The sequence below is a fragment of the Sciurus carolinensis genome, chromosome 7 (assembly GCF_902686445.1).
Source record: "Sciurus carolinensis chromosome 7, mSciCar1.2, whole genome shotgun sequence".
Taxonomy (NCBI): domain Eukaryota; kingdom Metazoa; phylum Chordata; class Mammalia; order Rodentia; family Sciuridae; genus Sciurus; species Sciurus carolinensis.
This window is the reverse complement of record NC_062219.1, coordinates 109,142,450-109,214,538: the sequence shown is the minus strand read 5'-3', so window position 1 is coordinate 109,214,538 and position 72,089 is coordinate 109,142,450. Positions and strand designations below refer to the sequence as shown.

The 72,089-nt window shown below is 38.4% G+C and overlaps 1 protein-coding gene across 1 annotated transcript; it reads right to left on the bottom strand.

Annotated features, from left to right (window-relative positions):
• Positions 1–24,940: 24,940 nt before the first annotated feature.
• Positions 24,941–70,234, bottom strand: Adgrf1 (adhesion G protein-coupled receptor F1). The gene is made up of 15 exons (XM_047558988.1): positions 70,204–70,234; positions 58,479–58,634; positions 57,135–57,183; positions 54,766–54,915; positions 53,143–53,316; positions 51,481–51,581; positions 50,581–50,639; positions 40,381–40,532; positions 38,524–38,687; positions 36,625–36,813; positions 33,687–35,060; positions 32,033–32,074; positions 30,895–30,954; positions 27,591–27,654; positions 24,941–26,194 (listed from the first exon to the last, which is right to left on the bottom strand). Exons 2-15 carry the CDS (start codon positions 58,581–58,583, stop codon positions 26,106–26,108), a joined length of 2,772 nt encoding a protein of 923 aa, XP_047414944.1. The 5' UTR covers positions 58,584–58,634; positions 70,204–70,234; the 3' UTR covers positions 24,941–26,105.
• Between the last annotated feature and the right edge of the window lie 1,855 nt (positions 70,235–72,089).

The following is a 72,089-nucleotide window of genomic DNA, read 5'->3' as shown; positions in this document are numbered from 1 at the left end:
TCTAAGGCTAACAGTGCAAAAAAGAAGGTGTATCTATTCCAAATAAAATGCATTTTCTCCTGGTAGGCTTTGCTCAAAACACTGCTTTTGCTTCAAACAAGCAGTTCTCACACTTGTTTGTCTCAGGACCCCTTTATACTATTAAAAATTAGAGTTTTGTCAATGTTTTTGGTTTTTTAAAGTTATTTTTATCAATATTAACTGTCTATTAAAGACATTAAAGAGGTTTGCAAAAATGTGAAACAACATTCTGTCACTCATTGTTTTTTGTTTTAGAAAGCATGACTACTCTTCATAAAAGTGTTATTTTAACATGTAATAGGTTTATTATTGCCAAAAGAAATTGAAGTGAAATAAATAAGCCAGGTGTGATGGTGTGCTCCTGTAATCCCAGAGACTCAGGAATCTGAGGCAGGAGGATAATGAACTCAAGACCAGTCTAGGCAACTTAGTGAGACCCTGTCTCAAAGTAAAAACAAGAAAAGGACTGGGGGTGTAGCTCAGTGCTGAAGTGTCTGTGGGTTCAATCCTCAGTACCATAAGTAAATAAATAAATTTGCAAATAAATGAAATGAAATAAATACATTTTAAAATTTGTCATTTAATTACTCATATAGTTAATATTGATAAGGGGTAATGTTTTCCAGATGAGTGACTTAGTATACATTTTCCTACTTGATGGGCCAGAGAATGAAAAATGCAATCATTAGGCTCCACTCTTCCTGGAAACTGCAACCCTTTCTTTTAAGAGCTGTATTCTCGTGTGTATTCATATACTTGTATGTCATCTCTTGGTATCCACAGGAAATTGGTTCCAGATCCCTGTGAATATCAAAATTGATGGTTGTTCAATCCCTTGTATAAAATGGTGTAGTAGGGGCTGGAGTTGTGGCTCAGTGGTACAATGCTTGTCCGGCATGTGTGAGGCCCTGGGTTCGATCTTCAGCACCACATATAAATAAATAAAATAAAAGATCCACTGACAACTAAAAATATGTATATATTTTAAAAAATAGTGTAGTATTTGCATATAGCCTGTCCACCCTCCCATAACTTTAAATTATCTCAATATTACTTATAATACCTAATACAATGTAAATGCTATTAAATCATCATTCAAGGAATAATGATAAAAATGGAAGTCTGTGCATATTCAGTACAGAAGCGATTTTTTTCCTCAAATATTTTTGACTAGGAGTTAGTTGAACCCACAGATGCAAACCTATGGATATGGTAGCCAACTACATATTTCATCTGTGCTGATTTCACATGACCTATAGCCATTGGAAAGTTTTACGGTATGCACACCCAAAAGGGTCACTTTCACCTGAAAGTGAAAAAGGCAAATTAAATATTATTATTATTATTATTATTATGAAAACCTAGTAAACTGTGGTCCATGATTGAGAACCTCTGGCTTAAACTTTGCCAGCCTTTGTGCATTCATCTCCTGGGTCCTTCTCTGAATAGGTCAAGCCTATCCTGTAATAGGATTTTTAAGAGGGCCCCTGTGGTCACTCTCTGGTGTTACTCCTGTGATTAGATCTTCTACATGTACTAATATAATTGAGTTCACTAATCAGTAGACCTGAAGATAGACCTAATCTAATCACATGAATCTCTTAAAAGCAGTTTCCCTCAGTTGGGAACAGAAGAGGAAGTTAGAGAGATTTGAATGTGAGCGAAAGTTCCTAACTTTGCTTAGAATTTTTTTATTTGCTTATTTGTTTTGTTTTCTCTTTGAACAGGTCCCAAATTCAAAGGGAAAAAGTATCACGTTATATGATAAAAAATGATAATTGAAGTTTTTGCAAAGGATAAATGTAAATACAGAGTACGAATTTAACTCATTTAAAAAATGAAATGAAAACATAATATATTTCATAAATTCAAATTTAGTTTTAATTATGGTTTTCTTCCTTATAACAAAGGCAGAGGTAGATCCTGAAAGAAAGAATAGAGAAGAGAAAAGAAACTAAAAGACCCTGATAAGAAAGGAGGAGAAAGACCTAGAAGAGCACAAAGTGAAAACCGTTCATATATTTAGACACAGGGCAGAGAACAGACCACAAAAAAATTAGCAGATTTTAAAATAAGTGTTAATATGACTAAGGGAAACTGCATTGGTAAGATTACTTTTTTCCTTGAGTTATAGTTTTCTGAGAGTTACCCCAACTTTAAAATGCTTACAGTTTAGCTACTTAACAGTTTTTGGTTGCCCTCATCAGTAAGCTTTTTGAGAAGCTGCCTGTTAGTAGGAGCTAGCATCTGGTGCATAATTTGCAGAGCCCAGTACAAAATGAAAATTAGGACCCCTTGTTAAAAAATTCAGAATTCTTAGTCAGTGACAATGAAGCATTAAACCAAGCATGGGCCCTTCTGAATGTAGGGCCCTGTGATTCACAGGTCACACACGCATGAATCTGGCCCTGGGAGGAAGACAGAATTATTTCCAGGGCTACATTGGCAGTGAGCAGGGACCTATCATCCTTGGTCATCAACCAAGTTGCTGGAAAGTTGAACATCTGTTTTCCATTCCTTTCCAGGCCCAAAGAGCACTTTCTCTCAAAATATAGTAATTTCATCAATCTTTCCAATGTATATAAAGAAGTGTCCTTAGATAGCTGCAATATTTGAAGAACTTATACTTTAAAAAGTTGTCTATTTTTCTAATAACAGACCTAGGATTTGGGCACTGGCTTTCACAAATCTATCCATTTATTCTTTGTCATAACATTTATCAAGCACCCTATGTGTGCAAGAACCTTTCATGGGAATGAAGGGCTTCCATTATATGTGTTAAGATATTGTTATGGTTTAGATATGAGGTGTCTGCCAAAAGCTCGTGTGGAAGACAATGCAAGGTTGTTCAAAGGTGAAATGATTTGATTATAAAAGTTGTGACCTAATCAGTTGGTTACTCCACTGATATGGATTAGCTAGGTGATAACTGTAGGTAGACAGGGCATGACGGTAGGAAGTGGATCACTAGAGGAGTAATTTTAAAGTTTATATTTTGTCCCTGGTGAGAGGAGCTCTCCCTCTGCTTCCTGGTTGCCATGTCCTGAGCTGTTTTCCTTTGTCTCACCTTTCCACCATGATGTTCTGCCTCACCTCGGGCCCAGAGATATGGAGTTGTCTGACCATAAACTGAACCTCTAAAACCATGAGCCAAAATAATCTTTTCCTTCTTGAAGTTGTTCTGGTCAGGTCTTTTGGTCATAGTAATACAAAAGTTCCTGTAAGGTTGAGCACACGTCACAAAATCACCCTCACTTCTGATGTCAGCTGTTAGGGGTGGAGGTTCTCAAGGACACCTTCAGTTTCAATAATGCACTAGAAGGCATCACAGAACTCACTGGAAGCTGTTATACTTGTGGTTACAGTTTGTTACAATGAAAGAATGCAGATTAAAATCAGCTAAGGTCAGATGTACATATGGCAGAATCCAGGTAAGTTCTAAATGGGAGCTTCCATTTGTCCTCTTCCAGTTGACTACAGAGTGACAACTCTCCTGGCGTGTGTGTGTGTGTGTGTGTGTGTGTGTGTGAGAGGGAGAGAGAGAGAGAGAGAGAGAGAGAGAGAGAGAGAGAGAGAGAGAGAGAGAAAGGCAGAGTATTGTCAACCAGAGAGAAAACCACTTGAATCTTGTGTGTCCAGATATTTTACTGGGACTTGATCATGTAACCATAGCTGATTGACCATGTAACTGACCTTCAATCTCCAGCCCATCTGGAGGTAGAGTGGATACCACATGGCCCAAAGCCCCATCATAAACCATATTATTAGACAGTTACATGTGTCCCAAGACCCCAGGTAAACAAAGACATGCTTAGGATATTACAAGGGCCTAGAGATTATCTAGGTAGCCAAGGACAACAGCCGGGCTACTCTTTGGGTAAGATTAATTCTTTACTTTATATTCACAATGAGGGATTGTTTAAATTAAATTTAGTACAACACCATTAAAGAATAACATACCCATTAAAATTCTACTTTGAAACTTATTCTTAACACCAGGAAATTTGTAGACTTTAGTCTTGTGTATTTCATTCAGATGCTGTGTGAGTGCATGAGTGGGAGTGTGTGGGGAGTGGGGTATATGGAAGAGATGTTTAAGCTAAACAATTGAATATTTGCATTCTTCTGCCGTAATAATTTTTTTCAATTACCCTCCTTAAATTTCCATAAAATGTGCCCCCCCTTTCAGGTCTATGGTTTTTTAAATGGAATAACAGGCTTCTCCTTTTCCTTCCTGTTAATTTTAGGCCAAAACCATGCTTCACAGCAATATTTAAAATTAAAAAGTGGAAATCTTCCTTGGAAAATCATGTAGAGAAAAGAGTTTTCAGCAGGATTCTCTGTTTTACTGCCCATTAATTCTTTCATTCCTTCATTCACTGAAAATTTTTATAGAATTAATGCTAAGTCTGAGGATATATAGATGAGTGAGTCCTGTGATCTTCCACTTAAAGAACTTGAAATCTGGCGATAGAAAGAAATAGGTAAAGAACAAACTACCATATGTGACAGAGGAATCCTCTTACCCCATGGAAACCCAAACTGCTCCAGCATGTTCCAGTATGAAAATAGAAAACCAGTAAGAAATCACTCAGTTAGAGTCATGGAAGCTTAGGCGTTTAAACTAAAACTCTTCTTTTCTTTGTGGGTTCCCTATTTTCCAGACCATAAACAGATCCTGGCATATGATATTAGGATGGGGACTCAAGCATGTGCCCCCTTATTGACCCACATTCTCAATTATCTTTCTTTTTCTCTCTCTCCTTTGGAATTTGACCACTTATTCTCCTTCCACTCTTGGATTCAAAAGCACATCTCATTGATTTTCAAGACACTAGAAAGGTAGAGCAGCCATGTTAAAAAGGTGCCCCAAGTGTTTCCAAGGTTTCCATATCTAATCTTGAGTGATGTTACACAGATCCACCTGGTATCATTTCTGGCTTTACCATTTGTTGTCGAGCAAAACAAACCAAACCACAAATATAAATCATCATTTTATTTGGATTTGTAGAATGAAAAAATCAGAAAGATTCTTAGATGTGTACATTTATACATACATGCATGTAAAGTGAAAAGCACCACAACAGGATGAGAACGAAAACTGTAGCAATCCAGGAGCAAAATCGACCCATCATACCTTGAGAGATAAGATGCCTTCCCTTCCCCACACAAAAGGACTTTGCCTCAACCCCAGTACTATTTAGTCTCAGGACACTGAGATGGTCTTTGGCTCCATTTCTAATGGCAGCCACATGCCACAAATAACATCTAAGTCAGCTCTTTTATGCAACATTAGGTATTTCCTCAAGCATTTCATAAGTCAGTGTTGTTACTATTAAGTTAAAGAACAAGCCCACATTTTGAGCACCATTCAAAGCCCAGGGGCACAGCACGAGCAGGCAGAGAACACATGAGAACACACACAGTAAGAAGTTTATACACCAAACAACTACCAAGAAGGAAATGTATCTCATTTTGGCTTGCCCAGATGGGCTTGGCAAAAAAATAGAGAGCACTGAGGTGGAAAGCTACTTAAAGGTCTTCATTTTTGTGTTTATAGAAAAACAGAGGTGTTGCTTAGCGCCTTGCTTTTTGCTGAGACTGACCTTAAACTGACGATCCTCCTGTCTCAGCCTCCTGAGCTGCTGGGATTTTCTCTAAATAAATTGCAAATAGGGTTGGGATGTGACTCAGTGGTCAAGTGCCCCCGAGTTCAATCCCTGTACCAAAACCAAAACAAAACAAAACAAAAAATGGAGGTGTGAATGGCTTTGGATCATAGTGTGTTGAGGTGCATATATGAAACCACATTAAATGAATGGATCTTACTTTCCATATCTCATTTGACCAGATTTTACCTATCTTATCCAGAGCTACTTTTTTTGTTACACCAGGTTTAAAAATGAATAATAAAGAAGGAAAAATTGTTTTGACCAGGGTAATGTTCATTTTTCAGATTGCATGAAAAGGGAAAAGTCCTATTACTTAGGACCAGTGCAAGCACTAATTGGTTAGCATTGAGAAAATACAGGTCAGTCTTCTGGTGGTTTCTTCCATACATTTTGAATATCTGTATGATGTTTGACTTTATCCAATTGCCTTGTTTTTTGATAGACAATTCCAGCATAATATAGAAGTTCTCTAAGATAGGTTACAGTTGATATTTCCTCTTATAAATAAAAAATAATTTACACCCCACACACTCACAAATACACATGCATACACATATTCATATATGAGAAGTTTTTGGGAACAGAAACCAAAAATTACAAGATGGTGTTATTTTTTATCTCAAAATTATTGAATTGTTGACTCAATGGCAAACACTATGTTTTCAACTTCCTTTCTATCTTCCATGATACCATGTCATTTAGGATACAATAGGAACTTAAAATATGTTAAATGACTACGTATGTGAATGACTCAGAACATAACTCAATTATTTAAAACTTTTTAATTGGCAAATGAAAAGCTACCATTCATATGTTAAGTCTCATGCCAATGAGCTGCCATCAAAGAATAAAGTAACATCCTCATAGTAAGGACTATGCAGTCTAGCTGGTGAAAGAGGATTAATGGAGGTGAAAACAAGCAAATGATGTAAAGAGTATGTAATAATGCCCCACCATAGCATCCTAGCATCTGAGTACTACAAAATTCAGAGGAGAGGGGGTTGATAGAGGCAGGAAAGTCTTCATGCACGACATGGAAACCCTGTCCCTTGAAAGGCAGTGAAATTTGTAAAGGTGGAAGAATGAGTGGGTTTTCTAAGTGAGTGAAACAGCACAATGAATGAAAAGTTTTTCTTTTGGAACTAGACATGAAAGCAGATGAGCACTGAGTTATTTATTGACAAGGTCCATGTTCTCCAGATCAATTTTAAAAATGACACCTTGCAAGATAGCAGAGGTTAAAAGCAAGAAGACACTAGCCAGACAAACTTGAAAGTTGCAGACTCGTAATGAGTTTGTAACAACATGAATGCATGACAAGGGACAGACACCTGGTTTCCATAAGGGCAGGAACTTCATTTCCCTTGTTCATCTTGTTATCACTGCATCCCCAGTGCTAGAACAGTGCCTGGTTCACAGTAAGTGCCAATATTGTTTCTAAGGCCCAAAGTAAGACCCAGTCCACCCAAGCAGAACCCTTTTCAGAAAATGCTGTTTGTTTTCCTGAGTGAATTGTACTCCAATGGTGTTTGCTAAAAATACAAGTTGACCTAGCGAGGTTAGTAAAGGTGAAAGAACTCAAGATATATTCTCTTCCCTTAGGAAATGCATGAAGGTAAATGTCCTTTTCTAAGCCAATCTGCTCACGACCCAAACCTAGAATCACTAAACTTGGTTGCTCGTTCCAAAGTTTGCATGACTACCAATATTAATAAAGGCCATAAAAGTGCACAATCTTTGCAAACAATCTGGTTAATTATTTTTTTCTGTCACATCCGTGCAGTCTGAGGATGGAGCCTGTGTGGTAGAACTTATCATGCATACTGAATTCAAATTGGTCAGATCCCCTAATTTCCCTGCAGCTAAATGCAGAGAAAGGACCTATTCCCAAACTATTAGAATACCTTCAGGAAAAGGAAGTGCTCCATGTAAGAACTTATGGAAGTCAACTCCTAAGCCCACATGGTGAAGATTTGGGCCCATTCTTTCTTCTTAGGTGCAGGGTCTCCATTCTAGTGCTTAAGTCTTTGATCCACTTTGAGTTGAGTTTTATGCAGAGTAAGAGATAGGGGTTTAATTTCATTTCTACATATATTTTTACAGTTTTCCCAATACTATTTGTTGAAGAGGCTATCTTTCCTCCAATGTATGTTTTTGGCATCTTTGTCTACTTTGAGATAACCATATTTATATGGGTTTGTCTCTGTGTCTTCCATTCTGTACATTTGGTCTATGTGTCTATTTTGGTGCCCATATGATGCCATTTGTGTTACTATAGCTCTGTAGGACAGTTTAAGATCTGGTATTGTGATGCCTCCTGCTTCATTCTTCTTACTAAGATTGCTTGGCTATTCTGGGTCTCTTATTTTTCCAAATGAATTTCATGTTTTTTTTTTTCTAGTTCTATGAAGACTATCATTGGGATTTTAATAGGAATTGCATTAAATCTGTATAACAGTTTTGGTAGTATGGCCATTTTGACAGTATTAATTCTGCCTATCCAAGAACATGGGACTCCTAAAGTTCAAGAAGTAAAATCAAAGAATCAATAAATGTGATGGACACAAACCAAAGAGCTTCTTCTCACAAAGGAAAAAAATTAATAACATGAAGAGAGAGCCTATAGAATGGGAGAAAATCTTTACCACACACTCTTCAGATACAGCACGAATCTCCAGGATATATAAAGAACTCAAAAAACTCAACACCAAAAATCAAATAACCTAATCAATAAATGGGCTAAGGAACTGAACAGACACTTCACAGAAGAAATATAATCAATCAACAAACATGAAAAAATTTCCCACATCCTTGTAATTAGGGAAATGCAAATCAAAACTACACTGAGATTTCATCTCACACTAGTTAGAATGGCAACAATCAAGAATACAAGTGGAGGCTCCTTTCAAGGCTAGCTTCTCGGAGCAGACCACCCAGTGAGAGCCTTTCTACACAGAGCCAGCCACAAGTCCCCGAGCCAATGGAGAGCTCTGACCCGCAGGCAGCCGCTGGGATCAGGGCAAGGCAGCCAGAGACTTCTCCAGGTGGCCCTGCCCCCTCCAGCTGCAGGCTCTTTCCACAGGTCGATCCAAGATGGCGGACTAGAGGGTGACTGCATCTCCAGTCACTCCAGAACCCAGGATTCAAGAAGGGGGGGCATTGAGAGATTCAGACTAAAATAGAGCCATGGGGTGAGTATCCCCCACTGGGTGAAGCTCGGCCTGAGCTGCAGGCATGGATAGGGGTGGCTTATCAGAGCAGGGCAGGGCAGCTAGAGTCTTCCCCAGGTAGCCATGCTCACTCCAGCGGTGGGCTCCTCCTACATGGCCAGCTTCTCAGAGCAGGCCCTCCAGTGAGAGCCTTTCTGCACAGAGCCAGCTCCAAGCCCTGGAACCAGTAGCGGGCTAGGGGCAGCTTTCTTCGGAAGCACTGCATTATCAAGTTCCTCTAAGACTTCAGGCTACTGAAGGCTGGGAGGTGATACACTGGAAATCTACAGGGACACTATAAGCCAATACAGGAAATCTGCAATATCTCAGAGTCCCACTGACATCTGACCAATATGAGAAAACAAGGGAAGAAAATGTCCCAAACAAACCTAGATACTATATCAATAAAACCCAATGACAGCACAGCAGAAGAAATGTCAGAAAGGGAGTTCAGAATGTACATAATTAAAACGATCAGGGAAACTAATGAGGAGATGAAAGAGCAAATGCAGGCACTGAAGGAGGAGATGAAAGAGCAAATGCAGGCATTAAACGATCGCACCAATCAACAGTTAAAAGAGCAAATACGGGAAGCAAGAGATCATTTCAATAAAGAGTTAGAGATACTGAAAAAAAAAACAAACTGAAATCCTTGAAATGAAGGAAACAATAAACCAAGTTAAAAACTTCATAGAAAGCATAACCAATAGGATAGAACACCTGGAAGACAGAACCTCAGACATTGAAGAAAAAATATTTAATCTTGAAAACAAAGTTGACCAAACAGAGAAGATGGTAAGAAATCATGAACAGAATCTACAAAAATTATGGGATATCATGAAAAAGTCAAATTTAAGAATTATTGGAATTGAGGAAGGCTTAGAGAAACAAACCAAAGGAATGAACAATCTATTCAATGAAATAATATCAGAAAATTTCCCAAATCTGAAGAATGAAATGGAAAACCAAGTACAAGAGACTTATAGGACTCCAAATATACAAAATTACAACAGACCCACACCAAGGCACATTATTATGAAAATACCTAACATACAAAATAAAGACAGAATTTTAAAGGCTGTGAGAGAAAAGAATCAAATTACATTCAGGGGAAAACCAATAAGAATATCAGCAGATTTTTCAATCCAGACCCTAAAAGCTAGAAGGGCCTGGAACAACATATACCAAGCCCTGATAGAAAACGGATGCCCAATTTTCTCATACTAGACAAAGGGGCCAAAATTATGCAATGGAGAAAAGATAGCCTCTTCAACAAATGGTGCTGGGAAAACTGGAAAACCATATGCAACAGAATGAAATTAAACCCCTATCTCTCACTGTGCACAAAACTAAACTCAAAATGGATTAAGGACCTCGGAATTAGACCAGAGACCTTGCATCTTATAGAAAAAAAAGTAGGTCCAGAGCTTCAACATGTTGGCTTAGGACCAGAGTTCCTCAACAGGACTCCCATAGCACTAGAAATAAAAACAAGAATCAATAACTGGGATAGATTCAAACTAAAAAGTTTTCTCTCAGCAAAGGAAACTATCAGCAATGCAAAGAAAGAGCCTAAAGAGTGGGAGAAAATCTTTGCCAATCATACTTCAGATAGAGCACTAATCTCCAGAATCTATAAAGAACTCAAAAAACTCTACACCAAGAATGCAAATAATCCAATTGACAAATGGGCTAAGGAAATGAACAGACACTTCACAGAAGAAGATCTACAAACAATCAACAAACATATGGGAAAATGTTCAACATCTCTAGTAATAAGAGAAATGCAAATCAAAACCACCCTAAGATTCCATCTCACCCCAATTAGAATGGCAATTATCAAGAATACAAGCAACAACAGGTGTTGGAGAGGATGTGGGGAGAAAGGTACACTCATACATTGCTGGTGGGGCTGCAAATTAGTGCAGCCACTCTGGAAAGCAGTGTGGAGATTCCTTAGAAAACTTGGAAAGGAACCACCATTTGACTCAGCTATCTCACTCCTTGGCCTATATCCAAAGGACTTAAAATCAGCATACTACAGAGATACAGCCACATCAGTGTTCATTGCTGCTCAATTCATAATAGCCAGATTGTGGAACCAACCTAGATGTCCTTCAATTGATGAATGGATAAACAAACTGTGGTATATATAGACAATGGAATATTACTCTGCCATAAAGAATGAAAAAATTATGGCATTTGCAGGCAAATGGATGAAATTGGAGAATATCATGCTAAGTGAGATAAGCCAATCTCAAAAAACCAAAGGACGAATGATATCGCTAATAAGTGGATGATGACACATAATGGGGGGTGGGAGGGGTTAGTGTTAGGGTTAGAGTTAGGGTTGGGGGGGCAAGAATGGAGGAAGGAAGGAGTGTATAGAGGGAAAAGAGGGGTGGGAGGGGTGGGGGGAAGGGAAAAAATGGCAGAATGAATCAAACAACATCACCATATGTATATTTATGATTACACAAATGGTATGCCTTTATGCCATGTACAAACAGAGAAACAACATGTATCCCATTTGTTTACAATAAAAAAAAAGAAAAGAAAACGGATGCCAACCAAGAATCTTATACCCAGCAAAACTTACTTTCAGATTTGACGACGAAATAAGATCCTTCCGTGATAAAGAAAAGCTAAAGGAATTTACAAAAAGAAAGCCGGCATTACAGAACATTCTCAGCAAAATGTTCCATGAGGAACAGATGAAAAACAACAATGCAAATTAGCAACGGGAGGAACTAGCCTAAAGGAATAGCCAAATAAAGGAGAAACCAAATCATGTCAAAAACAAAAATGAGTCAAATGACTGGGAATACAAATCATATCACAATAATAACCCTGAATGTTAATGGCCTGAACTCATCAATCAAAAGATATAGACTGGCAGATTGGATTAAAAAGAAAAATCCAACAATATGCTGCCTGCAAGAGACTCATCTCATAGAAAGAGATACCCATAGACTAAAGGTGAAAGGATGGGAAAAAACATACCATGCACACGGACACAGCAAAAAAGCTGGAGTATCCATCCTCATTTCAGATAATGTGGACTTCAAGCCAAAACTAGTCAGAAGGGATAAAGAAGGACATTACATACTACTTAAGGGAAGCATAAATCAGCAAGACATAAGAATCATAAATATCTATGCCCCGAACATTGGCTCATCCACGTACGTCAAACAAATCCTTCTCAATTCCAGAAATCAAATAGACCACAACACAATAATACTAGGCGATTTTAACACACCTCTCTCACCACTGGATAGATCGTCCAAACAAAAATTGAATAAAGAAACCATAGATCTCAATAACACAATCAACAATTTAGACTTAACTGACATATATAGAATATACCATCCAACAAAGAATGAATACACTTTCTTCTCAGCAGCACATGGATCCTTCTCTAAATAGACCATATTTTATGCCACAAAGCTACTGTTAGCAAATACAAGAAGATAGATATACTACCTGGTACTCTATCAGATCATAATGGATTGAAATTAGAAATAAATGACAAAATGAAAAACAGAAACATCTCCAATACCTGGAGATTAAATAGTACACTATTATATGATGAATGGATAACAGACAACATCAGGAGGGAAATAAAAAAAATTCTTAGAGGTAAACGAGAACAAAGACACATCATATCAAAATCTCTGGGACACTATGAAAGCAGTACTTAGAGGAAGATTTATTTCATGGGGCGCATTCAAAAAAAGAAGTAGAAATCAACAAATAAACGACTTAACACTACAGCTCAAAGTCCTAGAAAAAGAAGAGCAGACCAACACCAAAAGTAGTAGAAGACAGGAAACAGTTAAAATCAGAGCCGAAATCAACGAAATTGAAACAAAAGAAACAATCGGAAATATTAACAAAATAAATAATTGGTTCCTTGAAAAAATAAAACTGATAAACCCTTAGCCACACTAACAAAGAGAAAGAGGGAGAAAACTCAAATTACTAAAATTCGGAATGAACAAGGAAATATCACAAAAGACACGAGTGAAATACAAAACATAATTAGAAGCTATTTTGAAAATCTATACTCCAACAAAACAGAAAACCTCGAAGACATCAACAAGTTTCTAGAGACATATGAATTACCTAAACTGAACGAGGAGGACATACACAACTTAAATAAATCCATTTCAAGCAATGAAATAGAAGAGGTCATCAAAAACCTACCAACAAAGAAAAGTCCGGGACCAGATGGGTTCTCAGTCGAGTTCTACAAAACCTTTAAAGAAGAGTTCATTCCAATACGCCTCAAAGTATTCCATGAAATAGAAGAGGAGAGAACCCTCCCAAACTCATTCTATGAAGCCAATATCACCCTGATACCTAAACCAGATAGAGACACATCGAGGAAAGAAAATTTCAGACCAATATCCTTAATGAACATCGACACAAAAATTCTCAACAAAATTTTAGCAAATTGCATACAAAAATATATTTAAAAGATAGTGCACCACGATCAAGTGGGTTTTATTCCAGGGATGCAAGGTTGGTTCAACATCCAGAAATCAATAAATGTCATTCACCATATCAACAGACTTAAAGTTAAGAATCACATGATTATTTCAATAGATGCAGAAAAAGCATTCGATAAAATACAGCATCCCTTCATGCTCAAAACACTAGAAAAAATTCAGGTAGTGGGAACATTCCTTAACATTGTAAAGGCCATCTACGCTAAGCCCATGGCCAATATCATTCTAAATGGTGAAAAACTGAAAGCATTCCCCCTAAAAACTGAAACAAGGCAGGGATGCCCTCTTTCACCACTTCTATTCAACATCGTCCTTGAGACTCTAGCCAGAGCAATTAGACAAACCAAAGAAATTAAAGGGATACGAATTGGAAAAGAAGAACTCAAACTATCCCTGTTTGCTGATGACATGATTATATATTTAGAGGAACCTGGAAATTCCACCAGAAAACTTTTAGAACTCATAAGTGAATTCAGTAAAGTAGCAGGTTATAAGATCAATGCTCATAAATCCAATGCATTTTTATACATAAGTGATGAATCTTCAGAAAGAGAAATTAGGAAAACTACCCCATTCACAATAACATCGAAAAAAATAAAATACTTGGGAATCAATCTCACAAAAGAGGTGAAAGACCTCTACAATGAGAACTACAGAACACTAAAGAAAGAAATTAAAGAAAACCTTAGAAGATGGAAAGATCTCCCATGTTCTTGGATAGGCAGAATTAATATTGTCAAAATGGCCATACTACCTAAAGTGCTATACAGATTCAATGCAATTCCAATTAAAATCCCAATGATGTACCTTACAGAAATAGAGCAAGCAATTATGAAATTCATCTGGAAGAATAAAAAACCCAGAATAGCTAAAGCAATTCTCAGTAGAAAGAGTGAAGCAGGGGGTATCGCAATACCAGATCTTCAACTCTATTACAAAGTAATAGTAACAAAAACGGCATGGTATTGGTACCAAAATAGACAGGTAGATCAATGGTACAGAATAGAGGACATGGACACAAACCCAAATAAATACAATTTTCTCATACTAGACAAAGGGGCCAAAAATAGGCAATGGAGAAAAGATAGCCTCTTCCACAAATGGTGCTGGGAAAACTGGAAAACCATATGCAACAGAATGAAATTAAACCCCTATCTCTCACCCTGCACAAAACTCAACTCAAAATGGATCAAGGACCTCGGAATCCGACCAGAGACCCTGCATCTTATAGAAGAAAAAGTAGGTCCAAACCTTCAACTTATTGGCTTAGGATCAGACTTCCTTAACAGGACTCCAATAGCACAAGAAATAAAAGCAAGAATCAACAACTGGAATAGATTCAAACTAGAAAGCTTTCTCTCAGCAAAGGAAACTATCAGTAATGTGAAGAGAGAACCTACAGAGTGGGAGAATATCTTTGCCAACCATACTTCAGATAGAGCACTAATTTCCAGAATCTATAAAGAACTCAAAAAAACTCTACACGAAGAATACAAATAATCCAATCAATAAATGGGCTAAGGAAATGAACAGACACTTCACAGAAGAATATGTACAAGCAATCAACAGATATATGAATAAATGTTCAACATCTCTAGTAATAAGAGAAATGCAAATCAAAACTACCCTAAGATTTCATCTCACCCCAATTGGAATGGTGATTATCAAGAACACAAGCAACAATAGGTGTTGGCGAGGATGTGGGGGAAAAGGTACACTCATACATTGCTGGTGGGGCTGCAAATTAGTGCAGCCACTCTGGAAAGCAGTGTGGAGATTCCTCAGAAAGCTTGGAATGGAACCACCATTTGACCCAGCTATCCCACTCCTTGGCCTATACCCAAAGGACTTAAAATCAGCATACTACAGAGATACAGCCTCATCAATGTTCATTGCTGCTCAATTCACCATAGCCAGATTGTGGAACCAACCTAGATGCCCTTCAGTTGATGAATGGATAAAGAAACTGTGGCATATATATACAATGGAATATTACTCTGCAATGAAGAATGATAAAATTATGGCATTTACAGGCAAATGGATGAAATTGGAGAATATCATGCTAAGTGAGATAAGCTAATCTCAAAAAACTAAAGGATGAATGATCTCGCTGATAAGCGGATGAGGACATATAATGGGGGGAGGGAGGTGTTAGCGTTAGAGTTAGGGTTAGGTTTAGGGTTAGGGATAAGGAGGGTGGTAAGAATGGAGGAAGGAAGGACTGTATAGAGGGAAAATTGGGGTAGGAGGGGTGGGGAGGAAGGGGAAAAAAAATAACAGTATGAATCAAGCAACATTGCCCTACGTAAATTTATGATTACACAAATGGTATGCCTTGACTCCATGTGCAAATAGAGAAACAACATGTATCCCATTTGTTTACAATAATAAAAATAAATAAATAAATAAATAAAAAGAATACAAGTAACAATAAATGTTGGTGAGGATGTGGGGAGAGGAGTACATGCATACATTGTTGGTGGGATTGCAAATTGGTGTAACCATTATGAAAAGCAGTATGGTGATTCCTCAGAAAACTTGGAATGGAACCACAGTTTGACCTAGCTATCCTACTCCCTGGTTTATACTCAAAGGACGTAAAATCAGCACAGTGCAGTGACACAGTAAATCAATGTTTATAGGAGCTTAATTCACAATAGCTAAACTATGGAACCAACCTAGATTCCTTTAAACAGATGAATGGATAAAGAAAATGTGGTACATATACACAATGAAGTCTCACCTCTTGGTTATAGATGTAGCTGGCCCCTGACAAAGTGCAACTTTTTCACAAAGTTGCTCCTTGCTTATACCTGTGTCTCCTGTACATTTTTGCACATGAATCTGGAGTTTATTGGCTGAAAGGGCAGGAAGTTCCCAGAGTTATATTTTGATTTGAAACTTGACAGCAACATTGAGATGCAGGGGGATTTGGGGGTGAGAGAATGGAGCTGGAGATGGGTAACAAAGAGGTCAGAGTGAATACTTCTCTTGGAATTACCCTGAGGGACAACATAACAATCTTAATAACTGTGATGGAAACAATGTTGGCATCTTTGAGATGGGTATGAATCTTTGTGTTTTTTGTTTGTTTATTTAAGAAAAAAGTGCTTCTCTAGACCCACATTTTATGGGCATGAGTAACAAGGTAAAGCAAGGCAGTTTAGTATTTCCTTCTGTATTTCATATTGAGTTCAGTTTTCATAGAAAATTTCCAAATTTCTTGGATGAATGTTTTTTCTTTTCTTTCTTTCCTTTTTTTTTTTTTTTTTTTGCGGGGGGTGGGGTACTGGGGATTGAACCCAGGGTCACTTTACCACTGAGCTACCTCCCCAATTCTCTTAATATTTTACTTTGAAATAGGCTTTCACTAAGTTGCTTTCAGTTCTTGCTAAATTAATCAGACTGGCCTAGAATTTGCCATTCTCCTGCCTCAGCCTCCTGAGTTGTAGTGATTACAGGCATGTGCCACTGCTGGATGAATGTTTTTGAAATAAACCTCAAATATAAGTCTACAAGCAGAATGTGTATATGCATGTGGTGGGCTCCCATCCGTGTGGAGGGATAAAGTCTTGAAAGATACATTCTAAACTTTTAATAATGATTATTTCTTGGTGGGGCTTGAGGGGAGTAGAAGAAATCAGGAAGGTAGGCATAATAAGGACTATTTCTATCTTACATATGTTTTTACATTAATAATAAACAAAACCTAATAATAATAATAACTAACTTGTACTGAGCACATACTTTACTCCAGGAATTTTGCTGAAGGTACTATTTCTTCAGTTCTCTTAACGAGCCTGTAGGCAGATACCATAACTTCCCTATTTTACAGTTGGGGAACTGAGGATTTGGAGGGACTAAATTATTTACCAGAGGGCACATGGTTACATGTAAGAGCTGTAATGCAAATGTGGAGTCCAGATTCTATGGTACTAGACTTCCTCAAATGAATAAACAAATAAAAGTAGAAATTCTTTTTTTGGAAAACAGAGTCAATCTCACCAGTTCATAGTCACACCACTTACATATCTTCTGCTTATGCTTAGAACATAAATTTTGGTTCATTTAAACACTCAGTCAAATGCATATTACTGCCATACAGGACTATTCCCGATACCTGAAAGGCCTGGATAAGGAAAATGGATATACATTTGCTGGTGGGGGAGGGAGACAGGAAGAGAGTCCAGAAGAAGGTCCCTGAGGGTGGTGGTTGGACTTCCTTAGAGTAAAAAAACAGAAAGCAGAGAGAGAGATGGGCTAGAAAGGGATCTCCATATAACCTGAGAGTACAGTACATTTGGAAATGTCACAAATAGAAGTTATACTAATTGCTTTCTGGCAATGTTTTTAAAGCCTATTTTATATTAACAGGGAAAAAATTAGAAACAGCATTATTCCCTTGAAAAGACTTCTTTTGCTTGGGCTGTTTTTCTTTATCTGTGTCAAGGGTCATTTGATTTTTCTATAGAATAATAACCAGGAAAAACTATTAGAAATCTTCTAATAAAAACTATTAGAAATCCTTTCCACAGCTCCCTTGTAGACTTCCCACTACCTTTAGACAGGCATTTTCTAAGCCAGCTAGATAGAATACCAAAGAAGTATTTTACCTGAGTACAGCACACTGACCTTTGTACATTTAAAATTTGGGGGGTTATTTTTCCACTGGATAAGAGGAAGAGAAGGAGAAAGATTTTTTTTAACCACTTTAGTATTCCAGTCACCAAACAGCCACTTTACCTACTTTTCAGTTTAAATATACCAATTACCTGTGAAACCATTGCTGTCTCTGACATTTCATACCTGGAGATAAGATGGCCTGTCTATGCTGCTCATGAGGGAACTGAGGTTTGACATTTGAACTCTATTTTCCTCCCCAACTCCCCACCACCACCCAAATTGTGTTTTTACTTTAAGCATGACTTTTTGCAGTAGTGACCCTGCTGTGTAGAATTCATGCTTTATTATTAACATCACCATTATTAGTACTAATAATAGCCACTATTTGTTGTTCGCTTACCAAATGCCAGGCAGTTATACCAAGAACTTTCAGGCTTCTGTCCTGTACCCCTAAGGATAACTTTAAAGGAATTTCTACCCCTAACTTACAGATGACGTAACAAGGTTTGGCCATGTAACCAAGTCAATAAGTTTTGGAGCCAGGCCTCAAACCCATTTCATTCTTAGCAGTTATGTATTACAATGCCCAAAATACCACCATCCAATATGATATTTTTCTGCTCAGACCATTCCCAAGACTTTCATGATTACTGAGGCTAACAGAAGTTTTAGCAATAGAAAAGGAAACAAGAAAGCCCTCAGGGGCTCCACCCTTCCACAGAGGGAAGCTTCCCATCCCCTGGGATACTCACCACTAGTTCTCAGCCTGTAACACTCTCAGTCTCTATCACTCCATGCCAGTGGTTCTGAAATCTATGCATGTATCAGTTACCTGGAAGATGTGTGAAAACACAGTTTTCTGAGCCTCACTCTGAGAAGTGGCATTTCTAACAAGTTCTTGGCAACCCTGATGGTACTGATCAGAGAATTCACTTTGAGGGTCATTCTCTAGACTGAGGGAAAGCAGGTCATGAGCAATTCATATTGTTGACGACTTTAATACATAAACAGTTGTTAACACAAATTCTGCAAGAAATTTCAGGAATGTAATTTTTTATGTATTCCTTTGTCAATTAGTTGGGGAAGGGGACTGCATAACATTTCCTGCAATCAGGTGAAATAGATGACAGGTGGAACTGGCTCTCCTGCCCAGACTACTTCAGGAAAACAGTCACATTATCACCAGCACCAGGCAAAGCTTCATGCTGCAAAGAGTTATCCTTGGCAGTACCTGGCTTGTTGTTATGGAATTTGCAGATCCTTACCCATGCCTTGTTGAGGGATATGACTGAGATCTAAGAGTCAGGAAGCCTTATCCACAAAACCAATGTGTCCCTTGGCAGCACATCACACTGGGGAGCTCCTCTGCTCTGATTTCAAGCATCAGGTCAGAATTCCATAGGGGTGTTGCCTCCCGTTCAGTTGGCATAATGGAGTTGTTGGCAATGCTTTATCTATGATTCCTACACAGCAAGATAAGGTCTTGCCAAACCCACTTGGGCTGGTATTCTTTGTTGATAAATTTCTCTTCTCCCAGGGTGTTACCTATGAAGAGACATAGCAAAGGGTTGGAAGGGACATTTCAGCTTATCTAATGAATGCAGATCTTGGTTTTACAGATGGAAAACTGAAATGAAGAGAGACAAATGGGTGAGCTAGATCCCAGGCCTCTCAAGAGTTCCTTGACCTAAAAGGAAACTCCACATCGCCTCACAGAAGCTAGTCGAGGAAATGTCATCAGGCACATTTGGTTAAGATTAAGCCTGGTGCCATGTGGATTCATTATGGGACAGTTAGTGGTGATTAGTGAACTACAGGAGTCTTTCACCATTACTTTTCCCTTTAGTTTCATCTCCAGTTCCATTCCCTCTCCTATCTCGTGCTAGCTATCAGGAGAATCTGCCAGTAAAAACTCTTGGAAAAAAGTTACCTTGTGATTTGGTGTTGGGAATGGTATCCTTTTAAAAGATAACCACAGGGTCCAACTTTTATCCCAAAGAGGTAAATCTCTACCTATACACATTCTGGCCAACACTCCCCCATGCCTGCCTTTTTTTTTTTTTTTTTTTTTTTTTTTTTTAGTAGTACTAGGAATTGAACCCAGGGCCTTGAACATGCTTTCCCACTAAGCTACACCCCCACCTCTTTGTATTTTATTTTGAGACTGAGTTTTGCTAAGTTGCCCAGGTTCATCTGCAACTGGAGATCCTCCTGCCTCAGCCTCCCAAGTAGCTGGGATTATAGGCATGTGCCACTGCCCCTGGCCCTGGCCAACCAATAGATCCTTGTTTGCATACAAGTTAGTGTTTTATGTTTGTTTTGTTTTCCTCCTTTTGCCCCTAAGGCCTTGGGTACAAATTCAACCTGTGGAGGGCTGGGGAGATAGCTCAGTTGGTAGAGTGCTTGCCTTGCAAGCACCAGACCCTGGGTTCAATCCCCAACAATGAAAAAAAAAAAAAAAAAATTCAACCTGCGAAGAGTTTGGGTAACGTGTCCATGGTAAAATGTGGTTAATCCTGACAAAACTGTCTAAAATTCTACAAACTATTTCTTCCCAAAATAAAAGATGCATCCCAAAAGCATAGGATATGTACTATGCCCTTGAATTAGCTGTGTATTTGCCCAAGGCGTCCAAGGTATAGCCCACTGATACAGCTGAAATATAAATAAAGCACTAGTTTTCTAGCAGGAAAAACTGCTGTTCCCTTCAAATCACCCCCAACCCTGGCTCATTCTTCCTTTGCTTAGAAGCAGCCTTCACTGTTTACCAGCACCTTGTGCATAAATCCAGGGAACAGAGGCATTGTTTGCCATTCAGAAACTGAGCTATTATGCTCTTAGCTCCCTAATCTCTCTTATTATGATAAACGTAGCAGCAACAATGCAAATTGGTCATAATTATAATAGTGGGATTAAAACATCTTTCATATCCCCAAATTCTAGAGTGGATCTCAGGTGTGTTTAAGCTGAGCAATTTATCCATGATTTGTTTCTTGGTCAGAGCCTGCCCCCTGAAGTCTGATAAGGGAAGTACAGTACAGCCTCAGGGCCTTCTTACAAAAGGCAAATTCTTTCCACCCAACCACTTGGAAGGAAATAGATTTGGGGTTTTCACTGAAATCTCATCTGTCTGAAGAACATTCTTTATTTTACAGAGTGGCAATCTCTCAGCCTCTTTATTTGTCCCAGAAGCAGTAGAGAAACTAAGAAAATTAATCTTTCTGAGAGTAGCAATTTACAGATCTGGAAGAACTTACACAGGGCCATGCAAAGTCAAAGAGCATTCTTAAGTGTTCGATGTGTATTCAAATTTCCCACAGTGGAATTTCTTACTGTGAGTGCCTAGTATTTTAATACATCAATGGCCTTCAAGTTTCAAATTCAAATGGTCTAATCAGGTCTTATCTTCTCTGACTTGCAGCAATATTTATCCTATTGTTGTTTGTGAAATACTCTTTGGAATGTTTCAAATCCCTCTTGACCTGTTTCTCCTAGCAGGGGACGAGATTGGTTTCCCTCCTACCTCATGAGGTTGCTCCTTCTCATTCCTCTTTATGAACCCTTCTCTTCTCTCTATCTCTAAATGATTGGGGGTGCCAAGGACCTCCTCAGTTTTCTACCAGTACCTGCCAGAGGATCACCTTTGGCTCTGTGGTTATAAACACCACCTCTATGCCACTTGATGACCCTAAGAATATAGCTCCAGGCCAGATCTTGCCCTGAACAGTAGACTACTATAACCAATGGCTCTCTGACATTTCAAATTGGATGCTCATAGGCATGTCAAAGTCCTAGAGCAGCTAACCAATGCCACCTAAGCTTAGAGAGCATCAAAGCCTTGGAGTTCAAGCATATGAAGCAAAGTGGCTTCTAATTATAAGGTATCCATGTTCCCCAATTAACACACAAACACACACACACACACACACACACACACACACACACACACACTTTTATATGTATTTAACCAAAGTTACATGGATATGGTTTTAAGAGCTAAATAACCCTTATAATACCCTGCCTCTTAGAGACAAATCCCTTTAAACTGATGATTTTTCTATTTTTTCTCATATTTATAAAATGATCATAATGCTTCTTTTTTTTCTTTCCAGAATTGAAAGGAGAGAGTAGGCATGAGGCTGACAGTCTCATCCAATAACAAGCAAGTATTATGTTTTTTGATATTTTTAGGTATACATGAGACATATTATACTTCATTGGAGTATAACTTCCCATTCTTGTGATTGTAACTAATGTGGAGTTACACTGGTTGTGTATTCAAACATGAACATAAGAAAATTATGTATGATTCGTTCTACTGTCTTTCCTGTTCCTTTCCTATTCACTGGTCTAGTGTCTCACAGTCAAATATTCCATATTTCCCCACATGTAATCTATTGCTAGGATGGGGGAAGGGACAGTTGCTTGAAGATGTGGCTTACAGAGGGTTCTGGGGATCTCACTGTTTCCTAAAATGACTTTGAACCAACCATCCTATTCAGTCCTCTACGTTTTTTTTTTTTTTTTTTTTTGCCTTTTTAAACAGGTTGATTTGTTTTTTAATAATAAACATAATAAATTGTTCATGTGAAAGATATATAGTTTGAAATGTGTTGACAGATGAAAACATTGACAAAAAATAACCACAATCAAGATATGAATACATGCATCGCCTTACAAAGTTCCTCAGGCCCCTTTGCTCTGTTTTCTGTCTTATTCTCCTCCCTGCTTCTGTCCCAAGGCAGATGATCTGCTTTCTGTCACTATAGATTATCTTTAATTTCTAGAGTTTGATGTAAATAGAATTGTGCACCCTGTATTCTCTCTGCAAGTTGGTGGATTTGGAATTTTTTGCTCAGACATTTAAGTAAGTACATGGTATTATCTTACCTGAAGGCTTTTACCTGAATTTCCCTAATGGTTGCAGATATTAACTATATATGTACCTTCCTGTCAGTGCCATGTCTTCCTGAGTAAAGTGTCTATGCAAATTAATTTTCATACCACCTTTTAAGGTACTTCCAAGTGTTGAGTTTCCAGGGAATTCTCAAGTGTCAAGTAAGTTGTTTCTTCATTTTCCCCATTGCTGGTTTAATGTTTAACCAAGTCAGTCAGCACTCACCCTACCTGCTTTCCAAAGTAGTGTTACTATTATCTTCTCCCTCACTTCCTGTTCTTGGGAGTCCTGTCTGTGACCTTTAATGATCCCTACCTCTTTGTGTTTGTAACTTTTGAAATCTCCTTCCCTTGATTGTGGTCAGAACCAGTTTCTCTCACCAGTAGAATATGGTAAACATTATGGGATGTCACTCCCTGAATATGCTTATGTTAAAAAAGACTGTTTTAAAAGCATGCTAGAGTGAGAGACTTAATGATGTGAAGGGCCAAACTGGGGAAGTCCATATGGCAAGGATGTTTGGTTGCTCTAGAGTATGAGACAAAGGTCACAGTTCTCACTTCCACACCTGCAATAAAATGAACTCTGCCAACAACCAGAATGAGTTGGAAGTGGATTTTTCCCCCAGTTGAGCCCCCTGATAAAAACACAGCTCAACCAGCACCTTAAATAAAACCTGTGAAACCCTAAGCAGAAAACCCATCTAAGTGGTGCCTGGATTCTTTACGTATGTCACTGTGATAATTAATGTGCATGGTTGTTAGTCACTAAATTTGTGGCAATTTTTTACACAGCAACAGAAAGGTATTACAATAGAAATCACATCAATAGAGAACTATGACAATATTTTTCATTTTCTATCCTTTTATTGCTGTTTTAAAAGAATTTTTAGGCAAATGTGTACAATCAATGGTTAAGATGCATATGGTATGTGATCAAATACACATATTTTGGTCTCAGATTATTATAAAATTTATTAAGTGAGAGATGCTTTCCTTTCCACCAGATACACTGTTATACTCTAGTACGTCCAGGTAATAGCAACATCTTGATTAATTTAAATACTCGATATTAACTTAAATACTTGATACCCAGTACCATGTAATAACAAGAAACTACAAACAAATTAGCATTAAATTTTTCTCGTTCTCCAAGTCCTGCTTTGGGTTTCTATGTGTACCAACACATCTTCTCTTGCTGGTTGGAGTTTTGCTTAGTTTTTCTCACACTTCTTCCACCCCAGCATTAACACCGAGGAAAGCCTCCCCTGCTCCAGGTCACAGGGAAGAGATGGGGTCACCTTCAGGCTCTCTGGACAATAACTTGAAATAATGAAAGAAGAAGCATTCCAGAACTCTTTAGAAATTCCCTCGGCCCTAAGCTCTCACCTGTGATTCCTTTAACCTTTGCGAATTCTTCTGTGTCATTGGCGGTCACTTGTGACTTGTTTCTTTTCCCATAGTCTGGCTTCACCTGCAAATTTTTGATGTTGTATTCCTCTACTTCTTTGGATGGCTGTATCAGAGAACCCAACACAACCCCATGTTGGCTTTCTCTCTAGTATATCTCACCATGGTCTATGGGATATCCTTTGCCTGACACACACTGGGCATGCAAAGCCCTAAATGGGCCCGACCACCAAAGCTATGGCCACAGTTCCATGTAAAAATCTAACCACTAATTAGGACCCCTTTCATCCTAATTGTTGTGGTCCCATAGAAAGCTATCCGAGAAGTCCTTTCACTACATTTGAGGTCGGTGGCCAAGCATCCCTCCTTCTCTTACCTTAGGGTAGGTAGAGTGAGAAAGCTCATGCATAAGCTCTCTCCAAGTAAATGTTTCTCATAAAATTTTCTTTGGAATCTTTTATACTTTTGTGGGATATGTAACCATCTAACTGGTCCACAGTCATTTCCTTTGAACTTTGGTATTTCATATATGCTGTATCTTGGTGCCTTGTGGAAATTTAGATCTGAATTTCCTCTATGTATGTTTACTGAAACCACTTCCATTAACTAGAAATTCCCCTATTGCTATCTTTATTTGATAATCATGAAGGTTTTTCATGTCAGGAACTAACAGATATTTTAAAACTCTGTAACTCTCAAAACAGCAAGGATGAATCTGAGGGATTGGATCTTCTGTGCACTGTGGTCAGGGCTGAAACTCAGGTGAACCCCAAGTGACAGAATTATGTAAGAGAAACACTGCATCTAGCATCTATTCACCTGTACTCTGAATCTCATCCAAAAGCAGCACTGACTTTTTATGTAAATAACTTCCCAGAAGTACCTACAGTAAAAGAAAACCAGATGTTTGGAGCTACCTTCTTGGAAGTAGACAAATTTTCCATTAATTCCCCTCTTACACATAGAATTCTAGGAGTGGTGAATCATGTATTTAATTTCATAAGGATTTCTTAGGATAGCATATAATTTTCTAGGCTGTCATGGGACTATAGGAATGGACAAGAAATCCAAAGTACTAAAGCATCTCCTGTTGCCCTTTACAGACTTCACAATCTTTGGTGGTCACTTTACCTCTGAGTCTCCATTTCCTTATCTCTGTGCTAGGTCTCTGCCTGGACCCTTCACTTCATTGGTGGCAGACCACATGGAAGTACATTAAAAAGTGAAAAATGCCACATCACTTATCAAATCACATCCCTGTACTTCCTGATAAATCACTACAATAATATCTGATATGAAAATTTTTATTTTTTTCTGATTAAATTTCAACCTTAAGGACTGTACCTAAGAAGCAAAAACAAGCATAAAATACAACTGGAAAATTTGGAAAGGAAATGTATTTTCTCTAGAAATTGGCACCAGTGACTTTTTGACAAGAAAGTGAGCATAGTCCACTAATTTATCTAAGGTTACTTCATGACATTTTCTTATTCCAATTCAGTAGATTAGAAATACTACATGAATACTGTTATTTTATGAAAAAGGAAACCACATTTTATAGGAAGGTACAACTAACACAATTTCCAACAAAACCTATTCTTCTGCAGCTATGTAGCATTTTTAAAAAATCAAACCACATGAAAATAAATTGTTCTATTTAATTTAAGATAAAGGAAGCAGTGATGAAGCCACTAGTGACCATGATTTCTTCACTGACATTTAACTCCAAAGGTTAAGTTGCTCCAAAAATTTTGTCCTTGATTTTATGATTCCTGACCTTCTTCAGTTGATAAAAACTGAGTAAGCATGATGTTGTTGGAGGAATCTCCCTTATGAGGGACTGCATTGTTGCCTGAGGGAGAAAAAGAGGGTAAAAATTACTGCTACCATGTTGGAATCAAGCATGAGACCAAAATGAAAATAAGCTTTGGAATCTCTGTTTTAGGAAGATGTTAGGAGAAGATCTAGATGTGGTTGGTCCAGCATTTCTGACACCACCGAAGCTTGCATTTGTCAGGCGTTTCTCATTTCAGAAGTGAAGTACTATCTTTTTCAGATTTGGCTGGGAAATCATATAACACATTTGAGATCACAGCATATTATCACTGGAAGGAAGCTTAGCAATCTCTTAGTTTTTCATTTTATTGATGAGGAACAAATGCCTGAAAGAGATTTGCATAAAGTGCTCAGACAGGCTGGTGACAGAGATAACAGAACCCAAGGGTCCTAGATGAGTACATTCTCCATACACTTGAACTTCATCTGGAATTTAAATAATTTTTTTTTGTACCAGGAATTGAACCCAGGGGTACTTAATTGCATTCCCAGCCATATTTTTAAATTTTGAGACACTGTCTCACTAAGTTGCTTAGGCCTCACTAAATTGCTGAAGCTGGCTTGAAATCCTCAATCCTCTTGCCTCAACCTCCTGAGCCACCGGGATTACAAGGATGTTCCACTGTACCCAGCTTGGAATTTAAATAATTTTGATGAGTACATAAATACATTGTATATCCCTACCTTAATGATGATATGAATATAATTCACTGTGAAATGGGACTTGGGCTCTGAAGTAGGACTTCAACTTAACTTCCAACACAATGTCTCCTCCTCCATTCCCACTCTCCACACTTCTCCTCCAAGAGCACTGTGACTATTTGCAATCTTTAAATATTGGTCTTAGATTTCATGAACCACCAATATATGAATGTAGGACCAATGGGCATCATAGGTGGAGGCGACAGTCCTGTCTAACCCTCAGCAAGTGTGGTTCCTTCCTCCCCTGGGACATTTTAAAAGGATATATCCAGCATTTGGACACAAGTACATGGCCCCATTCCCACTGCTCAGCAGCTGGCCGAAGTGGGGTAATTTCTCCTGTTAGGACACATGTTGATGTTAGTCAACCCTTACTCCTCAACATCATGGCTTGGATGATTAGTGCCACAGATATATACACGCATGTGTGTGCACACATGCATGCTCACACCCTGTGTCTAACTGAGGAAATGGGATAGTTTGTGAAGAAATTACATAATGATACCTGGTAGTCTCCCTGAGCATCAAATCCCCAATACTGCTGTATTGGCCCTGAGCACAATTAGTATTGGTCTGGATACCACAGCTGGCTGATGCTCTCATACTTCTCAAATAAATTTTTGTAATAGCTGCCATTGAATTGTCTTTGCATTATGTTTTCATATTCTCTCTTCTCACCTTTTATAGCATTTGGTTTTATGGTGACTTACCTTTGTTTTGCACTGAGTAACGTTTTGAGCATTTGGGTTTAGAAGATATCTCTGAAGAGTTTTGCTGTACAAAAGAAAAACAAATAATTTGAATGTTCATGGTATTCTTTTGGTGATGGTGTCTGTATTTCCTGACTTCTTGATGGTATTAACCATCTTTAATTCTGTCTACATGACTGTCTTTTCAAGAATTTAGAGTAGTCCCTATTCCTTCCTTTGTTTTAATCTAGTTGAAATGCCTAAGAACTTACTTCCAGATGAATTTTGTGTTTCTGTATATCTTTGCAACTATTATCAACAAACTATACAATGACTTTAAAAATATATTGTTTTTTTTTTCTTTTTCTTTTTCTTATTTTTTTATTTTTTTATTTTTTTGGCTAGACCAGGGACTAAACTCAGGGCCACTCTACCACTCAGCTACATCCCCAGTCCTTTTTATTTTGAGACAGGGTCTCATTAAGTTGCCCAGGCTGGCCTTGAATTTGTGATCCTTTTGCCTCAATCTCCCTAGTAGCTGGGATTTCTGGCATGCACCACTAAGCCTGGTAATATCATTGCTTTTCAAGACCATGTTTATGTTTCTTTGGTTCACACCTTTGCCACTAGAATAATAACCCATGGAAAAACCAATAATATTCCTAATTAAAAAAATGGCCTCTATTGGAGCTTTGCCTTACTCTTTCACAACTTGGCCATTATCTCTTGAATAATCCTTTAGTTATTGGTACAGAAATTACAAAGAGTCCAGTAATTTAAAAACTGAATTATCAAATGGAAATAACATTTTAAAAAGAAAGCATGCATTTATTGGAAAAGATAAAAGCATTTAGACACTTATGCCTTTTTCACTCAATTCATCATTCATCTATTCATCAATTTCACTTCTAATATTGAGTGCCTTTGTGTATAGATGCTGTTTAGGCACTGGGAACATTAGAAGGAACACTTTCGATTCCCTGCTACAGTCCATGTCATAGGGAAACTAAACCAAGATGGGAGAAATAGGTTTATATGCAGTAGGTAGACCAGTGAGTGTTTCCCAATTTTCACTAAGTTATATGAGTGATTACCTCATACTGAGCTCTGAAAATAAGTTATAGATAGAAATGAAAAAGGTTTGTAATTTGTGAAGCAATAGAATGATTTCCCAGCGTTCAAGGCTGATATAATATTATAACCCTAAAGGAAAATCTTAAGGAGCACTGCATTTAAAAATGCATCCTGCCCCATGTGGAGAGAATAATCTTAGATTGCAACACTCAAAAACTCTACCAGGTGTAGGAACAAATATATCAGACATAAATTTATGTGGCTCTAAACTGTTGAACCACAGGATCTGAATTGCTAGAACCGAAAGGTGGTTCTCTAAATTCGATCTTTGTGGGAAAGTGTAGAGGTCACAAGAATGAACCTCTTAACAAAGAGTTAGTTACAAAGAACATGGCTAGGAGAAATGAAGGGCCAAGGAAACAGCCCTGAGCCTCAGCATGGAGAAGCTTTTGAAAGAAATTACATTGTGGGTTCACACAGAGTTTTGGTGGCTTGAAAGATGGTCCTTGCTGAGCATTGCTGGCTTCCTGTTCCATTTCCTTCAGTCAAATATCATATTATCACTGCTTTTTCCAAATCCCTACCTTATTACCCCTTTACCTTCTCTCAGTGAACCCTCAACACCATGACACCAATCTGAACCTGTGTTTCTATCCACATTCATCTGGTACTTCCTGTGTCAAGAGTAGTGGCTAGTTACCCTATCTTTAGTCTGCTACTGAGTCTGTCTTCCCAGGAATCCTCTTGTGTCCCTTATCCTCACTTTCCCACTTGTTTTTAAACTGTGCCTTTACTGGTTCATCCCTCCCAACATACAGACTTGCTTATATCCTGGTAATTCCAATGATCCCATCACTCCTGGTCTTGAGTCCACATCTTGTTCCCTTCCTCGGACTGTCAGTACCCAGTCTTACTTCTTCCTTACCTCATCGTACAAAATCCGGGTTCCTGCTTTTCATTCAGATTCCCTCAGAAAATTACAAATACTCATCTTTTCTTCTGCAAAACGAATATTTATTTAGAGTAGATGAGCTATCTAACCAGATAAGAAAATCTAATTTTATCACCCAACTTGGAAACAAAATCAGGGAAAGCTGCAATTCCCGAAAAAGCAAAGCCCTCACTGACCACTCACTGTTACCTTCTGAAAAGGACCTTAGAAACAGGGAGAAACACTGCAGACATTTTTCTTTTGCTTTTGTTTTATTTCACTTCCCCCCACCCCCTCTTTGGTTTCCAAATGAGAAAAAAAAAAAAAATCTGACTTCCTGCTTTGCTGGGTGGGGAGTGTCCTGTTTCATTTATTCACTAAAGGCCTTTCTTTTCCATAACTTCCTTTTTTTTCTTTAAAGTAAATAATGACATTAGTTTCACATTTTCTGCTTCAAAAGACTTTTCATTCTTCAAGACGTAAAATCAAAATCGCAGGACGTTAGAACTTCCTTGAGTAACTAGGTCAACAATTAATTTTTACAGTTGAGAAAATTGAAGCTCAAAAAGACTAAGGAACTTTCCTAAGGTCACACAGTCAATTGGATTCCAAGTCAGAAACACAGGGCAGGTCTGCCTGCCCATGAGCCACACCTCCCTAATTCACAGCAGAGGTTTCCAGTGTGAGATGCAGACCAACGAAGATTTCTTAATGCCAAATGATTTCCTCATTAATTTTTATTTCAAAAGGATATACTGTCGCTGGCAAAAATCTCTGAACACCCACATTTGGACACAGTTAAGTCAGTTGACTTTTTATCAAATACAGATATCTCTGTTTTAGAAGCCTTTCTGAAAAGCCCATTGTCTCTTGTTGAAAGACAAAAGTCTGTCAACATCAAAAATAGAAAATATGCATGCAAATACTTTTGTTTCAAACTATGCTATTGTCATATGGACTGCACTCTTGTGCCAAAGAATGAAGCAGAAATCCTCCAGTTTCATATAAACTTATTACATGGTATACTTAAGAGCTAAAATTGCAAAGGACTAAAATGAACAATATTGTTCAAAGGTCCTCACATGCTTCAGCCTCCTTGTTGGTTCCCAGGCCTTTACATTAAATTCATTTAATCACTTCTTCCCTTAGCAGCTCCTTTAAGAGTATCAGTCTTGTGCCAGGCACCCTTACACACACACTAGGCTATGACAAGGGTGACAAAAACTCCAGGGGGTTCATATAGAATTGAACTGCTGCAAGACTCCACAAAGACAAAAATGCAAACCTGGAACTCCATGCACTGGAGTAGTAGATAATTACCTTTAGTGTTTGCATCCAAGAGCTTAGTGGGGACAACTTGCAGAACAGAAGCTGCCGCAGCTATAAGGGCAACAAAGAAATAGAGAAGAGAAACACATACATATGTGTTTATATATATACACATGTGTTTATATATATATATATATATATATATAAATATATGTATATTTATATATATATACACACACACACACTAACAAACATACCAAGAAAAAAACTACAGATAGAAATCATTATTTCTAAGTATTATTTCCTATAGGTATTTAATAGACCACAGCCTGACCATCTAATAAAAAGATTATTTTCTTAACCTCTTTACCTATAAACAAAACTAGGATTAAAGAAGGAGCAACACTTCCAAAACCACAACAACTCAGATTCTAGACATCAGTAGTTGACAATAGTTGATAAATTGAAGTTTATCTGTGAAGTGAAGGATTTCCTAATCATGGGAATGGTACAGAGGCAATTATTTAGTGCAATTAGAACAGCAGATTGCTTCTTTGTATAGGGGTTTATGGTGTGCAATAACTGTGCTAATTGTAAAGTATTCTTATCTTCTTATTAAAAAATGACTACATATCAATTAGCTTACCATCTTTACCTCTCTCAACAGAATTCCTCAATGCTTGAGGAAAATAATAAAATAAGTCTCATTAATTTTTTTCTATTATCTTTCACTTAAACTGGTGATCCTTCCTTAGGAATTTTATCTAATGTGAGAAACTATTTAACATTTAGTATGCAAAGGTCTAAAAACATAGCAGTAGATATAATTTCAGCATATTCTAAATGAATGAATAAATGAAAGGAGAAAAGGGGAATTCACTCCCTATGAAAGGAATTTTACTCTTGAATCATTGTCAAACCAGAATTTAAGTCAGAAAAATCAAAGGTAAAAAGAATTTCTCTTCTTCTGATAGTGTCCACATAACAGGTTGTGGTTAATTCTATACAACTTTGCCAACAGTGACCATTCTATTTGTGTCTTCTGGCTGAACCTACTTTTGGTAAAATTATAGAATTTTATTACCAAAGTACTGGTTGCCCCACATCCTACTATATGAACAAAAGCCTCAGAACTGAAGGTAGGAGGCTGTAAAGAGGCCTGTGTTAGAGAATGAGGATATCCACATACCTTACTATCCAACAGTATTCCAAAACAGAAGATGAAAAACCCCTTTAACAAAAAAGAGGAGAAAAGTCACTCATTATATTTTTTTCTTTTTCAGAACAGAAAGCACCCATATGTAACACAGTTCTGTTTTGTCACCCAACATTGAATTTGTTTTCTTGTCTATCTCCTTTCTAGACTGCAGGTTCCTTGAGCACAGGAATACTGTGTGACCTCTCCAATGCCTGGCACAACACAAAGAACTCAAGGACTTTTTCATGAGTGTGTAAATAAGTAAATGATTGAATGAAAGAAGTTTTAAGTGCTGTGGAGCCAGCCTGTACTGTGCCATTCCAAGCCTAAAGCAAATAGCTTCCATTGGCTTCTGTATCTCAGTCCTTGTTTAGACCAGTCATTTTATAACATTTACTATGCATTTATGACAGCAGCTGGCATTGAGGTTCAGCCCAAGGGCCAAGAAGAGGAAGTTGACCTCTATCAACAACGTTTCCTTCAAGCACAGCTCTTTGAAAATCTTAGCTAGGGCTCTCTTCAACCTTGAAATCCTTCTCCCAGTCAGATACCTTCCATTGATGTTTGTTCAGACAGAATACAGCCATGTGCCTGCCCTGATGGGAACACCATGCACTTGATACCATTGGGCGCATATTCCTTATGACTGCCATCTACACCACCACCTGCATGATCTATGTTGAATAGCGAAGAAACAACTGCCTTTAGGAGACACATGTTGAACATTTACTAAGTTCCAGGCACTGTGCCAAGTGCTAAATTATCTCATCAAATCCTCACATTTACTCTTTGATGTAAGTAGTGTTATTGGGTCCCTTTAACAGATGAGGGAATTGAGAGACAGAGAGATCAAGTTAGGTCACACAGTTGACCTTCAACACATAATTTGAGTTGAGGCATACTTAACTCCAGAGCTCAAATGTTTGGCCACTATTTCCCAGAGTTATTGTTCCAGGTCATCTGTCAATACTTGCATTAAACCAGAATTGAAGGCTTTCTTCCAGATATATTAATTACTTTCTCCATCTACTCGGTGCACTTTATGACTATGAAATATAAAACTCATTCTTTGTGGCAGAATCAGCAAGCTGTTATCTATAAAACCCTTTGCTGACCACATAATCTCCACTGCAACTCTTCTGCTATTATAGGGAAAGCAGCCATAGACCATGGCAAATGAACTGGCATGATTGTGTTCCAATAAAACTTTATTTTACAAAAACAGGCTGCTGGAGGTCAGTTGCTAGCTTTGCTTGTTTGCTGTCTAGGGACTTCTTTTGCACCATTCATAGTCAACAAGTACTTTTTATTTATTTTTCTGTCTCTGAACTTTTTCAGAGATCTGCACAAGAGAAAGAGGACTGAGATAACAGCAAAAGGGATTAATGTTAGTTATGGGAACACCAACAGATTCAAAGCTCTATAATAGATTACTGGATAAGTCCAGTATTCTGCTTCAGTATGACCTTAACTTTGGAGGAAAGTGGATCTTGTTAAAAATTCATAGTTTCCATACAATTTTTATTACAATCTTACTAGAGAATTGCTTTGCCAACCTGAGTTCTCTATACTTATTCCAGTTACATAAGAATGTAACAGATTATTGTTATTATTATTATTAATATTATTATTATTTTGGTCTCACCTGGAATGCATTGAGTAAAGCAAAAAGAACATGCCAAGCTGGATTCGGGCTATCCACCATTGTTCCTATACCAAAGCCCCAGGTGAGCCCCAGCAGAGGGGTCAAGATGAGGAGGCTCTTCCCCATGCGGATGACAGTGGCCTTGTCATCCTGACTCAGTCTTTCTCCAATAGTTGGCCTCCAGAGCTTCGAGAGAACTAACAGCACCACGACCAAATTCATAGCCACGATAGTCAATGCAGGGACAACAAAAGCCAAGAGAGGCTTTTGGTCATCAGACCAATTAAGCCAACACATATCTTTGCTTTTGTAGCTATTGCTAGGTTGTGTGACTGCAATGGTGATGACTGATATAATGAGAGGGCACCCATAACCCACACAGAACCCAATAGCCATCATCAAAGACATGGATGTGTGATGGAACACAAGGATGATTCGATAAGCCAGCAGGAGGCCAAGCAAGAGCATCCAGAAGAACAAAGAGAGGTAGAAAAAATGTGTAAAGAACACTGCAGCTGTGCAAACTCTGGAAGGGTTTATGGTAGTGTCCACAGTGGCAGCAACAATAAACCAAACGTCTGCAATCAAGAGGGATAGGGCTATGTTCACCATGCAAATGTGACGTGTGCGTGAAGTTTGGCTCTTCTTGATCTGCTTCCAAAACAGAGCTTCAGTGATCAGGCATAAGATGAGACTTCCCATGGAGATACCCAGTCCCACATAGGTGATCCAATTCACAGCAGGGACAATTGCAGAGGGAACAAACCGTGACATCAGCATGGAGAAGGAGGTCAGGTGAGTACATCGACATGTAACCATGTCTAGACTTTCATTTACTAGGTGGCAGCCTGCATTGTCCCATTGCAAATGACTGAAATCCCAAAACACACAATGAGGTTCTCTCAGATTTGACTCTATCTTAGAGAAGATCAGGGTAATTTCACTTATGGTGTAGTTTGGGATAACTGTGGATACCACAGGCCCATTGACCTGAACATTTTCATTTTGGGTGATAGGCAGAATGTTTCCGAAGGTCAACAAGGCCATGCTGATGATCATTTCTGGAAGGGGCTTCTGGAATTGGTCTGGTCCAATTAATACCTGGCCTCTGATGGGAATGGAGGTATTTTTTGGAAACATTTCAATCTGATAGTTGTAACTCTGATTGTACTGACTCTTGGTCACTGGGATCCCTTTCCAGTTAATGAAAGTTCGAGAAAAATTCAGAGGTAGAGCAGTTGGAGGTATCAGAATGCTGATATTTTCCAATGTCCTTAGTAACTGTGAGCTGACATCCTTCTCTTCTTGCAATAAAATTGTCCAGTTAGTTATTGATGATGAATTAAGAATATGGTCAGCTATATTGATGACATTCTGAAACACAAAGGTGAAAGTGGTTTTAGTAAAGAGATGAGAGGTCTAAAAGTGGATAGTCATTTGTGTTAAGTATAGAGAAAATGCTCAGAAAATTGACTCAGGAGAGGATCACATTGAAGCTCATCGATTAAATTCAGCTCTGTTGCTTTGCACAGCAGATGCTTTGGGTCCAAGGTGATCACTCCAAGGCATTCAGAAACACACTGGGCTTCCTGCATGGCTGAATATGCATCCTTCAGCACATGAAGGTGTGTTCCCATCCTCCTGAGTAATAATTATACACTGCTCCTCGGGCTGAGGATCAAAGGTGGAGACATTACTTTGACAAATTTCTCATATGTTCGTTTTGCTAACATCAGAAGTTAAAAATTCATGTCATGGTGGATCAAGTTTTAATTCATGTTTTTCATTTGTTTACTACATGTTAATATAAAACAAAAATCCTTACAAACTAAACCCAAGCACCAAATCGGTGCTGAATTACTATGGGTTTTAAGGGCCACTCTGAGTTTGAGAGATTCCTTTTCTGAGAAATTCCTAGAACACTGCTATTTCTGTCTACAGGACCTCTTTCTGGCTTTGAACTCTGGTTCTCAGGCATTTTGCTGTAGGTATCTGCCAGGTTTTACCCTGCCCAGCCCTCCGTGTCTTCTGGCCCAGATCCCAATGAGCATATTCTACTGCCCCCAGGATCCTCTGCTTTCTCTTGCTCTGTTTGCATGTTGTTTTTACTCTTCATTTTGTTTTTATCCTTTTTGTTTCATTTCATTTCAGCTGGCATGCAAGAAACAAATCGAGCATCTTTTCTTTATGAGTTTAACTTATTCAATTTAATGTCATAATCAACATAATGTTCATTATACATAGTCAAGTATAATCGTATGATTATGTAACATATGTTCTATAATCTGATTTTGAAAAATGTTACAGATTTTAAAATATAATATGCAAACATTCAAAATGTTTGAAAGGACACTTATTGAACAAATATTTATTGAGCACTGCCGTGTGCCACTTGTTATTCTTTCAGGCACTGGGGTGATAATTGGAATATAAGAAGCAACTGCTATTCTAGTATGATGAGATTACAGATTATTTATTTTTATTTTTGCTAATTTGCATTTCTTACAGTGATCATATACCATTTGTGTGATCTTAAATTAATTTTTAAATATCCAAACTAAACTATAAATTCCCTAGTTGAGAAAAGGGAGTTCTTAAAATGTACACAGCTAAAGTCAGAGCTTACAGTCACAGGGACGAATAAGCTGTTAACAAGTATCAAAATGATGGTGCCCAGGTCATACAATAAAAAAGCCCATCACTTTCTCTAAGCCAGATGCTGCCCAAGCACTGTGCTCAGGTGTAAATTCCGCTTAGACCTCACACTATTGATCTCATGAGTTCCTGTATACTGCAGAGAAAGCAACAAAGTGCACATGAGGACTATTACATGGCTCTTTTGTCTTTCCCAAGGGTTACCCCATTATTTAGGACTTTGTCATTTCTCCTACAAGCTGCAGCATTTAAAGTAAGCCTTGCAAGTACAGGAAAATCATACCTCCAATGTCAAATTAGACACTTTGAAATTCTTTGCCATTGACAGGAACGAAATATTGCCCAGAATCGACACCACGGAAGCCAGATTTCCAGCTGTAGTTGATGGGTTTTGTTGAATGATGACTGAAAGATTTTGCACCAGGGATGACATGTCCATCTCTGTGGCACTGTTTGAAATCATGCTGAAATTCTAGAAATAAAAATGATTACTTTATGGAAAACAGAAATGCTGGGGCTCCATCAAATTTAAATCAGATGTCTTGACCACCTAGAACTAACATTTGTATGGTGTGGTATATCCTATGATAATTATACAACAATGATAAAAAACAATGGCCATTATTCACAACCATTGTTGTATGTTACAGACACTGCAATGCTGTACCTGGGATTCCCTGTTTGAATTCTTTAAAACACCTTTTGAGGGAGATACCATTATTGTTGTCATTTTATAGCTAAAGAAACTGAAATTTGAAAGATTCATTTAAAAATCTCCATATAAATCATTATTCTAATTATACAGAAACTGTTGTTCAGTGATATTTGACGACTTTCCAAAGAGTACTTAGCAAGAAAGTGGTATGTAAGGTCTAATAGTACTAACCTAGGCAATACTCCCCCAATGGGAAGATGGAGGGCCAAGGTGGAGGTTTGGTTACTGGGCTTGTGCCAGTCCTGACTTTGTCCCTGAATTTGGACTTTTATATCATCTCTCAGGCTCCTATCTGCTTTTGCTGTGCTGGGATAAGGTGGAAAGCAGCAAGGGAGGGGTGCTACCTTCCCACCACGCATGTCACCCCAAGATCCCAGACCCTACCTCTTGTCCTCATTCCTTTCAACTGAGAGTGCTGTTCTCTGGCTCAGGGCACCTGGAATGTACCTTCCTCACATTCTGGGTTGAACTAGTTCTGACTATTTCCCATGTTCAAAAGTAAGGCCAAAGGAGAGACCAGACCCTAGAGGTCACCTGCTCTAACTCCCCTTCCCAGTTTACAGATGAAGAAACTGAGTTCAGAAAAGGAGAAATGATTATTCCTCAACACTTTGATGAATACTGCTCTGGGGTTCTCTACTGCAAGAGCCAGGTCTGTGACCAGGATATAAATTCTGCCCAATAGAGAGACCTATTAGCAGAATGGTGTTTGTGAACTGGTCTTCAGGTCCTTCTTTTCCATGACTTTGAGTTCTTCTCTTTCCTGACTATTCATTTGCGTCTTTCTATTTATTTTGTCGTAGTATTTGAAACCTTCTAAAAGAGCAAAAGAGGAGAGATCACATCACTGGATTGGGAATCAAGTGACTGTTTCTAGATCAATGCTATTGCTTCTAGAAGGATCATTGGTTCCTTGGTCTTTCATTTCCTAATCTGAAGAAGAAGGTTGTACACCTGATGACCCTAAGGTCCACTGAAGATTTGTCATTCTATGTGGTTCAGTTCTGCCTGATCCACTCCCTGCCCCAATTTCTGATATGTGTACAGCCTCACTTGTATTAACCTATTGCCCTCTGGCTTACACTTCCACTTTAATCTTCAATTCCTAGTCCTCTGGACTTCTAAAGCCAGCTCAGTTGCTGTTCTACCATTAGGATAGACCTTAGCATTGATTCACCCTCCCAGACAAAACCATCAATTCTGATGATGTTAAGTTCCTAGACATGTTAGATACTTAGTAAATATTTGTTGAATAAACATTGTTGAAAGAAAGTGGCACAACTCTGATATTTTCTGACCTTTTCAGCTGTCACCAAGACTCTGCCATTTGTGTCCACACTCTCTGGCTTTGCCCTTACCTTCTCTGATGTTACCCTTACTTTCTGTAGGTTGGCCAATGATACAATTTGATACATTTTGCCCTGAAACTTAAACCCCAGGCCAAGTCCATAAAGGAAAAGGCTTCACCTTCTGTAGTTCTTCCAGCTGAGAGAGCACACAGGACTCCCTGATGACCTGCCACCCAGAGGACTGGCACTTGGCTGTGATGTTTCCAGTATAGCCACTGCTACAGGGCAGGGTGTACTCATCGTTCTTAGACCCAAATCCAAAGAAAATGCTGTTACACTGAACTGGAATATAATGGAAACAAGAAAAATTATACTGGAATATCCAGCTTTCTGTATGAACCATGTAGTCATGTTTAAAGGCTTTAGAAGTCATATTTTCACATCAAAACCCAGGCAAAATTCAGAAGTAGGAACTGTATCTTTGACACGCAGCTTCTTTCCTATAAGCACCTGTACTCTTTCCTAATGCCTCGGACTTGAGGATGACTCCTTCTTCTGTGTGTCTGATCTATGCCAGAAGTACTTCTTTTGATGAGCTACCAACTAGGAAGTGTTAGGTGAAAATAAGATGTGATCAATCCTAGGAAATATTTTCTTTCTTTAAGAAAATACCAGAAAACTTTCAGAACATTATGGTCCAAAGCAGTAATGATGTGGTTGAAAGATGAACAGTCGATGGTAGTAACTCCTACCTCATACCCCTTTAAAAGCATCTCACATTGCAACCAGTCTAGTTACTCTTGAAACTGGCCTTTTTATTTATTTATTTTATTTGTTCTTTTTAGATACACATGACTGCAGAGTGTATTTTGACATCTTGTACATATATGGAGTATAACATTCTAATTAGGATCCCATGCAACTGACTCTTAATAATATATTCTTACTATGACTAAAACTGGGAAAAGGAAATATCAGATGCAAAATCTACAGGGCTGGGATTTTTGTTTGTTTTCCTTATTGCTGTGTCCTAAGTGCCTAGATACTTAGTAAGTATTTGCCAAACAAATGTTATTGAAAGTGGCACAGATCTTGGCAGGAGAGGTTTAGGATTGAATACAAAGAAGGAGAAGGAATGAGAAGGAATATGCATTACTGCTAACTAAGGCCTCTTACTCTAAATAGAATACCAGTTCTTATTCCTTTCCCCATCTCCCGCTGCCCCACCCACTCTCCTCAGTCTCTGGATCTCAACCTCTGTGAGATCAATCAACTTTTTAAAATCCCACATTTGAGTGAGATCATGCAGTATTTGTCTTTCTGTGCCTGGCTTATTGCACTTAACATAATGTCCTGCAGGTTCATCCCAAGACAGGATTTCATCCTTTTCCATGACTGAATCATATTATATATTTCAAAATAACTGGAAGAAAGTATTTTGAGTGTTATCATTGCAAAATAAATAAATAAATAAATAAATATTTAAAGTGAAGGATATTCTAATTGCCTTGATTTGATCATAACATAATATAGTCAAATGTACTCCATAAATATGTATGATTATTATATGTCAACACAAAATAAAAAATTTAAAAAGAAGCAAAAGGAAAAAAAAATTTAAGAAAAAGTGTTGTGTGTGTGTGTGTGTGTGTGTGTGCCTGTTTTTGTTAAAGACAAGGGTGTATGCGTTCTTTTCTTAGGTCCTCAGACTATGATTTAGAAATTGTGCCAGCCCCAGGGCTCTTTCAGGATGTACCAGTAAACCATTGCTGAGTAATTTCCATCACAGCTTGCCCTGAAATCAGTCTTCCATGATGTTTATACTAGGAGATGCAGATCAGATCAGCAATGAGTAAGGTTTTGAAATAGTCAGCTGAAGTTGACCATAGTGGGGGAAACAGCTGCCTGTTTCCACTGAAAGTCTGTTTTAGAACAATTCCCTCTTGAAAATAATTCCAGTCTACTTTCTGAAGACACAAATGCACTAATGAAAGAAGTCCCTTAACCAAAGCAAAAGATGGGAATCCAGTATCACCTTTTCCAAACACTGTGAAGGAGCCGCCTTCCAGTGCAAACCGCTCATCCAGGGTGTCCTCCGCCTTCTCAGCCTCCTGTTCCACAGCTGAGAGCAGCTCAGAGGAGCTGCTCGAGCCAATCACTTCATACCCAACAACAACGCTTCCATCTCTGCAACGATGGTGGGAAAGAAAAAAGGAGATGCACTATTCATTCCTTCAGTCACTCAGGGTCTAATCTCTGTATGCATGGCATAGGGTCCACAGGAATAAACCAGACAGACTTGGTACTCACCTTCATGGAACTTACTTTCTAGTGGAGAAGGAGGGTAAATGAGAAATGAGTTACTACCAAATATACACATGCACATGCACACACATGTACACCTATGTATATTTCCAAATTTTATTCAGTATTATGAGAGACAGGCACAGTGATTAGAACAGTAGGTGAAGGTGAGGCCCCACATTAAACAAAGCTGGTCAGGGGGCTTCTCTATGTGAAGGAGCTTTCAAACCCAAAAAAGAGAAGAGAAGGTCCAGCAATGAAAAGAATATTGGATAGTATGCCGGCACACATAAGGATCTGGGGCAGGAAAATGAATTTGACAAATGTAAAGACTAGTCTGAATAAAATTCAATGAGCAAAGAAGAAAGACATAGAAGGTAATATTGGAGAAATCACCAGAAGCCAGATCACAAAGGTCCTTAGAGTTTGAATTTGATTTTTTCTTTAAAAATTTTAGAGTTTACTAAGAGGCAATAATAGTATGATCATGTTTATTTTTGGTTTGTCATTTTGACTGCTATGTAGGAAATAAACTGAGAGGAGGCAAGCAAGGAAGTAGGTGGTAGGCTTGAACTTGTGGGGTAGCAGTGCATAGGAGGGAAGAGTCAGATTCAGATTAGACTGGGAGACAGCATAGAACTTGCCGGTGAATCAGATTTGGGGTACGAGAAAAAGAAACCAGTCAAGAATGATTTCAAGGAATGAAAGAACAAACTTTAGTATACTTATATAATGGAGTAGTACTGGGCAATATAAAGGATGGAACCACAGATACTCAGAAAACAAGGATGAATCTAAAACTTATGCTGAGTAAAAGAAGCCAGTTACACAAAAATCTACCAGCAGGGTGATTCCATTTATATGAAGTTCTAGAGAAGGCAAAACCATCCTATGTAGTAGAAATCAGATGAGTGGTGGAAATTATGGGAGGTAAGTGTGGACACTGACTAGAAAGAAACACGAGGGAACTTTCTGAGTGATGGAAATATTCTGTCTCCAAGGAAGGGCTTAAACAAATGTTTGTCAAAACCGATTAAAGTGTACTTAAGATTTGAACTCTCTTCCTCAGAAGCCTGCTAGAGATGGACACACAAAATAATTCCTTGGCCCCACATTCTTCTAAACATGTTCATTCAGTGCTTACAATTGTTCACTGCTTGGTAATATTATAAGTCACGCAACACTGTCCCCTTTAAAAAATAAACATCTGGGGAGATCCAAGATGGCGGACTAGAGGAAGGCTGCGTTCCTTGTCACTCCATAACTCTGGTTTCAAGCAGAGGATGTCTGTTTCTTGGTGAGGCAGTTTTTGCTGCTTATCGAAGGATGTCTGTTTCTTGGTGAGGCAGTTTTTGCTGCTTATCGATCCCCTGCTGTTTACCCCACTTGTCTACTGTGATCACCTGCAGTCTGCCAGCATATCAACACCTTTTTTGAGTGCAGACTGGTCACTGTCAGGTGTCTATCATTCACCATTTGCTTGCCTCTTACCTGTCCATCGCCTGCCTTTCACCTACCCATCACTCAACTCATGAGGTTCACCTCCCGATTGTCCGACAACAGTCAGCAAACTGATCACCAACCACCAGGGAGCACCAGCTGCCTGCTGTTGCCTGGAAGTTCACTGTCACAGTACCTGCAGGTTTGGTTACACATGGCTGCCGCCATTTTGAGACAACAGCCAGGCCCCGTAGGACCCCTGACCAGACTGACTGAGCCCCATCTCCAGGAGCCTTCAGCCCGACCGATCACTCCCTGCCTCCGGGGCCCTCACATCAACTGACTGCTCCCTGCCACCAGGACCCCCAGACCAACTGACTGTGCCTTATCACCGGGACCCCAGACCGACTGATTGCACCCGACCTCCAGGATCCCGCAACCACACCAAACCCCTGCCTGACCAACCACACCCCGCCTCCAGGACCTCCAGCCAACCACATCCACAACCCAAGCTGTAGCTCCCCATTTGCCAACGCATTTGGAAGCCAGAGTGGCCATCTTGGATAATCCTGGAAGCCATAACTCCAATCTTTAGGTGGGGCAAATCCCATCTTGAGACGCCTGCTGGAGATCTGAAGCTCATTGTCAGGTACCTCTCATGCATCAGGCTACTGAAGACTGGGAGGTTTGAATACTATATGACTGTTATAGTGTAGATTTTCCTTTTTCTCCTTATTGAACAATTTTAAGTTTTTATTTCTTTACTTTTCTTGCTGTCTTTTCCTTTTGTATACCTGTTCCCTCAGAGTCTCTTTCTCCTGTTTTGCATGCTAACACCCAATATCTTCTGATTATACTCTCACCCTTTCTATTATCTAGAACTTCTGTATATTCTTTTCTTATCCCATTAATAGCTACATACTACAACCCTCTGCATCCTCTTTGTCCTCCATTAGAAACTGCAGATCTTATTGCAAATCTGTTTGTTATACTGAAGATAATATTTGAACTCATTCTGTTTATTATGACAATAATGTTATCATACTCATAGGGGCTATTTGGTCTAGGATTGCACAGTGTCTGAAGTGGGCACTGCTAATATTGATGTCCCCTTAAAGAAAAGGTTTTGGAAACCTATAGGGCCACTATAAACCTATAGGGGGGAATCTGCAACACCCCAGATCTGCCCTGCTAGAGGGGAAGATACAAGAGCAACATGAAAAGACAAGGGAAGAAAATGATCCAAACAAATATAGATTCTATATTATTAATATAGAATCCAATGACAGTATTGTAGAAGAAATGTCAGAAAAGGACTTCAGAATATACATCATTAAGATGATTCATGAAGCAAAGGATGAGATAAGAGATCAAATGAAGGCAATGAATGATAATACCAATAAGCATTTGAAAGAGCAACTGCATGAACCTAAAGATCATTTCAACAAAGAGAGATTCAAAAAAAAAAAGAAATCCTTGAAATGAAGGAAACAATAAACCAAATAAAAAACTCAATGGAAAGCATCACCAAAAGACTAGACCACTTGGAAGAAAGAACCTCAGACAATGAAGACAAAATATTTAATCTTGAAAATAAAGTTGCCCAAACAGAGAAGATGGTAAGAAATCATGAACAGAATCTCCAAGAACTATGGGACATCATAAAAAGACCAAATTTAAGAATTATTGGGATTGAGGAAGACACAGATACAAACCAAAGGAGTGAACAACCTATTCAATGAAATAATATCAGAAAATTTCCCAAACCTGAAGAATGAAATGGAAAATCAAATACAAGAGGCTTACAGAACACCAAAAGCACAAAATCACAACAGATCCATACCAAGGCACATTATAATGAAAATGCCTAACGTTCAAAATAAAAATAGGATTTTGAAGGCCACGAGAGAAAAGCATCAGATTACATATAGGGGGAAACCAATACGGATAGCAGCTGACTTCACAACCCAGACTCTAATAGCTAGAAGGGCCTGGAACAACATATTTCAAGCTCTGAAAGAACATGGTTGCCAACCAAGGATCCTATACCCAGCAAAACTAACCTTCAGATTTGAAGATGAAATAAAATCCTTCCATGATAAACAAAAGTTAAAAGAATTTACAAATAGAAAGTCTGCACTACAGAATGTTCTCAACAAAATATTCCATGAGGAGGAAATGAAAAACAACAATGGGGGTCAGCAAAGGGAGGAACTACCTTAGAGAAAAACTCACTCAAAGGAGAAACCAAGCCAAGTTAAAAGCCAAAAATAAGCCCAAATGAATGGGAATACAAATCATATCTCAATAATAACCCTGAACGTTAATGGCTAAACTCATCAATCAAAAGACACAGACTGGCAGAATGGATTAAAAAGAAAGACCCAATAATATGCTGCCTGCAAGAGACTCATCTCATAGAAAAAGACATCCACAGACTAAAGGTAAAAGGATGGGAAAAAAACCTACCACGCACACGGACTCAGTAAAAAAGCGGAGGTTTCCATCCTTATATCAAATAAAGTAGACGTCAAGCCAAAGTTAGTCAGAAGGAATAAAGAAGGACATTTCATACTGCTTAAGGGAACCATAAATCAGGAAGACATAACGATAGTAAATATTTATGCCCCAAACAATGGTGCATCCCTGTACATCAAACAAATCCTTCTCAATTTCAGGAATCAAATAGACCACAACACAATAATTCTGGGTGACTTTAACACACCACTGTCACCACTGGATAGATCTTCCAAACAAAAACCAAACAAAGAAACCATAGAACTCAATAACACAATCAATAACCTAGACTTAATGGACATATATAGAATATTCCATCCATCAATGAGCAAATTCACTTTCTTCTCAGCAGCACATGGAACCTTCTCAAAAATAGACCATGTGTTATGTCACAAAGCAGCACTTAGGAAATGCAAAAAAATAGAGATACTGCCTTGTGTTCTATCAGATCAAAATGGAATGAGAGTAGAAACAACAACAAAATAAAAAACAGAAATTACTCCAACACCTTGAGACTAAATAATATGCTATTGAATGAAACGTGGATAACAGAAAACATCAGGGAGGAGATTAAAAAATTCTTAGAGGTCAATGAGAATGATAGTACAACATATCAAAATCTCTGGGACACTATTAAAGCAGTACTAAGAGAAAAATTCATTGCATGGAGTGCATTCAAGAAAAGAATGAAAAGTCAACAACTAAATGATCTAACATTACAGCTCAAAGCCCCAGAAAAAGAAGAACAGCAAAAGTAGTAGAAGACAAGAAATAATTAAAATCAGAGCTGAAATCAATGAAATTGAAACAAAAGAAACAATTCAAAAAATTGACAAAACAAAAAGTTGGTTCTTTGAAAAAGTAAACAAAATAGACAAACCCTTAGCCACACTAACAAAGAAGGAGAGAGAAAACTCAAATTACTAAAATTCATGATTAAAAAGGAAATATCACAACAGACACCACTGAGATACAGAACATAATGAGAAGCTACTTTGAAAATCTGTATTCCAACAAAATAGAAACTACCGAAGTCATTGACAAATTTCTAGAGACATATGCTCCTCCCAAGCTGAACCCGGAGGACATACACAATTTAAACAGTTCAATATCAAGCAATGAAATAGAAGAAACCATTAGAAACCTACCATCCAAGAAAATCCCAGGACCAGATGGATTCTCAGTCAAGTTCTACAAGTCCTTCAAAGAAGAACTCATTTCAATACTTCTCAAAGTATTCCAGGAAATAGAAAAGGGGTACCCTACCAAACTCATTCTATGAAGCTAATATCACCCTCATACCCAAACCAGAAAAAGACACATCAAGGAAAGAAAATTTTAGACCAATATCCTTGGTGAATATAGATGCAAAGATCCTTAACAAAATACTGGCAAACCATATCCAAAAGCATATTAAGAAAATTGTGCACCACAATCAAGTGGGGTTCATCCCTGGAATGTAAGGATGGTTTAACATCCGTAAATCAATAAACGTAATCCATCATGTCAATAGACTGAAGGATAAGAATTATATGGCTATTTCAATTGACACAGAAAAAGTGTTTGACAAAATACAACACCCCTTCATGCTCAAAACACTAGAAAAAATACGGATAGTAGGAACATACCTGAACATTGTAAAGGCTATTTATGCTAAGCCCATGGCCAACATCATTCTTAATGGAGAAAAACTGAAACCATTCCCTTTAAAAATGGGAACAAGACAGGGATGTCCTGTTTCATCACTTCTATTCAACATTGTCCTCAAAACTCTAGTCAGAGCAATTAGGCAGACCAAAGAAATTAAAGGGATACGAATAGGAAAAGAGGAACTTAAGCTGTCACTATTTGCTGATGGCATGATTCTATATTTAGAGGATCCAAAAAACTCCTCCAGAAAACTTCTAGACCTCATCAATGAATTCAGCAAATAGCAGGCTATAAAATCAGCACACATAAATCTAAAGCATTTTTATACGCAAGCGATAAAACAGCTGAAAGGGAAATGAGGAAAACAACTCCATTTGCAATAGCCTCAAAAAAAATAAAATACTTGGGAATCAATCTAACACAAGAGGTAAAAGATCTCTACAATGAAAACTACAAAACATTGAAGAAAGAAATTGAGGAAGACCTTAGAAGATGGAAAGATCTCCCATGTTCTTGGATAGGCAAAATTAATATTGTCAAAATGGCCATACTACCAAACGTGCTATACAGATTCAATGCAGTTCCAATTAAAATCCCAATGATGTACCTTATAGAAATAGAGCAAGCAATCATGAAATTCATCTGGAAAAATAAGAAACCCAGAATAGCTAAAGCAATCCTTAGCAGAAAGAGTGAAATAGGGGGTATCGCAATACCAGAACTTCAACTATGCTCCAAAGTAATAATAACAAAAACGGCATGGTATTGGTACCAAAATAGGTAGATCAATGATACAGAATAGAGGACATGGACACAAACCCAAATAAATACAATTTTCTCTTAATAGACAAAGCTGCCAAAAATATGCATTGGAGAAAACATAGCCTCTTCAACAAATGGTGCTGGGAAAACTGGAAATCCACATGCAACAGAATGAAACTAAAACCCTGTCTCTCACACTGAACAAAAATCAACTCACAATGGATCAAGTACCTTGAAATCAGACCATAGACCCTGCATCTTATAGAAGAAAAGTAGGTCCAAATCTTCAACATGTCAGCTCAGGATCAGATAACTCCCATAGCACAAGAAATAAAAGCAAGAATCAATAACTAGGATAGATTCAAACTAAATAGCTTTCTTTCAGCAAAGAAAACTATCAGCAATGTGAAGAGAAAACCTACAGAGTGGGAGAAAATCTTTGCCACTCATACTTCAGATAAAGCACTAATTTCCAGAATCTATAAAGAACTCAAAAAACTCTACATGAAGAATACAAATAATCCAATCAACAAATGGGCTAAGGATATGAACAGACACTTCACAGGAGAAGATCTACAAGCAATCAACAGATATATGAATAAATGTTCAAAATCTCTAGTAATAAGAGAAATGCAAATCAATACTACCCTAAGATTCCATCTCACCCCAATTAGAATGGCGATTATCAAGAATACAAGCAACAAGCGGTGTTGGTGAGGATGTGGGGAAAAAGGTACACTCATACATTGCTGGTGGAGTTGCAAATTAGTGCAGCCACTCTGGAAAGCAGTGTAGAGATTCCTCAGAAAGCTTGGAATGGAAACACCATTTGACCCAGCTATCCCACTCCTTGGTCTATACCCAAAGGACTTAAAATCAGCATATTACAGAGATACAGCCACATCAATGTTCATAGCTTCTCAATTCACAATATCCAGATTGTGGAACCAACCTAGATGTCCTTCAATTGATGAGTGGATAAAGAACTGTGATAAATATATATATATTACTCAGCTATAAAGAATAATAAAATTATGGCATTTGCAGACAAATGGATGAAATTGGAGAATATCATGCTAAATGAGATAAGTCAATCTCAAAAAAACCAGAGGACGAATGATCTCGCTGATAAGCGGATGATGACACATAATGGGGGGTGGGAGGAGGACAAGAATGGAGGAAGGAGGGACTGTATAGAAAGATAAGAGGGGTGGGGGGGAGGAAAAAATAACAGAATGAATCAAACACCATTACCCTATGTACATGTATGATTACACAAATGGTATGCCTTTACTTCATGTACAAACAGAAGCAACATGTATCCCATCTGTTTATAATAAAAATAATAAATAAATAAATAAACATCTGCAAAGATAACTCCAAAAAAAAGTGTACTTAAGATTTAAACACACTGCTGTATGCAAATTATATCTCAGAAAAATATCAAAACAAAAGATGGTTCCAAGATGTTAATTTGTACAACTGGAAAAATAGCATCATTGTAACTGAGATGTGGAAGACAGTGGAGAAGTGGGCTATGACCAGGAGGGGAGAGTTGGAGGGACCTATGAGGGTGTGCTGTGTTTGACATGCCCACTGAAACACCAAGAGCAGATGTCAAGTTGGCAGTTGGATACTTGCATCTGGACTTTAGGGCAGAGACCAAGCTCAAAAACAAAGAAACCATCAGCATATAGATGTGCTTGAAGGTATAAAATCGCAACTGAGCTCACATGTATTAATTAAGTGACCCTGCAATTAGGGTCCACTGTGTTACCCCCATTTTAAATGATAAATGAGGCCCAAAGAGAACTTGGGTCAAGTAGTCTTTATTTATTAATTAACAGGTTAGAAACCCTAAAGCTCCAAAGCTCAAATTCTTTGCTAGGTCACACTTTTGCTCACTTCCCAATAAATCCAAATACTCTTTTGTTTAGCAGTGGTCACAGTGCCTTTGGATTTTATTGCCCTTCTAGGTTGTTTACAAAGTATTTTCCTGCCTATTATTTCATTTGATTTAATGAACTAAAACAGATTCCATGGGTAACTAACTCTCTTGTTTGACAGATAAGCAAATTGAGAGAAGGAGAGAAAGAATGATTTTAAATCATGTACATTAAGAGTTCATCAACTGATTTGGTCAATGCAACTTGTTTCCAGGAACAACCTCGAACAACTTCTATTGTGAAGTTCCTGCTAACAGGACATTCTCCAGTGCAGCACCAATGGCAGCCAATGGCAGCCAGCTAATGACCTCCAGGCGCCAGCAGGCTGCTCAGTAAGATGACGGGAGGTTCACAAAACATCACCCTGCTGTCCATCAAAAGTCAAGAAGTGGACCTGGGTAGGACTGTCTGGAAACTTTTCTGGGATCCCCAGTAAAACTGGAGTGCAGGAGAGGAACATTGTCCCTACTCCTCTCTGAGAGGATCCACTCTCACCTTTGAGAGAGTTCGTTGTAATGTTATGCCTCCTTTCACTGTGATTATGTCTACAAATTACTGGGGATAGCTTATAAGACACACGTAATGGAATGTAAATTAGACATGTAGGTAGAAAACCTACCTACTTAAAGAAGTCCCTTAACCAAAGCAAAAGATGGGAATCCTGTATCACCTTTTCCAAACACTGTGAAGGAGCCGCCTTCCAGTGGAAACAGCTGGCCCAGGGTGGTCATTGTCATTGAGTTTCAATTTTGGCTAAGAGTTTGCTGACAGGAAAGTCAAAAAGGAAAATAGGATCAATGATATAGACTCAACATTTGAAAAAAGGAAGCAGTGCTTTTCCTAGTACTGAATTTAAAAGAAAATTATTTACATGGGACTTTATAAGAAGACATGGGATGACTTAAAGGGGAATACCCAGAACAATAAATTTATAGCAAATGTTGTTGAAAATACTCAATGGTTATTTTTAAGTTAATTGTTAAAAAAAAATAATAAAGAGTCAAGTTCTCTGAACTCTAAGCTATTTCCTCTATCAAGAACACTATTAATAGTTGGCAATCAATGTACACATGGTTAACTAAGCAAATAACTTTTGAATTAAAGTATAAACCAAAGGATAATTTACTAAATATCTCTTTATTTGCTGTAGACAATGACTACTGGATTCTGAATCATGATATATACATGATATCTACACAAAAAGATAATATTTCACCCAAGGCCCCCGTGTGTCTCTGAATCATACAGCATCATGTCCCTTGTGACTGTGGGAGGAAACAATTCATCCCTCCAAAACCCACACACCTCATCTCCACCCCCACCACTTCTCACACACACACCATGATCTCCTGCTTCCTTCCAGGGTTCGGTTTTTGTAGCTCTACTCCCAATCCACAGCTTTGAGAATGTTCTTCAGTGTTTAAGTTCCCAAATTCACTTACAGGAGAATCTAAGCTTTCCTCTTCAGACTTTTCAAAGCATTACAGTAAGAACCCCACTAGGAAGATGAGTTCTGCCCTGTTTTCTGTCAAGGTCACCTGGGAATAGCACATGTCATTCCACAGGACTGGTACACAGCTCTAGGGATGCCCTTCTAAGGACATTGTGCTACTTACCGAAATTGGGTAACCTCCACTGACTCAAAACCTTGAATTCCTTTGTATACTTCTGTAAGCTTAGAAAGAAAACAAAAGGCAGTGTGTTAATCTTTGTCCTCGATCTTCAGAAAGACATCAGAGCAAAAAATGGCTGCAGACAATAAATAAATCAAAAATAGCAATGAGCAAAGGAAAAAGAAACTGTGGGAAATGGTTGTGGGTCATAAAAAACACAGTTAAAAATCACAGTTGGGAATGTACATACACATACATGCATCTGCAAACATAGAAACTTATAAAATTTATTTTTGAGGTTGCTACTACACAGTGAATAACCAACTGCTTAGAATAGGGTATGAATCCAGTGCCAAATAAATTTACACCAAATCAATTTTCTGCATATCAAAATCAAGTCATTTAATTTTCATAGGTCTTTAAACTGACTCCATCTGTTCATGTCTTCAGTTAGAACCACACCTGAGCCATCACTCTGGCAGAGGGGGACTGATGAATCTAGTTTTCACGTGACTTCATCATACAGTCCAGAGTTTGGCTCAGTAACTCACTTTGGCCTCCAACAAGACAGTCTTCTTAAGGAACAAATCTAAAATGCTGACAATTGAGCTTAGGTTGTAAAAATGTTCTTTTGACACATAAAAATCAGAAAACTACCAAGAATCCTTAGTATAATGTTCAAATAAGTTAGCAAAACTGAATACCTGAGAAAGTCAACTGACAAACTTTCCTAGAAAGAAAAAATAGTTCAATGAATGACAATTGTAAACACAGCAAATAACTTCTCTGTAATAGCTCAGTGAAAATTAAAAGAATGTGTATTTAAATATATATGCTGAATTGAAGACATCTGAACTTGCATTTAGTGAAAAATTCCATAGATAATAGATAAAATGTGCTTACTTGATCTTTAATGGCAGTTGTACATTTGGAGTACATAACAGAAGATGAATTTAAAAGGTCTTTTGTAAATTTTTCATTGATTTTGAAAGTGCCCCAAATCTCTATGAGAAATAGAAAGAAATTTTTAGATGATGAGTTTCTAAATAATTTTATTAGCAGCCTAAAATTATAGAAGTATAACTCAAGAGTCCATCTATTTAACAGTGGTATTTCAATTATTTCAAAATAAATATTCACTTAAATAATATAGGAAACATATATAAAACTAGAGTTTTCAAACTGTATTTGCAACAGTAATGAGAAACTGCTGGCCATCAAGACAACCTTCAAAGTTGATAAATGTATGGCCACTCACAGGTGGATAGAAAAGGTAGTTACTGAATTCTGAAATAATGCCTATCTAGGCATTGAGCTTAAGCATTGTCCCCATCAAATTTTTTTTAAAGTACTAAAGGCTAACCCTGACATGCTCCTTGCTTACTTGCCCCTTGCTAGTACTTCTCTGCACTGGGATAGGTCGCTGAATATACAAATTCTGTTTTTCCTTCAATCAGGACCTAATCCAATGTCAGTTCTTCTACAGATCCTTCCCTGGGCCCCAGAGGAAGTGTCTTCTCCACTTCTGAATTCCTATTGTTTTTTTCCATACCTCTCTTACAGCCTTTTGTACCAAAACATCTGCATATGTGTCTCATCTTTACACATTTCCACAATACTATGGAAAGTCCCTTATGAGTGTAATCCTTCTTTCATCCATTTTTGTATTTCTTGAAGATGGATCAGATATGGACCATCGTATAAAAGGTGGGCTTCCATTTATATTCACTGAAGAAATTCTACTGTTTCCTTTCTTGTATTATAGCCTGGCCTCTCCAACTAGCCTGCTAACTCACAGATAGCAAGAAAATCACTTGTGTGTGTGTCCTCCTAGAACTGGGTGTAAAGATGGTACTTTTCTATAACCTGCCTTGGTCTTGGGAAGGAAAACCATGAATGCCCAGTTATTTTAGAATCGTCTCTGTCTTTCCTGAGCTCCACCAAAATCCAGAACTTCAAGATAACTAGAGTAGTCTTTGGGGAAGCTTCTTAAATTCCATCAAGCCCTGGAGTCCATGTTATTTGGTTCATTTCATCATTCATTGAACATCATCCTAAAGCAACAGTGTCTCCCTCAGCTTCCACTGGTTTCCAAAGCTAAATTTTTAACATCTGCTTCTTGCCTTTTTTTTTTTTTTCCCCTAATGTTCTCAGCACACATAGTTGCTGACAATTCAGAGTTCGTTCAATAGAACCACTACATGCATATAACTAGAATTAATATTGGTAAAGGAGTGAAAAGAAAGTAGGAAGAAATATGTTGGCTACTCAAAAAGTTGCCCTACTTGGGATTTTAGTGACTCTCTTTAAATCTCAGTAGAATCATACAGTTGCAGAGTTGAGCTTAATGTACCTAGACATTGAAATGATACCCAAATGCCTACTTGCATTTCAGTGTCTCCTGCACTTATGGAGCACTGACTGTAGACAAGCATAACAAGGCACATGGCTGTCATCTTCCAATCTCCTGTAAAGCATTAACTCTCCTCAGTGAGACAAAGGGGCAGAGTATCCTCCCTTTGATTGCGAGACACCCAGAAGTTCAATGAACCCCAATGTGCTTACTTGCTCTCTCACAGAAATTGACACTCTGGCTGAGGTTGTTGAGGTGACATTCACAGGTTGGGAGAGATCCAGTTGTGTGAAGATAGCAGTTCTGGGGATCAAGGCATGAAGGAGGAAACCAGGTGTGGCTGTCTTCACAGGCACACTGCAGAACCCCATTCAGGCTTCTGCAGTCTGCACAAAAAATAGAACTTGGTCTCATAAAGTCTGATCTATAAAAGTTCTGATCCTTGACACTGACTTGGAATCTGAAGCACATATATCTCACCAAGAGCTAGAAAGATGAAATCAAGATGGTGATATGTTTAAGTTAAGGAAATGTCCACCTCAATAGTCTGAGGTTAGTAATGGAAACCTAGCAAACATAAAACTAGCATGGCTGGACTCAGCATAAATATCCATTGCAATGCAAGAGAGAAGCAGAAAAGTATATTTGTAACATGGGAGTTATTTGAAAGATTCTAAAGGGCACTTAACCACTATCTTATTGGAGTTCCCCTTCTTCCACAAGCTCCACTCCAACATAGGCCCTAAAAGTAAGATGGCAAAAACCAAAACTATTTGCGGGGAGCCATGCTGAAAAGTTCCATTAGCCAATCCTGTATGTTCATTCTTTTGTATTGGGCCAAATCTTTTTTTTTTTTTTTTTTTTTTTTGGTGAGGGGTGGGGTACTGGGGATTGAACTCAGAGGCACTTGACCACAGAGCCACATCCCCAGCCCTATTTTGTATTTTATTTAGAAACAGAGTCTCACTGAGTTGCTCAGCACCTCACTTTTGGCTGAGGCTGGCTTTGAACTCTCAGTTCTCCTGCCTCATCACCTGAGCTGCTGGGATGGCAGGCAAGCGCCACCACGACCAGCCACCCCAAATCATTGTTTTTAATAGGTTAAAAAAGGGACAGGGACAAAGTCACCAGTTACCTTTGTGAAAATATGCATAGTGGCATGCAGTGAATGGTTCACTGGAGATATTCAGTGAGTGGTTTTTAAACTTTATTATGCACAAAAAAATCCCCTGGAGGGTCTCACTCCAGAGTGTCTGAGTCAGTACACCAGAAATGGAGTCAAGAATTTCATTTCTATTAGGTTTCCTGATGTTGATGATGCTCCTGCTTGTCTGAACACCACATTTTAAGAATCATTGCTTTAGACAAGTCATTTAATTTCTCTGAACCCCACTTTTGTGGTTACTAGTGCTGTTTGCCAAACCTTTCTTGCTGCCTTCCAGGCACAGGGCAATATTGCACATCTTGACCTCGGGAGGTTGAGTGGAGATATGGAACCAGTTCTGGTCAATATATTGGGATCAGAATTAGTGTGTGTCACTTCTAAAGCAAAGTCTTCTATGTGAAACTTTCTAGTATTTCCTTTCTTTTTGTCTCAGAATGGGTACGTTTCCCATAAAAGTCTGATTCATTCAGTCTGGGTACCTGACCAATGACCACAGACATGGCCCCTCTGCCAACTTGCAAGGACACATAGAATGAAGAAAAAAATCAAACCTTTGTTCTTTAATGCCTTGGAGATTGTAGGGATGATTTTTTCCACAGCATAACCCAACCTACCCTGGCTGATGCGCTCACCTTCTCCACTTACATCCCAGGCACCAGAGCTGACTTACACGTTGTGGTCTTCACTCTGATGATCTCCATTGACCCTGGTAAGCAAGTCGATGGTGACTTCAGTTGCTTCAGAAGACTCTCCAAGTCTCTTTTTTCTTTGGAATCTCTGTAGGTCACCTGAAGCAGCAGCTCATACTCCTGATCTGGAACTAAAAAGGGAAAGATTGTCAGAAGCCTCCTTTTTTTGCTAGGGGAGGATTGCTGAGGAAGTAGCTCAGGCAGTTGGCAGATTCTGTTTAGAGGTCACAAACTGAGCCAAGATGCTTGTTACTGAGTTCTGCTCTTCCAGACACTGACTGAACATGAACATCCAGAGTAAATACAAGCAGTCTGTTCCCACACACATGCCTAATACATGCCTGTCCTCTCACTTCTGTCAGACCAATGGCTCTAGTGCCCTCTGTCCCACCCAGACAGAAGGAAGAAGAATGAGAAAATCCTACTCATTTTCCCTCCTCCTTCCTCAGCCCTGGTCTCCTTGAAGTGGCTCTAATTGAAAACTCTCAACCTCACACTTTCCAAGGAACACTTTCTTTTCCTGTAAAAAATGTTCCGCAAATTAGCTGAATTTGAATATTTATATGAAATTCAAAAGCAAAACTAAACTAAACCTTGACTAGAGTCTTTGTCTATCCTTAACTCCAGCTAATTATCTCTGGGATTAGAAATTTTCCTTCTACAAGGACAGATCTGCTGCACCTTTTGTTTTTGGTGTCCTCACTCTGCCTTCACATGTCAGGCATATTCTTACCCTTGGATCTTTGTACATGCTGTTTCTGGAGTCAGACTGACTAGGTTTGAATCCTTCCTATAGTCCCTATCTCTGTACCTTAGCTTCTCTATCTGTAAAATAAAGATGACCACTGTACCTAACTCAAAGGGCTAATGGGAGCCCTTTAAAGTTTTTGCCTGACTAAGAGAGAAGATGAATCCCAGGAGTCTTCTCCCACCCCAAATTCATTTTGGTACATTCATATGAAACTTGTTCTGAAATTACTGAGATTCATCTATAGATGACCCAGAAATCATCTCAGCTCTATTTTTAATACTATCCATCTCTTTACAGGGCTGAATCTCTTCCCAAGAGGTGGGAACAGGGAAAAGGATAATGCCGGTCATACTATCAGGAGTTAAAGGCATTGGTTCTGCAACCAGATTTACTGGGTTCAAATCCTACTTACAGTCCCCAATTTCTGTGCCTTTGTTTCACTAACTGTAATGTCATGGGTTGGATGTGAGATGCCCCCCCTAAAAAGTTTGTATGGCAATGCTGGAATGTTTAGAATGTTTAAAGGTGTAATGATTAGGAGAGCTGTTCCTAATCTGGATTAATCCACCTAATGGATTAATAATTTGAATGAATTACTGAGTGGTACTTATAGACAAGTGGGGTGTGGCTAGAAGAAGTAGGTCACTGGCATGGTCTTGAGGATTATATTTTGTTCATGGCTCCTTTTATGCTCTTGCTTACTCTCTCTCTCTCTCTCTCTCTCTCTCTCTCTCTCTCTTTGCTTCCCAACTACCATAAAGTAAGAAACTTTCCTCCATTATGCTCTTCCACCATGATTTCTGCCTCACCTTGGATCCAGAGTAATGGAGTCAGCTGATAATGGACTGAATCTCTGAAACCATAAACCAACATAAAGTTTTTTTCCTGTAAGTTGCTCTTTTTGGTGTCTTGGTCACAATGACGATAAACTGACTAACCCAGAAAAATATAGATAATCATCATAATTATCTGAGAGGGCTGGTGTGAGGATTAAGGTACTTAAGATAGTACCTGGCAAATAACAACAACTCAGCATTTTTCCCTGTCATTTTTACTATCAGGGATAATGTATTAATAGCATTCCAAGTTGAAATTTGTATTTCATTCTCCTAAAGAAACAGTCTATTGTGGTGGTACGTACTATGGTACTATTAGCACATTAATGAATAGCAAATGCATTGCATGGTTGGAAGATTTTTATGGACTGACCCAGGAATCTTATTACTAATTGTGTAGATCACTGTGTCTATGAGGAAATACATTCTGTGCTTGAAACATTGGACCTGTGAATTAAATTTCAGAACACGACTCATTCCTAGCCTGAGGAACGAGTGATTTACACTGCTAGGATTAAGGCATAGAAGAAAAGGAAGTATATGGAGCAGCCACTTGCTGCAGGAATGGCACAAGATACATGTATTTATTATATCAATTAATCAGCACAGATATCATGCTCTTAGGAATTAGTGTTATTCTCCTTTCACAGGCATGAACTGTTTCATAATGTGCCAAGGTCATGCAACCAGTCAGAGGCACTGCTGGGGTGACAGCCCTGTTCTCTTGGAACTGAAGCCCACCATACTAGGCTAGGAGGCTCACCTTTCTTATCCACACTGAGTACTCTTTTTGTTTTGATGCCATCATTTCTCTGTTAAAAAGAAGGGAGGAAAAAGATGGTTATGGTGAAGCTTTAGAAAGTTGCACATCATAAGGGTTTGAATTTCCCAGATGAACTGAAGTCTTGAATCTAAAAATCTAAGCCAAGGATGGTGGAAAAGTTGCCCTGGGGCTAATTTTGAGCAAAGACCTAAAGCAGATGAAGAAGTGGCGATCCTGGGAGGAAGAGCTCTCCTGGAAGAGAAAACAGCAAGGTGGGGGTGGCGCGTGGCAGAAGGCGGGGAAGAATATGCCTGATGTGTGAAGGTATAGCCCGGATGAAAGAGCTGAGGGGGCAAGTGGAAGGAGAGGAGCAGGAGATGAGGTCAGAACTCTGGGCGGGCAGGTTGTGTTGAGCTATACAGGCTTCAGAATGAGTTTTACCTTATGAATGAGTGGGAGATGGAGAGTTTTGAACAGCAGAAACACATGCTCTAATTTACTTTTTGGAAGCCTCAATCCTTAACACCATGTTGGGAATAAACAAGCGAAGGAGTAATGAGAGCGTTTCAGGGGTTCTTGAAACAGCACAAGTGAGAGATAAGGAGGGTGTGGAACAAGGTTGAGCCATGGAGGGAGTGAGAAGTGTTTGAATTCTGGATGTAAATTAAAGACAAAACAAATAAATAAATAAATAAATAAATAAAAGAAGAAGCAAATGATATAGATATGGAATATGAGAACAATCAAGCATGACACCATGCTTTTTTGCCCAAGCAGCTGGATAGAGAAGTGATACCACCTGCTGAGACAGGAAAAGAGGAGTAGGTTTGGTGAGATAAAATGAAGAGTTTGATTTAGATACATGATGTGGAGAATTCTTTGGGTGCTGAGCTAGAGATAGCAAGCTAATAGGGGGTATGCGCATGGGGAGTTCAGGGGAATGATCTGGGATGGAAGTCATCAGCAGGTAGAAATCATTCAAACCATGGTCCTGGATGAAAGCATCAAGAAAGTGGGTAGAGACACAGAAGAGGGTCCAAAGACTGCTCATGTCAACTGATATGCTTTTTCTGTGTCCAAAAAACCATACTAGAGAATGTTTGAGCTAAACAATTTTCCAAGATAGTCTTAAAGATCATTTCACATTTCAGAGATCCAAGGGGATGGAATGACTTATCCAAGACACCACAGTGAATGTTGTTAATGTTGACACAAGAACTCAGCGCTTCTGAATCCAAGCCCGTTAAATTATGTAGCTTCCGTTGCCTGGAGAGTGATCAATTCTAAAAGTGCCAGGAGAGAGGAGAGATGATTGAGAAGAAAATCGAACCTTTGCCAACTCACCTCCAGGAAGCAGCTCTGGCCCTTAGTGACGGTGAAGAAAGAGATGAGCCACAACACTCCGGCTTTCATTTTCGGCAGTCCCTCTCCTCTCCCTGGACTGCACATGAGCAGCCAGGTGCATAGTCTATGGTTGGACAGGCAGCACACCACGTAAGGCTGAGACACAAAGACAAGCATTGCCAAGTCAAAATGGAGTAATACACATACCAAAGGGCCACACTGAGCCCAGCAGTCCCCCTGAATGTTTGAATATTTTTCCACTTCACGTAGCCCGACACCATTAACTTCAGCTCCCATTTGGAACTAGTAAATTTGTGTGTCTGCAAGCTTATTAGAAAATTTCTGTAGACCTCTCTTCTAGGTGATGAAATGTGATTAAACAGAGATTCTTTAAATCATGAATTGCTTAATATAATAACTAGGTACACATATGCTTCTTTTTGTCTCAGGAAATAAAGCATTAAAATAACCCAAGATCCTGAGAAGCATAAATAAAAGTATAGTTTTTGAATGTTTAAGCAAAAATAATAATAAACTACTCCAGAAAATTTCCTTCTTTTTAGTTGCTGTAATTAGCAACAAAGTTGTTCTCAAATTTATAGCTATCTCAAATAATTTGAACAAAACTCAGCACATAGACATGGTCACAAAATTAATCCTTCATACCCAGGTTTTTTGGTGTCAAGAAAAATCATGATAGGTTAGAAATGTCCTGTGCAATATAGTAGCAACTAGCCACATGTGGCTCTGTAAATTTTAATTTTAATTAAAATTTAATTTAATTTAAAATTCAGTTTCTCACTCACAGTAGCCACATTTCTCATGCTCAATAGCCACATGTTGCTAGTGGCTACCATGTTGGATGGCATATGATAAACACTCACATCTTTGCTAAGTTTTATTGAACAGCGTTGATAGAACTTGAAAGAACACTTCCCTTTGGTCTTTCAACATTTCTTTTACACCTCCATAGGAAAATATTTTTAAAATGCAATTCCCACCATTGGAATAAGTGACCTTGTTTACAGTCATACCACCACGAATGTGCTCGATCTTGTCTGATCTCGGAATAAGTGACCTTGACTAGCAGTATGGAGAACAAGGTGGGGCTGTCCCTTCCTTCCCTTCCCCAGCTTCCTGTGTGCACTTTAAATGGCATACAAGTACTGCCATCCCCACCAGCTGTCCCACACTCTCCTCCCTGATCTAAAGAAATGGGAAAGGACTGGAGGCAGAATAAGGACTACTACAGATATTTTGCAACAGAGATCTTTCCTGGGGCTTTCTAAGGAAGCATGAAGAATAAGCAATGTGACACATACAGCTATGCATTTACCTTCCTTCTTGGGTGAATGGTGCTCTCAGTCCCCACATTCTACTCACCAAAGACTCCTACTAAATGCATTGCCCTAAACATCTTTAGTCCATACTCCACGCTCCAGGACAGTTTCCTAGTCTTGCTTCCCAAAGCTTATCTGCAGTAAATCCTATTATCTCTGCCCTGAGCTTTCTACTTTCCAAAAATGATGGATACTTTTCTCTATAGAACAGTTTTTCAAACTTTTTTGATGAGATCCCATAGAAAGAAATAAATGTATAACATGAATATGTGCACATACACATACAGATTTGTCCTTTTGTACCTGCCGGGAACTGGATCCAGGACCACTAAAAACACCAAAATGTGTAGACATTCAGGCCCCTCAGATAAAATGCATAGCATTTGCATATAACTTACCCACATGTTCCCATATACTTTATTTAAATCATTGCCAGGTTACTCATAATGCCTAATACAATGTAAGTGCCATGTAAATAGTTATACTGTATTATTTAGGAATAATGACAAGAAAAAGTCTCCGTGTGTTCAGTACAGAAGCTTATTTTCCCTTCATGTTGGTTGAATCTATGGATTTGAAACCATGGACACAGAGGGCTAAATGTATTTTGGTATATGTATATGTGTATGTACACCCAAACACATATATACATAGAAAACCGAACTATTTCCTGAGATGTGCCTTGAATACCTTCTATTCATTTTTATTTACTTTATTTTTATTGACATATTTTCAAGCCTGACTAAATTGATTTTATAATATCTTCATGAAGCACAGCCAGAAAGCAGAGGGAGGTTGGGTACTTTCCAGTCTCTTTCATACACCTTTCCTCACTTCCGGGGAAGATTCTTTTAATTTGAGTTCCCAGGTATTGTTTGAGCCATGTTTGTAGTGCTGGAGATGTCCAACAGAATAACAGTGGTTTCATTCAGTTTTTCATTGCTGTGACCACAGGATTTGACAAGAACAACTTCAAGGAGGAATAGCGTATTTTGGCTCATAGTTTCAGAAGTTAAATGCATGGTCAGCCCACTTGATAGCTCTTGGCCCAAGCTGAGGCAGAATATCATGACGGAAGGGAGTGGTGGAGGAAAGTGACTCAGGATTTAGAAAGCTGAGAGAGAAACTCTGCTCACCAAGGACAAAATATAAACCCCTAAGGCATGCCCCTTCCAGTCACACCATTACTGCCCAGTTAATCCATATCAGTGTATCAATCCACTGATTAGGTTAAGATTCTCATAAGCTAGTCATTTCACCTCTGAACATTGTCTCACATATGATCTTTTGGAGGGACACCATAACAAGTCTTGGTGCATGTGGGTGTCATCTGTTTTCTTTAAGCCATGGCCTACTTCCAGATGAAAGACCTGGCGGTCATATAGATCACTCCCTCTCCTCTCTCTCTCCCTCTGAAAAATCTTTTTTCCATGTGTAATTCAGGCTTGAGGCTGAAAAGTCAGCTCAAGAAAGCCTGGCAACAGCTCTGGGCATGATAAGGAAGTCTTCTCTCCTACCCAGTCTCCTTATTTCCTCTTCCTCTCACACTAGGGGTGTGTCCTGGGCTGCCTCCTTGGACTCATGAGAAATGTTAATTATAACTGACAGTCAGGGCTTGGATTAGTCTTTAGGCCAATCATGAATAGATGAACTATGAAGAAAGAAGAGGGGTAGAGGAGGAAAAAGAGAAGAAAGAGAAGGAGAGGGAGGAAGAGGAGAAAACATTTAAGATCTAATTAGGAAATACAGATCTCCCTATCTCATCCTAAACCTCTTAAATCTTGAATAGGTCAAGCCTAACCATGTATATTATTAAAATTATACAAGTAATGCTCACATCCAGGCAGGTACAAGTGCTGCTATTTTATACTGTTTCCAGAATAAGAAAAAGATTTATGATCTTAATCTAGTCTTGTGATAGAAGTTCTACCTTGGGATTTGGTACCAAAGCTTGAACCAATGAAAATTTTTTCTTCAGTTCTTTGGTGCATACATTTCCCTTCGGATAGAGTTTGAAGATTTAACAGATAAAAATAAGACACAAAGAAAAATTCGAGTAATGAATAATTTTAATATGTTTGGGACATTATTAATTATCACAAATTGTTACTTATCTAAAATTCAAATTTAACTGGGCATTCTGTATCTGACAATCAAAAGTTGGAAAAAGATATCTCAAGTCATATAGATTAAGGAAGATCAGAGCAAGCTCTGTAGCTAGACTGCCCAGGGTTCAGGTTCTGGCTTTGACACTTATCATCTAGATTCCCTTTAACATTTTCTTAAGTTTTCAGTTCCTTAGTTTACTTATCTATATGATGGGGAAAATGGTATCAAATTCATAGGTTCTTTGCAGAATCAAACTAGTTACTGCATATAAAATACCCAAAGCAGGTATTAATCCTCAACTATTATTAGCCATTTTTAGTCAGTTTTCCATGCTGGGAAAAGATACCTGAGAAAAATAACTTAAGAGGAAAGACTGATTGGGGCTCATGATTTCAGTCCATGGTTGACCACCTGAGGCAAGGCAGAACATCATGGCAGAATGGTGTGGTGGAGGAAAGCTGCTCACTTTATGACTGCCAAGTAGGAGAGAGAGAGAGAGAGAGAGAGAGAGAGAGAGAGAGAGAGAGAGAGAGAGAGAGAGAAAAGAAGAAGAAGAAGAAGAAGAAGAAGAAGAAGAAGAAGAAGAAGAAGAAGAAGAAGAAGAAGAAGAAGAAGAAGAAGAAGGAAGAGGAGGAGGAGGAGGAGGAGGAGGAGGAGGAGTCGTCGTCAAGGATAAGATAGACCCTCCCAGGGCATGCCACCAATGACCTATTTCCTACAGCTAGGCACCCCCTCCTACAGTTTTCTCAAGTTATTAATCCATCAATGAACTAATCCACTGATGAAGTCAGAGCCTTCATGATCCAATCTTTTCCTAAAAGTCCCTCCTCTGAACATGGCTACATTGGAGACCAAGTCTTCAACACATGAGTCTTTGTGGAAAGTTTCATAGCCAAATCAAAATAACTGTTAATATTGGTGTTACTATTATTTCCATCTTATTGATAATTTTTATAGTTATTTGTTGGATTGTGTTAGAGTTAGATTTGAATTCTGTATCAAAATAACATCAAAAATGGTGCTTCTGGCTTGATGGCTCCCACTGTGTAAATGGAAGCATCCCAACCTCCAATAAAAGGACATTTTTACAGTAATTGAATGATCTAATTCAAAGGAAGGCCCTCAGCAGTGAGGATGTAGGAAACACATTGTGTGTATACAGAGTCATCACAGATCCCACAGAACTTTGCCTTTCCTAGACATAAGCCCCATCGTATTTTCATCACTTCCCCTCGAGGATAGAAAGATCCCGATCGTTAAAAAAAGTTCTCAGAATCCATGTGTACTTCCAGAAGCCAGGAGCTGTCGTCACCAAAACATGGCTTATTTACATCACACCTGTGGTAGCTGGAGGCCAGCCGAGCCTGACCCACAGCTGTACTGGCACTAGCTCCATGAGAAGGCCAGGCTGTGGTGGCACCCCACCCCCGCACTTCCTTGAATTCATGCATGCAGTTCATTTCTGATAAACCCTGTCCTTCACTCTACAGTGAACAATCGTCAGAATTTGCTGTTATGCTTCAGGAGATGTAGTCCATTGTCCCCCTATTCTTTCAGTTATGTATTTATGGACTCCAAATATCATTTATTTATGTCAACAGCTGTCTCCTTGACCACAGTGCTGTTCACATGCACACTTTCTAGCGTTTTTTGAGCAACAATCTAATCTTAGGTACAGTTGAACTCTGGGTTGCTTTTCTGGCTTCAGTATTTGTGGGATTATGTTTCATTCTCTATAAATAGAAGAGTTCCCAGTAGAATTGCCTCCTCTGTGTCTTCTATTCACATGTGCACACACACCATCTACACACACACACACATTAATGGAAAGAGCAGGTCACCACATAAGAACTAAAAGAAATCATGGCTCAAATAGAATTAGAAAGAGAATCTATAAAGCCGTGGTTGTTTTTATCTCTCACATTAGAAGTTTTTGGTGACATTTTCATTGGGATCTGTCCGTGGCGGAATCTTTGGGTCACTTGCCTTTGAGACAACTTTCCTTTATTTCCTTAAGTAGGCAGATTAGAAATAGAGAAGAGAGTTGAGAAAATAGGTGGGAAGACAGGATATATAACCAATTCCATATTTGAAAAAAATGTTTGGAGATTTGGGGAATTTTATGAGCCAAACTTCCTCTGAAAGGATAATAAGTTGCTTAAAATCACAGTGGATGTCTACATATGCGTGTGCCCAGTAAAACTTTAAACACCCACTTCATATGTTAGCAAGTTTTTAGCATGTTTATCATGGTGGGAAGAGATTGGATGAATTAGATCCTAACCTCAGATTTTTCCCTGATGGGAAGACTTGTGAAACTCGACAAAATCTCTGGAGTCAATTTCCTCCTCTACTAAGCAGAGGGTAAAACGAGGCAAACTCAGAGCCATTCATACTCTATTATAATATGCCTATTTCCCACTTCCCATTTATAGATTATTTAATTGTTCTTTTGTTAATTCTGTCAGTCACCAGATCTAAGCCTGAAAAGACTGAAAATTTTTTATTTTTGTTTTCTCCTCAAACTGCTTATTAAATTCTCGAATGTATTTTAAGATGAACTGAGACTCTACTAAGAACTAAGCCCTTGGGTTGAGAACAGAGGTATAGTTCTTAAGAATTCTAGAATTATATGTCTGGAAGGGACAAAAAGAATTACTTAGCTCAGTCACCACTCCCTCAGGGACACATCAGCTATCTGCTAAGCCTTCATTTGTTCGGCTACTGCATATGGAGAGCCTCCCATTTCCTGGGCATTACGCTATGCTGTGGCTATTAACAATGTAGCCACGCAGGGCTGTCAGCTATTGTCCTTGCACACATTAAGAGAAATTCCAAAAAAAAAGAGAAATTCCAAATTTTGCTAACAGCTGGTGGGTGGCTGAGTGTTGTGGCAGGATCCCTATTAAACTCTCCGAAATAAGTCAATAATGGGGGTTGGGGGTGGAAAGTGAGAGAATGGAGGAAATTTAGATTATGTAGAAGGGAATGGGGGGGCATGAAAAATCATGGAAGAGACAGACATCATTAACCTATGTACATGTATGATTCCACAAATGGTGTGACTCTACATCACGTACAACCATAGAAACGAAATGATGTACCCCTTTGTGTACAATGAATCAAAATTCAGTCTGTAAAAATAAATAAAAAATAATAATAATTTTTAAAAAGCTCTCCTGTTTGGTTGAATGGATGTCCCTTCAGAGTCCAGTTGGTGACCCTACTCCCTGACTCATCCTTTTTAAGCTCATAATGGGGATAGGTTTTTTACAAGAATGCATGTCCTTTGCCACTCCCTAGGACTTCGGCTAGAGAGCACTGCTTCCGTTTCTGTTGCTTTCAGCCTAGCACTGTTCTCTGCTTCTCCTAACAAGGATTCTGTTTTCCAATCTATACATCCTATACTCTGTATCTTAGAAAAGTATTATTCAGGATGATTTGTTCTTCTTAGCTTATCACCCTGTGTCTGCTGGTGTCCAGCTAGAGTTCATTTCCTATGGAAGACAAGTTCAGCTGAATTGCATTGTAAAAATCATGACTGTAAGACTCACAGGCTGGCCCTGTGCCAACTCCTTGTAACTGAAGATTTTCTCCAATCACTAGTGGTTCACCAAGCCCTTACAGGATGACTAATAGCATTCCATAGAAGGTAAGCAGCTGTTTCCTCCAGCCAAGCCTTCAACTTAGCAGGAGGCACCCAGCCTTCCTGGAATTCCCAGATCAGACACTTTTTATCTTCCCCTGTTTAGCTATGCTTAATTAGGGTAGGTAAAACCAGGGGAAGCTGAGCTTCCTCTTAGGTTGTTTGCTTTAAAAAAAAAAAAAAAAACAAAAACAAAAAAAAGTACCTGACCAACTGCACTCCAGAGAAGCAAAATAAGAATAATTGTTTCTGATTTATTGAATGCTTTCTTATGTGTGGATCTGATTATTAGACAATCTTACAAATTAAATAAGAATTATTTCTGTTTTATATTTACAGAAAATGAAAAGGGTGGACCTGAGTTCTAAATAAAAAGAATTTTGAACTATCTCTATCAACGTCTCTCCCATACTCCCTTGGAGTATGAACCAGTCAGTTTTTTTTTTGCTTGGGGTATGATGTTATTACAGTCATGATTGTAAATTTGATCCTCATCTGAGTTCCATACACATAAAACTCTTTGTGCAGAAAAATAAATGTGAGTACCGTGAAGGTGGGAGGAGACTCAGGTGTTTCAGGATGAAACTGCTGGGAAGAACTTAGAGAACAGGTTCTGGGGGGGATCCATATGTGAATGGTCCACTTAAAGCTGCTCCCATCTCTTCTTCTGTAACCTATTTTAAATAAGGGTAAAGAACCAAGACTTCTCACTCAAGGCTGTATGACAAATCTTAATGGTTTCAAACCTACCCTAAACCACTACCTCTTATTAAAGTTTTCCTATACATTTTAATATTATTTTCATCACAATTTGCTAGAGAGTATAAACAAACTTTTCAATCATATTTCCCAAATGATTCTTCCAGAAACAGAACCAGTTACCTGCTATTCCCCCTTTCCTGAAAATTTCATATCCACCCATACTCAGAAATCTTCGAGACTCCATGCTGGGCACAGAATGAAAAGCAAACACTCTATCTTGGCACTTTGAAGTCCCATGCTCTGCCCTAGGACTTTCCTTCTGTAAACTTCTCCTGAATCCTAATTCCAGGCAAACCAGATGTCTATGTTAAAATGAAAGTGCTGTTTCAAAAGGTTTATATATTTTGAATTTTGACAGACATGACAAATTGCCCACCTAACCCATACCCATTTCTTCTCCCCTGGTAAGGTGTGGAAATGCCTATTTCATTACACTGTTCCCAACATCTTTTTAATGTTGATAAATTAATAAACTAAATATCTTACTGTTTTGATATCCATGTCTTTGATAATTAGTAAGATTAAAGATTTTTCAGATGTTAATCAGCCATTTTTCTTTTCAGGTTTCACTATTTAAGTCATTGTTCCAAGTTTTTCTCCTGGAACATCTATCTTTTTCTTAAGAACCACTTCTTTGGAGCTAAAGAACTCCAAAGCATGGGTGTTAGATCTTGGGCACTTGTATTAAAAATGTTTGCTCAAGGTTTGTCTTTCATCTTTTAACCTTTTATGTTGTTTTATTCGGCACAAAATTTTTAAATATTTATGAAATCACAGTTGTCAATCTTTTCCATTATGAATTTTAAAACTTGGGGTCATGCTAAGAATTTTTTTTCCTATAAAAAGACTGTCAAAAAGATTCCCCTATGCTTTTTTATAGTATTTCTTCAGTTTTTATTACTATAATTTTTATAAATTTAAATCTTTAGTCCTTCTAGAGTTATTTTAGATTTTGGTGTGAAATAAAGTTTATTTTCACTTCCTCAAAATGAATAGATAGTTAAATCAACTCTATGACTCGACTAAATCACTCTTATCAAGACCACCTTGATAATTCTGTATTAATTTTAAAGATCACCTTTTATATAATAAAATTTGACAATTAAAAATATCTGCTATGTGTATCTTTTCTAATTACTTGCTTAATTAATATCTTGGTCAACAGCATAGAAAAGTGTTACATTCCTAAGAAATATGTCAGTAAGTATTTTATCAAAAATAGTATAGCAAACTCACTAAAATTAAGCATAGGAATATCTCTAGAGAGAGTGTGAAATGTTTTCATGGAAAATATAATCTACTTAATAAAACCTGTCTTTATCCAAAACTTTGCAGGTGTGAATTTATTCCATTGTGACAAGCTGTCATAACATTACAAATTTATAATAAGCAGTTGTTTATCCATAAGCAATAGAGGAATTCCTGTGATCAGATTTTTATACTTTTATTTTATGAGAAAAAAATCAAATGATAAGAAACGTTCTTAAAGACTTTAAAGTCTTTATTTAAAAATACAACTTTATTTAAAATGTACAAAACAGCCAGGCCCAGTGGCACATGCCTGTAGTCCCAACAGCTTGGGAGGCTGAGATAGGAGGATTGTGAGTTCAAAGCCAGCCTCAGCAATGGTAAGATGCTAAGTAATTCAGTGAGAACCTGTGTCTAAAAATAAAAATACAAAATAGGGCTGAGGATATGGCTCAGTGGTAGAGTTCAATCCCCAGTACCACCCCCTAAAAACATAAAAACATACAAAACCACTAGAGTTTCCATGGTTCGTGGAACTCTGGAGATTACAAACTACATTTGCTCTGAGGATCCAGAGACACGGGGATCTTCACCAACAAGACTTGTATTTTGCAGGTTCAGATTTATATATACCTCAATGCTCTTCACCTCTTTGTCTTTTCTTTAGTTAATGGATTGTACACGGGGAATTCATTGTAGCTATAACATCACGAAATAGCAGGAGCTACTTCTGCTTTCTCCTTCTATTGTTAATTCCTATGAATTTTCATTCTCCACATGGCTGAGCCCAGTCTATTTGCACTATTCCTTCAAATTTTCAAATTATTTTCACAGCTATCAAGGCTGTGTATGAATCCAGTGAAAGACTGTAGAGATCTTCACATCACACAAGCTCTTCTCTGGTGAGACAAATACCATCCAGGCAAAATCTTAAGACATTATTTGGGAATAGTATTTCTCCTTTGTAGATATCAGTACTCCCTGCCAAAGAACATTAAAAAGGGAGCTAAAGGAAATATTTTGAATGTTGCATACATACACATTTAAATAAGGGGTGGTCTTGGCAAAACTGTAAATGCAGTGACATTTGTTATAGGGATGTCACCCTTACATTTTCTGAGTCATTCACCCTTGTAACTCGTGCCTGCCACTACTATGCCCTGACATACCCAATATTCTCTTGCTTCTTCAAGTATCCACTTTTCCCCAACAAGAGCACTAAAATCATTCCTTTATATCATAGTTTGAATAAATGCACTCATTTATTTTTTTCTAGGAGGATATTTGCAATCCTTCATTGTGAAATGAAAGACAATGGAGTTATATTGATGTTCTCCCCTTGTCCTCAGTTCAGCAAAAGAAAGATCCTATGATGAAGACGCTTTCCCTATTTTTAAGAAATTTACCACCCTTCTGGAGAAGTAAGATGTATGACTTTCAGTAATAATTTATATCAACTTGTGGTTGCACATGAAGGAACAGAGTTGGCACATCAAGCTTATTCCAAGACTCAAGGTGCACACATATTCCCATTTTCAATCTTAGCATGCTTTGCTACCATTTTACAAATTAAGTAACCAGAGCAAGAAAAGCAAAATAATTTCCTTATGGTTATACTACTTGTCAATGGTACTAGCAAGTAGTATTATTTGGCCATTTTTGTAAAATTGTTTTTAATTTTGGTTAGGGGGGGCAGTTAATGGAAAAAAACAACAACAAAAAAAGCTTGTGCTAATATTCTGATAAATTGTAGAATGTACTTTTATCTTTGTTATTTTCCTTCTTTAACATCTTCAGCCTAGGTCATTATCAAGTTTAGTTAAAGGAAATCACCATGAAAAAGTCAAGGCCATTACTTCTCCACACTTCACCCCCCTAGACCTTCCTTGTATACTTCCTTCAGTATCTGCCTATTATTTAGACTCCAGCATGAGTAGATTATATAATATATCTGGTTTTTCATAAAAAAAAATTGTTATGAAAAAGAAGAAAAGGGAAAAGAAAAAATCATGAATTTTTGAGGCCTGACAGAAAATATAGTTTGTCACTTTATATTTATTTGGAGAAGAAGCAAGGGATGATGATTATGCTCAATTTTTGTATTTTCTGAGGGGTCAAGGAGGAATTTAAATTGGGAAGTACCACCCAGGCTTATACTGATTCAGACAAAGTTTAAATTAATTCATCCTAGAGTGAAAATAAACTTAATTTTCCCAAATACAATTTTATTTTAGGAGATTGCTCTGGTTAACATATTATTAATTAGCAGTAACCATGTGACTAATATTTTTAACAGGTATCCCTGGTGAAATCATCTTTATTGGCATTGGTGTGCCTCTCAGGCCCATGAGGACTCTAAGCAGTGCTGGGTGGTTCTAGAGAGGGGCCTGGGCTTTGACACCCAGCAGATGGCTTCAAGTCACACAGCAAGAAGCTGAACAGAGGTTACTGTTTCTACTAGTTGCCTTTTCAACTCTGTTCCTTTATTTAATATTCCTTAGAAAATGAATTATAGAAACCAGAATTTTCCCCATGGGAAGAAAAAACTTCTAGATTAACGGTCAGAGCTAGAGATGACAACCTGCGTTCTAAGAAATCACAACACAGCTGTGGGGCTTACCTGGTGATCTGTCTTCACACTACAGCCCCTAAGCCCGTGGTCCTCAGTGCTGGAGGCTCAGTCCTTCCTGTCCAGTCTAGAAAGACAGTGTTGAGCACTGCACTGAAACACAGCAGCTGGCTGGCCCTGGCATGTGGCCACTGAGTCACCTGCAACTCCTGGGCAGGTTACTGCGTTTGCAGGAGACAAGCCTGGAACACACCCACTTGGAGAAGGAAAATAAAAAATAAAAGATTTTTCTGCTAACTCTCCCTCCCCTTTAGAGTTGTCAACAACATCAGGGCTGGGGAGAGGAAGGAGTGCAGAGACAGCACTTAATGACACACCCCACCCCAGCAACCATAGGTGAGTGTCTGAAATCACAAAAGGGAAATGTGAGAAAAATGTTCTGGAGGAATGCGGAACACCCCTGCCCTATATCAGTTTACTGCAAATTGTCACTCCTTGGAGCTATCCTGTTCAGACCCTGGGCACCTGGGGTCACACCCCATGAAGCTGAAGGAATGCAGCCCTTCCTGGGTAATTCCAAGGAGGAGAGGTAGGTGCTCCAGTGGCGGGGTAGGGGTGGTTAATAGAGTTTTCTTTTCCAGCTTTCTCACTCAGGGCTGAAGAATTAACTCCCTACTTCCCCAGATAAACTCAGACCTCTGCGTCGGTAGTATAGAATGGGTTGGCAAATAGATGTCACCAGAGTAGATGCTGAAGGTGGATATTTTCAGCCTGTTTTGGTCCTTAGAAAACCTACAGCTAAGCATGTTTTCAAATAAATATCGGTATCCTTCCTAAGGAATCATCCAGTTTGAAAACTAGGAAGGGTCAAGTTTTATGTGGTAAAGTGAGGCACATTGGCTCATAAATTACTTCAGTCAAGGTATCTACAATGCTAACCATCAGGTCTAAATGAACCAGATAAATTCTGTAGTGGAACAGTAAGGGGGACAACAATATGCTTACTCTGAAAAACATGTCACCAGAAAGAAAGGAAAGGATATCTCAGAATTCCATTAGCTTCTTAATTTTATCTTGCTCCTGTTAAGTATTCCATTTCCTATATGACTTGAGATGGCTTACAATATAAATGCACAAAACAAATAGTATTAGAATAAAAATAAAGAACCACGAACTGGAATGGTTCTATATAAACTAAATGAACCATAGAAAGGGAAACTATATTATTAGAAAACAGGAAAAATCATGCAAATAATAATTTACCTGATTATTTTAGACATTAGAAGCTTAACTCCAGGAACAGAGCTTCCCAAGTGTCAGAGAAAAGGGGAAGTCGGTCAAGTACATTGCTCTCATCTTCAGAAAAGAGGAAGCATCATCTTCTTAGGAAGGAAAAAATGGTCTTAATTCTAATTGAAATACCTTTAGTGGTGGGAAAAATTTCTAATAACTGTTGATTACAAACCTCCATGTTGAAGACGTAGTGCCCAACAGGCCTCACCTGACTCCCACCACCCTCTTATTTCCCATCCCAGCTGGGCCACTGCATTCATATCACCTATCTTCATAATCAGGTCTAGAGCTGACCCAATAGAAAAGTTGTCAAGAGAATGGATCCTACCTGGTTGGTAACACCCAGTTGTTGCAGGGCACCGACATTGTTCCTTTGTCTCCTTCCAGCCAAGGAGAAATAAAGCTGATATTATAATTTAGTCAACTTAATTGAACTCTCCTCATGTGCCTTTTCTGCATAGGTTTGCCTGTCTCTGAATCCAACATTTAAAGTAGAGATGAAATTTCCATTCAATACAAATGGCTGAGGACTTATAAAAATATATATTCTCATTCAGCTGATCCAGTGCCTAATGAGGTAGAATTAGATGCCCTCTTTTCAATTTAGTAGTACCCTTTTCCTATTCTCTGTATAAAAATGCATG

Coding starts and splice junctions, on each gene's coding strand:
- Adgrf1 (XM_047558988.1), bottom strand. CDS start 58,583: ATGTGCAGTCCAGGGAGAGGAGAGGGACTGCCGAAAATGAAAGCCGGA. Junction 54,916..57,134: donor ACTCAGTGTGGATAAGAAAG/GTGAGCCTCCTA, acceptor TTCCCTTTTTAG/TTCCAGATCAGGAGTATGAG. Junction 51,582..53,142: donor CAATTTCTGTGAGAGAGCAA/GTAAGCACATTG, acceptor TATTTCTCATAG/AGATTTGGGGCACTTTCAAA.